The 57809-nt window shown below is 38.2% G+C and overlaps 2 protein-coding genes across 3 annotated transcripts; one reads left to right on the forward strand and one right to left on the reverse strand.

Moving 5' to 3' along the window:
* Positions 1-10465: 10465 nt before the first annotated feature.
* On the reverse strand, positions 10466-45045 carry CPSF2 (cleavage and polyadenylation specific factor 2). Of its 2 annotated transcripts, XR_015556122.1 has the most exons (17): positions 44910-45045; positions 41574-41635; positions 36666-36848; positions 35464-35623; positions 34960-35065; positions 33815-33944; positions 32228-32343; positions 30803-30990; positions 29822-30112; positions 22195-22295; positions 21653-21853; positions 18787-18939; positions 17119-17344; positions 15716-16015; positions 14108-14242; positions 13393-13726; positions 10466-12612 (listed from the first exon to the last, which is right to left on the reverse strand). XR_015556122.1 is itself a non-coding variant. In XM_087448036.1 (16 exons), exons 3-16 carry the CDS (start codon positions 36812-36814, stop codon positions 13634-13636), a joined length of 2349 nt encoding a protein of 782 aa, XP_087304162.1. In that variant the 5' UTR covers positions 36815-36848; positions 41574-41635; positions 44910-45045; the 3' UTR covers positions 11135-13633. The 2 variants fall into 2 exon arrangements, 1 of the variants encoding a protein (XP_087304162.1); XM_087448036.1 differs by having other exon boundaries at positions 11135-13726.
* A 206-nt stretch (positions 45046-45251) lies between these two features.
* On the forward strand, positions 45252-53826 carry NDUFB1 (NADH:ubiquinone oxidoreductase subunit B1). Its single transcript, XM_004434210.3, has 3 exons — positions 45252-45394; positions 52626-52770; positions 53708-53826. The coding sequence occupies exons 1-3, from the start codon at positions 45259-45261 to the stop codon at positions 53742-53744; spliced, it is 318 nt and encodes a 105-aa protein (XP_004434267.2). The 5' UTR covers positions 45252-45258; the 3' UTR covers positions 53745-53826.
* The last annotated feature ends 3983 nt before the right edge of the window (positions 53827-57809 follow it).

Consider the following 57809-nt stretch of genomic DNA (forward strand, 5'->3'; position numbering starts at 1 on the left):
CATAAACATCTTTCCAGGTCAGTAAGGAGTATCTATCTATAATCAAAATTATTTTTTAAAATAGGTGCTAAATATTCCACAATGTGGATATCCCGTAATCAACTCCACTACTCCCTATACGTGGATGTTCAGTGTCAATTAGGTTTGCTATTGCAAAAAATGCAGTAATATAGTGCCTAGCCCAGTGCCTGTGGTATAGAAAAACCAAATGTCAGGCTCCCTCCCTTCCTTAGCTTTTGGTACCTTCCCAGCCAGAAAGGGAATTAGAACAGAAGTCGAGATTTGCAACTGCGAAGACCCACTAATCATTTTGTACATCTCTACTTCCTGAGTTCACAGGTTTTCCTTAGTTTCTGAATTTGTATTTGACACTAGTCTTTTCCCTACTTTATTTCAAAGGTGGAGATCTCAAAATGTTAAATCTGTCTAGAGCAGCTCTAACAGCAGCAGAAAAACACTCCAAAAGTGGGACAGGTGAAGCAGCAGCGTGCTGCAGAAACATTTAGAACAAGGGAAATATCGCGTGATTCCGGATTAAACACCAGCTTTAACTAAGACAACCACTGTTTCTATTTTGACATGGTGGCGAGGAAAGCAAGTTGAAGCTCTGGGAATAAACAGACCCTGGAGTTTCAACCCAGTGGACAGAGGAACACAGAGGTTTCCTTCTCTGAAAGATAGGAAATACCCGTGTCTTACTTGTTTTATGAAAGCCTTCACATCCTTACAATCCATTCAACTGATTCCTTCCTCTTTCCTGAACACCTATTTGTTGCCACACTGGGATAGGTCTACAATCGTAGTCACTCTTTTGAAGTCTTTAATCCATCCTAGTCCAAGAGTGTGGACTTTGGAACACTCAGAAATCTGGATTCGTACCCTGGCTACAGCTCTTACTCACTAGTGACTGACAGCGGGAGAAATCCTTAGCTTCAGTCTTCACTGCCTCATCTATAAAGTGAGGGTAACTTTTAGGTCTGGGTAGGCTGCTGTGAGGGTTAAATAAAAGTAATGCAGGGCACATACGTGATATATAGTAAGTGGTAACAGTCCTCTTCATTCTGGGTCAGCAACTAAATAGAAACACAGATCCTTTTCTGCCCTAGTGTATTAAAGTGTATCTCTATCATTACAATTTATTTCTGCTGTCCTTCATCGATTTCCTTAGGATTGCCAATAGAAGTTAATCCTTTCTGAGTGCTTGAGAGCTAAATATGCTAATATCGGCCTCACTTTTCAGGAAACCAAAGTCATGGAATGAAGAATTCACCCAATGAACATGATCTAATCTATGCAGAAATAGAAGTATAATGATGTACACCTGAAATTTTTACAAGGTTATAAACCAATGTTACTGCAATAAACAAAAAATTAAAAAAATAAAATAAAAACAAACAAACAAACAAAAGAATTCACTCAAGACTTAAGCATTGGTGCTTCTTGGGGTGGCCACTGGAGGCTGCTGTCTGTGGGTGAGTTTTATACAGTTGCCACAGTAGCTCTGCTTTTTTCCTACTGTGAAACATATTTTTAATAATTACTATCAATAAGGCAATGAGAAGAGTGACAGTTCTAACAAACCTTTTAAAAAAATTTGTTCTGTCTCCCCTGGGATGGTCAGGATCAAATGTAGTCTCAAAAGTTTTGAGAGAGAAACCTTCTCTGAAAAAAAAAAGGCAGCAAGAGAAAGAAAAAATAAACGTAGATAATTTGCATATAAGATGCTGGCACTGGAAGCAAATTCATGGAACAGTTATGTTTGGGGGTGGGTGGTGGGTAGATTACTGATGCTCTCATTTAGTTGTTGAATGTGGAAGACTTAACTCCTCTTCTCCAAAGAAAGAGGGCTACTGCACATGGAGTACATAAAGCCAGGTTCCTCCCTGCTGGGAACCTGAAGAACACCGCAACTTTCCTGATAGTCAGCTTCCTGGATGCATTTAGTGATCGTTAGCTCATTTCTTTGTAAGGTACTCTCTTTTCCAAAAATGAGCCCTATTGCATACTCCAGCCTATATCTTTAGTTCCTGTTTGCTATGGTTTCTAGGTCATTCAACAAGCTGGTTACTCTCCTCTGGACCTAACTCAGATATTAATGTCCTTAAAAAGTGGTATTTAGGCTGCTTGCAACTATGTGCTAGTATTAATATCACCATGATGCATGACTTTATGAATAAATCTGTCTACATTTCAGATTACAGAGAAAAATTGGAAACTACCCAACAATTGGGAAGTGCTAAATAAATAATGATACAGCCATATGATAGATTATTTGTAGTCATTAAAAGATGTTTATAAACATGGGAAAATTTTCTCTAATGGCACAATGAAAAATTGTATACATATCAATTACATAAACATTTCATTGAAAAAAGATGGAAATAGGCCAAAATGATAAAAGTGCTACATTTAGTATAGGGCTTTTCCCTGTTTCTTTATGCTTTTCTATACCCTCTAAATTTTCTATAACATGCACGTATTACTTATTAGAGTAGAAAGTAAAAAAAAGGGGGGGAGGAAGAGGGAGAAAAATGTTTACTGAATGAAGGGCTCTAAGCAAGATCTAACCAGTAGAATGAAGCAGGACCATCACCATCTTTATTTTAAACAGTCTATTAGCAATTAGAGAGTCCATTAGTCTATTAGTAATGTGGCTCTAAGTCATTACCTTTTCTGGTAGCCATCTTTATACTCAGTTTATAGTCCAATAAAATGCTTTTTTTTAAACCTAGAATTCTATGCTTTTCTCCATTACACATTTGTGCCTTTCGTTTAGCAAGACAGGTGAAATTTCATTTTCTTAGATTTTGCCCATTGTCCAAATCATTGTGCAAACTGTCAGGATCTCTGTAGGCACCAATTCTGTACTCTCATACAAGAGATGCTTCCTCCAGTGGCAGGTCACTTGCAAATTTTCTTAACCTATCACCAATATCCCCAACTAGAAAATTTATAAAAATGTCAAATAAGGTAAGATGAGGGCAGAATCCACTAATTCAGACTGGCACATATCCATCAGTGAGCTTTTGGAAATAGCTTTATAAGGGGTGGAAACCCACTTGACTAAATCCTAACCCAACCCCCATCTCTCCCTCTTATCCACGAAGATTTTACAGGAAGGTGTTAGATGGCTTTTTGGATTCAATACATAAGCATTCCTGGATAAATATGTTCCAAGATTCTCAGGCAGCCTGTGGATTTTCTCATTTTTGACCAAGGGATGCCTTTCTATAATTCTATGGAGAATAAAATCAGCAATAAAGACAAGAAAAGATTCAGTATCTCTATATTAATGCATTATCACTTTGACCAAACCAGAAGGTTTGCTGCATTTAAATGTCTTAGAAAATGTCTGAAGATTAAAATGTCTTAGATCTACATTAGGTCATATGGTGTAAATTCTACTGTTATTTAGAGGAAACAGTAATACATTAGAAGTTACTTTAAAGGATTCTAGAAACTAAAAGGATAAATATTAGAGCACCTTTTTATAGGTCAAGCAGTACAGTAAAAGAATACAATTCACTACTGATGAGCTGTGTGACTTTCAATAAGCCACTTAGACCCCGAGAGCCAGTTTCTGTATTTGAAAAAACACAGGTGATACCCAGCCTTTAGGGTTGTAATAAAGAGCAAATAAGGCGATGTATATGAAAGTAGCACTACATAATTGCTAATATGTATTGAGGTGTTTACTATGTCCAGACACTCCAAGTGCTGTGCATGGTTCATATCACTGCGACTCTCAGAAGTCGTACCATTACCATCCCCATATATTTGAAGTACTAAGATAGAAAGTAACTGGCCCAATCAACACAGGAAGTGGTGGCCTTAGCATCTGAAGCCCTTGACTCCAGAGCCTGTGCTCTTAGCATACGTCCTACAGAGTGGATATTTGTTGTTTTTGCCTCCCAGTATCCATTCTTCTAGCTTGTGGTAAAAGCCCCTCAAATTCTTGTGGTGAAGTCTCACTACTTGTGTCTAATCTTGGTAAGACTGACAATCAAGGTGCCCATCTCTCTAGCCATAGAGTCAGCATATAAGAAAAGCCAGGCCAATGATGGATTTCCCTCATGACTCTGTATATTGAGGGACCCAAACTGTAGCTGATTGCTTTTCTTAGTGGTGCCCTGAAAGACTGTCGAGCCTGCTGCCTGGATCCCCAGAGCTACCTGGGGTTACTGTCCCAATAAACGCCCTTTTTTCCTAAGTTAGCCAGAGACGATTTGTTTTGCTCAAAATTAAAGAACTCTGATAATATATCAAAACCAATATAAGTACACACTGCAATGCCTGTGATGTATGAGAACTGGGGGACTAATGAGAGACCATAAGCTTCAGTTTCTTCATCTGTAAAATGGGGTAATAACAGTGCCTTTTCTGCCCACAATCGTTATAATTAAATGAGACAATGCATGTAAAGTACTTGGCACAGTATTTGGTACATAGAAAATACTCCAATGTCAGCTACTATTGCAAGGGGCTCAATTATGTTTTAGTAAAAAAGGACTTGAGCAATTACTCCCATTAGGGGAACCAAATCCCTAAAAAGAAAATAATTATGGTGATAGACTCCATTTTCCCACAGGTAGGAATAAGTTCGAATAATTATTATACAGGTTCCCACATTTGTTACATAACTGGACTCCATCCCAAGCTTACAAAGTAATCATTTGTCCAGGGGGCATGAGATTATTCCTCCCACTGCAACTTGTTAAGATAGAAGAATAACTGACTGTTTAATAAAAGAACACCTCAGCACTCAGTGTAGTGAACTTGGTCCTGACATTCCTAAAACTTAAAAGTTAAGGGGGTGGATGATCCAAATGATGAACTGACAGTTAAAGTTTTTTGCAAGGACAGTTATAAAATAATATTAACACAGAACTTAAGATCTTTAACTGCTAGTGTGTTTTAGCGTAGACAGCATTTGAACTGCGATCACTACTGTGTGGTATCCTCTCACCAGACCCATTACTCCCCTCAAGACTGGGTTTCCACCTCCTTCCTTTCCACACCCTCCTCCACTAACCCCGCTCCACAGCGATCATTACTTTGTCTGGCTTAACTATAGAGTAGAAAGTAATGAGGAAAATATCGTAACAAAATAACCAAGACAAACAGACAAAGATTATACAGTCCCATTCAAAGCAGAAACCTGGGGAATCTGTGCTTATTTCACCATGGCTAGACCACTCTGTAAATTGGAATGCAACGTCTGCTGTGGCATTGCCACCTGAGCCAAAGGCGCCTTCTTTAAAATACCCACTATGGGGTTCAATTGGCAGGTGCTGCCATGGATTGGGGAATGGGAGGAAACGCAACCCTTGCAGCAGCCATGCGCAGGGGCTTGCAGCAAAGTAGCCAGGCCCATGGTCAAGAGACTGGTTAATCACAGGGGAAATGAACAAATAAGTGAATTTACTGAGATTATGGGAGCCCTGTTTTTTACTATGGGGTAAAGGAGGTACAAATATGGAAAGTGGGAAGACTAGAATAAATCTTTTGGAGTAGAAGCGGAATTGGAGATTGGTGTGAAATTGTGGTTTTTAAGATATATAGATGGATGGATGAGGAAACAAGCATAGATGTATATATTTCCTAACTGTCCGCTGAGAGGACCTAGTAGCAATGACCACACAGTGGCAATGAGCACAACCTGGCACCCAGATCTTGGTTCTAAATGCCATTCTCCACCAAAGGAAACAGAACTGTTTGGAGAAATGGCTGATCCCAGGACTGGGGTAGGGAAAATACAAGATGGAAGCTGGAACATCTTGAAACGTACCTGAAAGTAAGGAAGTGCTCAAAGAACCATGGGCATGTGCAGCCATTACGGAAAACAGTTGGAAGTTCCTCGAAAAATGAAAAATAGAATTATCATATGACCCAACAATCTCACTGGATATATATCCAAAAGAATTGAAAGTAGGATCTTGAAGAGATATTTGCCCACCCATGTTCATCGCAGCCTGATTCACAATAGCAAAGTGGTGGCAGCGACCCAAACGTCCATCAACAGATGAATGGATAAAGAAAATGTGGTATAGCCATACAATGAAATATTATGCAGCCTTAAAAAGGAAGAAAATCCTGTCACATGCTACAACATGGATGAACCTCGAGGATATTATGCTAAGTGAAATAAGCCAGTCACAAAAGAACAAATACTGTATGATTCCATTCATGATCTAAAGTAGACAAAATCATAGAAACAGAAAGTAGAAAGGTACTAAGGCCTGGGGCAGGGGGAGGAATTAGTGTTTAGTGGGTATGGAGTTTCAGTATTACAAGATGAAAAAGTTCTAGAGATCTGTTGCATGACATCATGAATATACTTAACACTACTGAACTGCACACTTAAAAATGGTTAAGATGGTAAATTTAATGTTATGTGCTTTTTTACCACAAGTAAAAAAAAAAGGAACCTGATGACATGTGAAAAGAACACAGAAGCCACCCTGAAAGTGCCCCCACTAGTCAAATCCAGGACAACTGGAGCATCAAAATAAATCACGACAGTTTGCAGATTATAAAACAGAATCCACGTTCCATACTAATATGAATAATGAATAAATAAATAAATGGGGGAGAAGAGCAAGTGTTTCCACTAGCATGCCAATTAAATGTGGATGCAAAAGTATAATTAGAAAATCACCATTTGGCAATAACTGATTCAGATAAGAATCATCAAAGGATGCTAAAACTAGAGGATAAAAATTCATAAAGAACAGGATATTGATATAGTCTCAAAGGAGCACCCCACAAAATATTTATTCCTCACTAATTAGTAAGTACAAAATACTTATTAACTTCACAGTGGAGAAACCTTGCAGACATAACCAATTGTTAAAAATTAACATCACTAGTAATGGGAAAAATTGACACAATGTGCCTCCTGATACAATGCAGAGAAGAACACAGCATCACTTCTCTGGTATCCCCATCAAAAATTCATAACCTTAACCTAATCATGAGGAAACATCAGACAAACCCAAAGTAAGGGTCATTCTACAAAGAAACTGGCCGGCACTCTTCAGAAATGGCAAGGTCATAAAAAAACAAGGAAAAACTGAGGAAGTGCTCCAGATTGAGGAAGACTGAAGAAAAAACATAAATAAATGTATGCATCATCCTGGACTAGATCCTGGACCAAAAGGAAAGGATTATTATAAGGACATTTTTGCGGTACTTGGTAACATTTGAATGGGGTTTGCGGATCAAATGGTGGAATTTTGGCCGGCCCCATGGCTTAGTGGTTAAGTGCGCGCACTCCGCTGCTGGCGGCCCGGGTTCGGATCCCGGGCACGCACCGTAGCACCGCTTCTCCGGCCATGCTGAGGCCGCGACCCACATGCAGCAACTGGAAGGATGTGCAGCTATGACATACAACTATCTACCGGGGCTTTGGGGTAAAAATAAATAAATAAAATTATTAAAAAAAATAAATAAACAGTGGAATTTTTTCAATGTTTGGTTTCCCGATTTTGATGGAAGTACTGTAGTTATGCAGGAGAGTCCTTGTCTTTAAAAAAACTACACACAAAAGCATTTAGGGCTAATGGGACATCATAACTGCAACTTAGTAGCAAACAATTTAAAAAAAAATAATACATGTATATATAGATAGAGTGATAAGGTAAATACGGTAAAATGTCAACATAGAAGAATCTAGGGGAAGGCTATACAGGATCTTTTAAACTATTCTTGTAACTTTTCTGCCCATTTAAAATTATTCCAAAATAAGAAGTTAAAAAAATAAGACACATGCAAGTGGTCTTTTAGCTATTAGGAATTTATTACACTGGTTTTTATACTACTAGAAAAATCTCTGCTTAATGGCTTCATTATCTCAGGTAAAACTATCTAAAAGAATAGTTGAAATAGATGTGAAAGAAGCTTTTCTTAATGGGCAATAATATAGCTATAAAATTCTGCTTAATAGTTAAAAATGCACAATGTTCTAAATCGTCCTCATTAAGCATACTTCTTTCTTCCTGCAATAGTTTGTTGCCTTGAAAAAATCACATACATGAGATATGGAAAAACCTTGAGACTTTGAATCCTGTACATTTAGGGTAATTTTTTTTCTTGTAACTGATAAAGGATTTACACAATCTCATTAGAGACTTACATCCTTTGATATATAAACATGAAATTTAATCTGAACTATGACCTCTGGGTGATGTTGAAAATGAAGGTATCTTTATGATTTCTGTTATATTCCATTACTTTTATTTTAATTATAGTTTGATATTAAACAGATAATTTTTTAATATAAAAAATCTCCTATGGTAGCAAATGTCTGTCCATAGAAGAAGGATTTTTTAATCTTTTTTTCTTGTCATTTAGAGTCAGGTGGTAATGTCATTTTGGGCCAAGACCACAATGTGTTTCTAAAATAATTTACATTTCTCATAAGCTTGGTAAATGAATCCGAAGAGAAATGAGAGCTCCAAAAATATTTAAAACAAGGACAACAGCAGCACCTTTGGAATAAAAACAGTTTCCTACAGAGATTTGTTTAAGGATTTCACTAGTTTTGAATGTAAAATTAGTAGTGTCTTTTTAAAAAAATATAACAATTGTGTCAATGGAAAAAAAGGAGATACATACAATAAATTGGATATTGAACATTAAAATCAACAAAACCTCAGAAAATGAGATAGTAAGTCCTATGAATCCTTTGTATATTCTCCACTTGAGATTCTCCCTCGGTATCAAAAATTTGAGTAGGATCCATGGAATCCATTAACAATTTCACAAAAGAAGCACATACACTTTTGGTTCTCTTCAACTACGGTGAAGAGGGTTTTAAAACTCTCCAAACTTCTATTTTGCTCCTTGAAATCACATTTTGACTTCAAGAACTAAAATGAAATGGGCCTGAGTAATGAATGAAAAGCACCAAAATATAGAATTGTGTGTGCACATAGGGGATGGGGGGGCGGGGAGATGAAAAGGAGAGAGAGGCAGAGATACTCTCACTTCCAGCAAAGTCCTGGGTTTTTAATTATTTTGGTACTTTCTCACAAATACAACTGAGGTGGTTAAAGTGAGAGAAAAGCAAAAGAAGGAAAAAACTCTTTCCCTGACCTGTGCCCAGGTAGGCAGATCTGAATGTTCCTCTAGTTGCCGTTGCATCTTTACTTACACATTCATTCTACAGTTATCGAACAGCTGAATAAAAAATGGGGTTGGGGATGGCAGGGAACAACCACCACCAAAACAAACAAACAATTAACCTGTCAATCACTGAATTACTAACCACTATTTACATCCTTTGACTTAGGTGGTAACCAGTTCCATCCATATCTAAAGGACAATAACCTTGTGATAATACTCTACAACTTACAACAGAAGAAAAGCACAGCAAGTGACATTTACCCTTTCTTCCCCCACCTTTACTGGTCATCACATAGAATGAAAATCAATCTCTCTCAGCACGCTATTGTCCTAAGCAACGATTGACTGGCAGGTGCTGTTCTTAGAGCAGATAAACTGAACATATTCCTAAGCAAGGTGAATGGAAACTAAGGAACTGAAGCAGCACAGCAGTGCAGAAAAAACGTTGAAATTTACAGCTTAAAATCTCAGAATGTTATGGCTGAGAGGGACTGTACAATTCATCTAGTTCAATGCACTGATCTCAGGATTGAATGAATGGACTCTGTAAGGCTGGGTTCCAATTCCAATTTTGTCTCTGACCAGCTATGTGGTCCTCAAGCAAATCCCTTCCCTTCCATAGGCCCATCCATTCAATACTAAAATAAGTGTGTTGAACCAGATCAATTCTACAGTCCCTCTCAGTCATAACATTCTAAGATTTTAAGCTGTAAATTTCAACTACTTTTCTTATTCCTAGGGCTTTTTTGCAGAAATTAATAAGCTGATTCTAAAATTCATATGAAAATGCAAGGGAACCAGAACAGCCAAAACAATCTTCCAAGAGAACAAAGTTGGAGGACTCACATTTGCCAACTTAAAACCTTAATACAAACCTACAGTAATCAAGACATCGTGGTACTGGCATAAGGATAGATATATAGATCAATGAAATAGAGTGGAGAGTCCAAGAACAAACTCATACATTTATGGGCAACTGATTTTCAACAAAGGTGGCAGGAAAATTTGATGAGGAAATAGTCTTTTCAACAAATGAGCTGGGACAACTGGATATCCACGTGCAAAAGAATGAAATTGGACCCCTACCTCACACCATATACAAAAATTAACTCAAAACAGATCAAAGAAAAATATAAGAGCTAAAACTATAAAACTCTTAGGAAATATATAGGTATAAATCTCTGCGACCTTGGATGAAGCAATGGTTTCTAAGATGTGACACCAATAGCACATGGAACCAAAGAAAAAAACAGATAAATTAGATTTCATCAAAATAAAAACTTTTGTGCTTCAAAGGACACTATCAAGAAAGTGAAAAAAAACACAGAATGGGAGAAAATATTTGCAAATAATATATCTGATAAGGGTTTAGTATTCAGACTATACAAAAAACTCTTATAATTTAACAATAAAAAGATAAATAACCCAATTAAAACATAGGCAAAGGATCTGAATAGACATTTCTCCAAAGAAGATATACAAATGGCCAGTAAGGATAGAAAAGATGCTCAATATCATTAGTCATTAGGGAAATGTAAATCAAAACTACAATGAGATACCTCTTCACACACACTAGGATGACAAAATTAAAAAAGATAGTAACAAATGTTGTCAAGGACATAGAGAAATTGGAATCCTCATCACTGCTGGTGGGAATGTAAAATGGTGCAGCCACTTTGGAAGACAGTCTGGCAGTGTCTCAAAAGGTTACACAGAGTTATCACGTGATCCAGCAATTCTACTCTTAGGTATATCCCCAAGAAAACTGCAAATATACATCCATACAAAAAACTTGTACACAAATGTTCATAGCAGCATTATCCGTAATAGCCAAAAAGTGGAAACAACCCCAATGTCCATCAACTGACGAATGGATAAACATAATGTGGTATATCCACACAACAGAATATTATTCAGCCATTAAAAGGATACTGATACATGCTACAACATCAAAGAACCTTGAAAATATAATGCTAAGTGAAGGAAGTCAGACACAAAAGGCCACACATTGTATCATTCCACTTTTATGAAACACCCAGAATAGGCAAATTCATAGAGACAGAAAATAGATTACCGGTTGCCTGAGGCTGGGGAGAAGGGAGAATGAGAAGTGACTGCTAATGGGTATAGTATTTCTTTTTGGGGTGATGAAAATGTTCTGGAATCAGATAGTGGTAATGGTTGCACAACTCTGTAAATATACTAAAAACCAATGAATTGTACACTTTAAAAGAGTGAATTTTATGGTATGTGAACTGTATCTTAAATTTTTAAAAAGGCAAATGGCCCTCCTTAGAAAATTCATTTCTAATTTCTAATTTCATTTCTAAAATTCCTCACCTGTTTCAGACCACCTACTGGTTCATGAAAATGTAGAAAAGTTTGCAATGATATTTGACATTTCTAATCCCACTGCCACAAATACTACAGTGAAATTTCTTTTTAGCCAAATTATTTATAGATATCAACTGATGGTTCACTTGTATTTATTTTGCTTCTAAACAATAAAGATCTGAAAGTTCCTCTGAGCTCATGATTTATCTCACAGTCCTTTTTTAAATTTATATTTTTCTTAAGTAAGTGAGACTAAACAAATGTCTTCCATTTTAGAAATTTTAGTAATACTGTCATCTAGAAACAGGTAAAAGTATTGCTCCTGCAATGACATTAGTTAGCACAGCCATCTTCAAGCAGTACTTTAAAATTTAATTCCTCTTCATAGGACAATAAAAAGGCTAAGCAGGAAATGGTTTTTCAATATTAGTAGTGCAATGTAATATGTCTAACTAGATGCTTTAAGCCATGAAACAAACGCAGACTTTCTTTCCCCTGGAATATAAATAGGATTCTAGGCTTATGCTGTTCAGTAATAAGAGTTTGAGTGAAATTTTTTCAAAGCTCTACAAAGAAAACATACTATTTATCTTCATCTTCTGTAACATTGTTTTGTATATCTGGTTTTCAGTATCAGGAGGCTGTAAACTTTGCATTAGCACTATAATCCACAATAAAAGCTTCATAAACATTTGAAATAGAATGAAATATTAATTCTAGTCTGGTAACACTGACTTGTACTATACATAGTTCCATAAGTTAAAAAAGAAGATCCTTCTAAAAATGCTAAGTGTAAAGAGGAGGGCTTAAATACTTAAGAAATAAACATCAAGGTCTGCCATGATTAAGCTACATCAAGAGATTACAATAGGACAACACGATTTCTCATTTTTAAGTTCAGCGAAAATTGCAAACACAAGTGGTTTACATTGTATCAGGGCTGCTAGCCCCAAGAAAGACATGAACACAGAAAGGGTGACCTGGGGCCGGCCCTGTGGCTTGGTGGTTAAGTGCGCGCGCTGCAATGCTGGTGGCCCGGGTTCGGATCCCGGGTGCGCATCGAGGCACCACTTCTCCATCCATCCTGAGGCCGAGTCCCACATACAGCAACTGGAAGGATCTGCAGCTATGACATGCAACTATCTACTGGGGCTTTGGAGGGAAAAAATAAAATAAATAAAATCTTTAAAAAAAAAAAAAAAAAAGAAAGGGTGACCTTATCTAACTTCAGTATTATTTTTGTAATAATGTGTATAAAATCCAACCACCGCTTTGGCAATGTTAGGAGAGAGCAAGCCTAAGAGATGAAAATATTTACATCTTTTAATTAAATTATACTGTTACCTTATAAAAAAATGTGAGGTTCAACATTTGTTTCCTTAAAAACAGAGCACTAAACAGTTTCCAATACAGCAAGCTAGCTGATAGTTAAGATGTGTCTAAAACGTATGCAGAACACTTAAGACTATAATACATCAAGGAGTTCTTTTGAATTATGTATATCCAAATGACGGTGTTTTAATTCAAACTGAACAACAACAAAATCTTGATAAAACGAGAAACAAAAATTGATTTCTGAACCAAATGTGTACCATCTCATACTAGAGTGAATCACTGGGAAATACAGGCATGGAGTAGATACGCTCCACGTGAAGACAACTGCATATCAGAGTTCAAAAGAAGAGTTATAGCACATACTCTTTGTTTTTTGTTTTTTAAATAGGCCTCAAAAAACCGTTTTATCAGTTTTTTTTTAATAGCACATCTTTTCTAAATAATTCTCACTTTTCATTCAGAAAATGTAAGAAACAGTTTGCAAGAACTCATGCAAACATGTTTCTCTAAGGCCATGAACTGGTTTGCTAAGTTGCATTGTCTGTTTCAAGTAAAAAGCCCTTCTAGAATAAGGGGTCTGTAAAGGAAACCACTCACCTTCAACTCTCGGGCCTGCACACTTGTTAGGATCTCTATCACTCTGAAAGCCAAAAGATAGAATGCTCATTCGAGCATTAGCAAAATGGTCTCTGTTTACATTTTTAAAAAGGTAATGCATGTGAAGTTTTTCTGGCAATTCCTTTTGTGTGTTAGAAAACAAAAAAGCAAAAGCTTAGAATACGATAAGATTCCTTTTTTCTTAGAAAGGTCAAACAAATACTTCTTGACATCACGTCCTTTACACAATGGCATACTGTTCGTATAAAAGGTCTCTTATCCTATAAAAATCTTGACAAAGGCAGCCTTCTAATCCAATGCGTCCAGTTTCCGTCTAGAAACCAAGAAAAAAAATAAGTGCTTTTCAGTACATTTTCTATCCGTTGATATGCAGACATAATAATCAAAATATATTAACTAGATTACTTTATGATTGGTCCAGAAATGGGTTGCTCTGATTCACAGAATATGGATATAATAGTCAAGTCATGAATTTTACAGACATATAAATGTCAGAGGATTGAAATAATAAAAATTTACAATAAAATTTTATATCATTTCCTTGAGTCACTTTTGAAAGTCTTCAAGGTCATCATTATGAATATAAATTACTGATCTCCAGTTTGTGAAATTACCAATCAAGAATTGCAGAATTCAAAATGAGAAAACATCAGAAGCGTTTGTTCAATTCAGCCCTTATTAAAAACACACTTACTCTACGGACGGCTACTTGATTGTTGCAAACAAGTACACCCCCTACAAATTCAGCCTGAATCCCCTCCCGCAGAAGAACTTGTTTGAAGTCTGATAGTCGTGGTTCGTTCATAAAAACTGACTGATGTCCAGGAACCTTAGATAAGGTTAAAGGGGAAAGAATAACTTCAGATAAAACACCAGACACATAGTTGTACTGAATAAAGTGCAATAACACACGATCTCTAAGATATTTTCTATTATTCCCTGAAGTCCTGTGACAGATCATTTCAAGACTGTAAATCACATTCCAAGTTGCTATTCTGAATGTTACCTCATTATTTAACATTACAAAGCCCTTCACATTTTCTGAATGTTTCACAATCAGTGTATTAGTCATGCCTCATAATAAGAGAGAGACGTTTGGTAATGTTACGCTCTTCACTCTCCCACTTGCCTGAGGGGGTCAACTAGAGTGCCAGGAGGCAGAACTGAACCAAAAATTCATTTCCCAGATCTAGTCCTTTGCTTAGTTCAGAGGATAATTCTCTCCTGATCCCATTTTCACTTTCCCTCCCCCACTGAGAGCGAAGGCAATGGATGCCATGGGTTTTAGAATCAGAAAGGCAAATGGTTCAACCTAATGCTGCTACTCTGAAATTGGTTTGAAGACTGCTAGCTTTAACTCAGAAAGAAAAAGATCTAATTCCTCTCTCCATTTCAAGAGTAGTACTGGAGAATCCAATGACAGAGGCTGTCTCTCTATTCTTGATTGCATAGAAACGCTAAGGACACCACTTGACATACATGCAGGACTCTTAAAATACAGTTTTAATATTGCTGTAAGTTAATTACCCGAAATCTTTGCTAATTAACTAGACAGCTCTTGAGAACATATAAATACTAGACTAGAATTATATCTATACTTAAAAGATTTCTAACTATATCAAAACCAAAAGTGATTTAAACTGAACTGGCTACAAAAATGGAGTGCAAGAGTATGACGTTTGTGGAAAACTAGAAATCGCCTGATTGGAAGCAGGCAGGTGATTCTTACACTCATCAAACTTAATATTTAAAAATCCATACTGAGAAAACAAATCATGAGACAATTATGCATCTTAAAAGATTTTCTAAAGGTTTCCTTTAAATTGTTATCATTCCCTAGCCCTATGGGATACATGCACACACACATGCTCGTGGATGCACACACACAAACATACCATAAGTAACCTTTCTAAAAACTGGAAAATCGGGGCCAGCACAGTGGCACAAGCGGTTAAGTGCACACGCTCTGCTGCAGCAGCCCGGGGTTTGCCGGTTCGGATCCCGGGCGTGCACTGACACACTGCTTGTCAAGCCATGCTGTGGCATCGTCCCATATAAAGTGGAGGAAGATGGGCACGGATGTTAGCCCAGGGCCAGTCTTCCTCAGCAAAAAAAGAGGAGGATTGGCAGACATTAGCTCAGGGCCGATCTTCCTCACAAAAATAAAATAAAAAAATAAATAAAAATAAAAACGCAAGAATCAGTCTACACGTGACACATATTTTAAATGGTTGAAAACATAATAGGGAAATTAAAGGACGACAATTAGGGAAGAGACAGAAGCAGCAGGTGCTTTTTTTACCTCATGAGGTGGTAAGGGTTCCAAAGTTGGAATGATCTCACTTTCTTCACCTGTTTCTTTCTCATCATCTCCAAACAGACTTTTCATGGCCTTCTGCTGTGCTATGACGCTGGAATCTGAAGGAGCGTCCACTTGCATTTCTGAGTCTTCTCCATCATCCTTTAGTTCTCCTTCTTCTAAAATAACTCCTGTGTCCACTTTGGAAACTCTCATGTCTAAGACACCATCTATCCAAGCTAATTCAGCATCTTTTGCCTTACAAAACTGAAGGGAACTAACAAGTGAGTCTTTCAATCTCACCTAGATATGATGCAAAGGAGAGGGAGAGAAATAAAACCCACAGAGTATAAATTAACAATTAAATATAACCTATTATTATCATTTTCAACTCTGATAATGTGTATTAAAATTTGAAAATCTTTCACTTGTCTGATCTTCACCGTGACCAGTAACGACCTAACGACCTGTAAGATCATTAGGGTCCCTGTCTACTTTCCAAACTAAAGGCTCTTAATCCTGACTGCACATTGGGATCAAAAAAAAAAGGGCCAGAGCTCCACCTTCAGTGATTCTAATATTACTGGTGAGACCAAGACCAGAATGTGAGTCCACTTGACTCCCCCAAAGCTCTCCAGATGACTCATATGCAGCCAAGGGTGAGAGCCTCGGAGAAGCCTCATCCTCCAGTACTTGATGCTCCTTCAGGAGTACTGAACTGCTTATGGATTCCTCAACATACCATGCAGTTTCACACCTCCATATTCTTGGAATGCTGCTTCCTCTTGTTCTGCCCAGAATGACTTTTCTGCCTGGTGAATTCCAATCCATTTTTTCAAACAAATATGGACATCACTTCTGCCTTAACTGACACCATCTCCCACCAGCAGAGGAGATTAATCACCCTCTTTCCTGTGCTATTCCTGTTTTCTGTACCTGTCCCCATTTTTTTTGATTAGGAATAGAACCTTGACATCTGTGAACTTCTGAAAACTTCTGAATTCTTAAACACTCACCATTCACCTCACCTCTGCACTTTTGCAAATGTTGTTCCCTCTGCCTGGAACACTCTTTCTCCCTCTTTCCCACTCTATATACCACCCTGACAACCCAATCTAAACATCCGTCAGGATCCAGCCTAGTTATCACTTCCTCTGGGAAATCTTTTCTAAACCTCCAAATTTGGGTTGGGTCTCCCTCTTTATATATACTCTCATAACATCCTGTCCTTTCTCTATCAGAGGTATAACAGTGTGATAAGTGCTATTTCATTCTTACAAGCCCCACAGACTATAAAGTCTGCTACAGCAGGGGACCACGTCTGTCTTACTCACCACTGTATTCCTAATGTATCTGCCCCAATTTGCAACAAAAAGTACTTACTTCTATGTGGCCAGCATACTTACCTGGTAGATGTGAGTTTCACTAGTGGCATCAACTGTTTCATGTAGCTTTGGCATGTACACTTTAATATCTTTCCCACCAAATGCACGGCAGCACTCTGCGAGATCTTGACTGGCCTCTGGTGGTCCATGGACAATGATCAACTGTCGTGGTTTCATCTGATTAATGATCTTTTTAATGGAATCCCCATCAGAGCGTCCTTCATAGTCTATGTAAGTAACCCTGGCTCTGTAATTAGACATAATTATTCAAGCTTACTTTTCTGATAAGTTAATTCTAAAACTAGGTTTTTAATGGCTTTTAACATCAGGAAAGAAATGCATACATATATATAAAATAAGGATTTAAGGAATACACGTGTTATATTGTTAATATGTATTGGGGGGATTATGTATCATTTAATAGGTATTATTAGAAAAAATCACTCACTATATATAAGAAAAAGTAAAACTGGATCCTGACCTAATGCCACATATAACAGCAGGTGAGCTGAAGCCATGAAAGAGAAATGTGAAGCTTCAAATTTAATAGAATAAAACATAAGAATTACCTTTGTGACCAGGGACAAAGAAAGACTTCTTTATAGAAGAAAACCCCAAAAACCATAATGTAAAATACTTTATTATTTCATTACATCAAAATTTATTTCTTTACATCAAAATAAAAGATTTTTTTTAAACAAAGTAGACCATGGACAACTCTTATAAACAAATAATAGAATGGGAGGGGATATTTGCATTGTCCAAAACCAACCAGGGATAATATCCAGAATATACAATGAACTCCTGCAAATCAGTAACAAAAAGGCAGCAACCCCTAGAGAAAAATACATGAAGGACATAAACATGGGCTTATAGAAGAAAAAACAGAAAAGGTAACAAGCATTTGAAGAGATAACCAAACTCACTAATAATCAGAATAAAACAAATTTAAACAGTACTGATACATTACTTTATAGCTATTAGACTAGAAAACATTAAAGAGTTAGACAGGATCAAATGCTGGTGAGGAAATGGGGATGCAGGAAGCCTCCTGCTCTGCTAGTGAAAACAAACTTGTGCAGCCATTCTGGAAAGAATGTTGTGATGCTGTTAATATGCATCATTTAGATATTAGCCATACTCAGGAATATACAGTAAATGATATCACTGGACAAATAAGCCACTTTGCTCTCTAATGACTTAATTCCAAAAAGATGATTTACTGGTGTCATTAACTGCACCAAGTAGAAAAGAAAAAAAAGGTTTCTTAACTACTTCAGATCACAATAGTATTTTAAAGACATTAGGGCACTAGAGATGTTTAAGTCAAGGAGTATATTTTATGAAACAAGCACTTCGAAAAATGAAACTTGTGAATTGCACAAGTTTACCTCCTACTAGATATACTAAAAAGGCCAGAAAGAATGTTTCTTCATATAAATGTATAATTTAATATTTAACCCCCTTCTCACCACCAATTCAATTACTTTGGAATTCAAATATCATTAATGAAGAGAAAATACCACCATACTTGACCAGTCTTTGCATGAAAAAAGAAATTAAATTTTAAGATCGCAAACTTACTAGAAAATATTCAGATATTTCACTTTTGAAACAATATAAATTATATAACTCAAGTGCTTGAAAGTTTATCTTGTAATCTATTCAAAAGACCATGAAAGCACTTACTTTATTTCAATGGACTCTGTCGTAGAAATACACTTAGTAGGAACATCAGATAAATCCTGATCCATGGGTTCATCTCCATTTGTCAAGCCAGATTCTAATTTGCTTTTTTCTTCTTCAGTAGCTTGAAGTTCTGGCACTAAGAAATCCTCTGGTCTAAATAATAAATGTCTAATTAGAAATAGTAATAAGCAAGCTAAAATTATATAATTTATATAACTAACTAGTAGATGGCATAATTTTTAGACTTCTCACATATCTCAAGACTTAAATATACATCTGATCCAAAGCCAATGCCACTTCATAATATCATTTATCAGATGACTGCATATATTATATTCTTCATGACCATTAAGGAGCGCTCTTTATTTTTTTAAGTTTTTTATTTATTTATTTATTTTATTTTTTTGTGAGGAAGATCAGCCCTGAGCTAACATCTGATGCCAATCCTCCTCTTTTTGCTGAGGAAGACTGGCCCTGGGCTAACATCCTTGCCCATCGTCCTCTATTTTATATGGGACACTGCCACAGCAAGGCTTGACAAGTGGTCCGTGGATGTCCGCCCGGGATCCGAACCAGCGAACCCCGGGCCGCACAGCGGAGCATGCACACTTAACCGCTATGCCACCTGGCTGGCCCCAGGAGTGCTCTTTAAAACACATCATGTTGACTAGGGAAAGGCCCAGGACAGATCATTAGAAGATCTTAGGAGCTATCATAAGTACTGTAACAACCTGGCCCTGCATTTGTTTCAATAAGTCTTTTTTCTCAATTTCTGTGGTTTCCCTTGCCAACTCCCAATTCTTATAAATCTAAGACCTCCTTTGATTTCCTTAAAGACCCCCAGTTATTCCATCCCTCCCCAAAGAAAGCAGATGACTCTCCATTCGCACATTACCAAGAAGATTGAGTTACAAAACCATTAGCTCCCTCAAAAGCCTTCAACTTTATTTCAACAAACTATTGACGCATCTATCTTCCCATTTTTACTTTCAGTATCAGAGAGAATTGTATGTTAAAACTAACAAACTTTTAAAAACGTTCTCTCTAACCTCCTACAATTGTCTATGCCTCATCCCCAAATCCACTCAGACTCCTCTCTGAGAATCCAGGCCTCTGTTACCCAACACCTAGACTGCTGCAGCAGCTTCTCAGCCCCTGGAGTCCAATATCCCCAACTATAATCCACATATTAACAATAGCAGTAGCAACCACGTAAAGTGCATTTACTGTGAGTCAGGTTCTATGTTAAGTGCCTTAAAAACACAACCTCATTTAATTCTTATTCCATTTTTTAGATAAGGAAATTGAAGGTAGAGAACACTGTCCATATGCTAAACAGATTGGCTACTAATTAAGTGGAATGGTAAACAAACTCACCAACGCTGTTTAGATTATTGTTTCTCCCTACTATTTTAGAGGGCCAAGTAGACAGTGGAATTTTCCTAATTAAATCCAAGCATGACCTAAGACCACTATATGCTCAAGACAGCATCACGGGAGCCAGCCCTGATGGCCTAGTGGTTAAGTTCCGTGCGCTCTGCTTTGGCGGCCTGGGTTTGGTTCCCAGGCATGGACCTACACCACTCACCAGTGCCCATGCTGTGGCGGTGGCTCACATACAAAATAGAGGAAGACTGGCAACAGATGTTAGCTCAGGGCAAATCTTCCTCAAGGAAAAAGAGGAAGATTGGCAATAGATTTTAGCTCAGAGCCAATCTTCCTCGGGGGGAAAAAAAAAAAGAAGCATTATGGAAGTACAAAGAAAGTACAAGGGAGGGACCTAACTGTGTTGGGGTGGCAATGAAGAAACAGGAAAGGTTTCCAGTAGTTTGTGAGGCCGGATTCAGCAGCCTGGAAGCTTGAGATTGGAAGGTAGAACAAGGCTGAAGGAAAAACGGGGGCAAGGGCATGACATGAAAATGCCAAGCAGAAGGAAAGTACCAGTTAGAAGGCTGGTACCACCAGAGTGGAGAACACACACTGACATAACAGAAATATACAGAAACATAACAGAAAGCAGAGAGAAAGCAGATCGTGAAAGACATTGTGCATTGTGCTAACGCATTCGAAAACAACAGTAATCCTGAAAGATCTTTACACAGGATAGCAGCATTTTCAACTCTGTAATCAGAACATGTGATTTCAGTTGTTTTTCTGATAATGGGTATAGATTTTCAATGGCTCCACTCATGCTATCTCGTATTCCTCTTGTAACTAAAACATGTGTGCAACACTATTTGAGATATAACCCATTTCCCAAACTTAACACAGTCACCATCCATCAAAAATCCTTCCTGGGGCCGGCCCGGTGGCGCAAGTGGTTAAGTGCATGCACTCCGCTGCGGCAGCCCGGGGTTCGTCGCCGGTTCGGATCTTGGGCATGCACCGATGCACCACTTGTCAGGCCATGCTGTGGCGGCGCCCCATATAAAGTGGAGGAAGATGGGCGTGGATGTTAGCCCAGGGCCAGTCTTCCTCAGCAAAAAGGAAGAGGATTGGCAGATGTTAGCTCAGGGCCAATCTTCCTCACAAAAAAAAAAAAAATCCTTCCTATCCTATGGCTTTCTCCAATGCATATTCCTTATCTCTCTTCTTAAATGGGAAAAAAAGTCTTGATCATCTTTTTAAACGTTTCACAAACCTAAGTAATAAAACTACCAGTTTTCCTTTAATATTAGTTCTCTAGATGTTCCTCAACCTTTCTACTTTTGCATTTCAAACTACAAGTCGCCTGTATCTTTCAGGCTAAGGTACACAGAAACTAACAAGTACCTGATGACCAGAAAGACCAAATGCATTGAGCGCAAATGATAACACAGTTGGTAACTCTAATCTGTAAGAAAGAAAGCTGGTGTTGCTCACATACTTGATAATTTCTCCATATTCATCCCATTTAATTCTTTCTTCTGGGGCGGGAAACATTGGATAAGACTTTTTGGCCTGTTTGAAGAAACTTCCTTTCCGACTACCTTCACCTTTCATCATCAGGTCGTGCTTAGTCTTATGAGCCGACGGCTGGTCAATATCTTCCTCAACGTCACTCTCGTCACTGGAATCTATATCTGCCCTAAGAAGATTTTGGAATAGATAAAGGTTATAAAGTCCCCCCAAATTTTTGAATTAATATTTAGAAAATTATTATTGAATTAATTCAATGATAACATAATATAATAATAATCAATATTATTGGATTCATATTTTATCAAACATAGCATTAACTGCCATTTAAATAAATACATATTAATATTAGCACTGAAAAAATGTGGCATTCTAGCAGCACTTGAAAGATGTAACAAAAGTAATGGAATCTAAAGAAAATTTAAACATTTTCAATTAAAAGTTTTTGTCAGAAACAAGTTCTTCTCAAATTATATATATAAACTTTTAATCTGTCTGAAAATAACTCACTCTTTTGACTGCTCAAGTTTTTTAGCAGCTTCTTTCTTTAGTTTCTCTTTTTCCAAATACTCTTCAAGTTCTTTCCCTTCAAGCTTCACACGTTTCCTCAACTAAAGAAAAATAGCAGACGAAAGGAAACATCAATATTAGGGGGTTAAGGCAGTGGGGTGTGAGATATATCACATCTCTAAATTGATTCAGCATCTTGAACTAAATTTTCCTCTGAAATTATTCAAGTTTCCATTACATGCAATTACAGATCCTATGTAGATCAGTACTAAAATTTAGCTATCACATTTCCAGGATGGGTTTAATTTAAATCAAATTGGTTAAAATGCACCAATCAGGAAAAGAAAATACAGAAAGTTTTTTTTTTGCTGAGGAAGATTTGCCCTGAGCTAACATCCGTTGCTAATCTTCCTCTTTTTTTGCTTGAGGAAGATTAGCCTTGAGCTAACATCTGTACCAGTCTTCCTCTATTTACTATGTAGGACATCGCCACAGCATGGCTGATGAGCGGAGTAGGTCTGCACCTGGGCTCCGAACCTGCGAACTGGGGCTGGCGAAGCAGAGCACACAGAAGTTTAACCACTCAGCCACGGGGCCGGCCCCCAGAAAATATTTTTATAATTTGGAGTAGTTGAGGCCTCCACATGATATAAAACCCAAAAGCCATAAAGAAAAAAATGAATAAATATGGCAACATGAAAAAAAACATCTCTTTGACATTTTAAATCTCATAAAATTAAAAGAAACTGAGAAAATTACTTGCAGCCCTACATGACTATCAGAAGCTACTTTTTCCTAAGAGGTCTTCCAAATCAGTTAAGAAATAAAAAAGGACAAAATACACATATAAGCAATTTACAAAATAAGAAAAATAAATAATAGCTATGAAAAGTGTCTAATTTTACTAATGATTTTTTAAAAATGCAGAATTTTTTAAATGTAATAAAAAATGTAATACCATCTTTTAATTTATGAGAGATTGGCAATGGTAATTACTATACAGGGAAACGGTATGTACCTTCATCCACTATCTATGGGAAAATGACTGCAACTACGTTAGAAGGCAATTTGCCAACATCTAAATATAAAAATGCGCTTGTCATTTGACACAGCATTTCTACTTCTAGGAATTTATCCTACTGAAACAATCACACAAATGTGAGAAAAAAAGTACATTGCAGCAATGTTTATAATAGTCAAAAATTGGACACAACTTTAAAATCCATCAACGATTAGATCAGTAGGTTTCAAACTTTTTGATCTCAGAATTGCCTTAGACACTTAAAAATTACTGAGAACTCCAAAGAGTTTTTGTTTTTCGTAGGTTACATTATTAACACTTACCATATCCAAAATTGAAACTGAAAAATTTTAAAAATATTTATCTGTTCACTAAAAAATAATAAAACCATTACATGTTAACATTAACATATTTTTACAAAAGATAATTATATTTTCCAAAAGCAAAAAAGAAATTAGTGGGAACTATGGCATTATTTTACATTTTCGCCATTTAATGTCTAGCTCAATAGAAGACAGCTGGAGTCTCACGTCTCCTTCTGCATTCAATCTCTTGCAATATGTTGTTTTGGTTAAAGTATATGAATATGCAGCCTCACACAGATGTATAGTTGGAAAAGGGAAAAATACTTAAATAGGCTTTCATGAATATCCTCCTTTGATATTACATTAAAACTCAAAAAGTGGTAGTTTCTTAAAGGTTAGTTGTAATATGGAATCTGAAACCATACCAATAACTTTTTGTACCATTATATTAAAATTTATTGATTTATCTTGCACTTTGAATGGATCTTTTATTTGTGTATTATTTTGTAACTACATGGATTAGTTATTTGGAAAATACTGGTTCACCAAGTTATACAGATCCTACAAATGTTGACAATATTTTAAAAATCATATTTGCAAATATCAACACCAATCTCATTAGCAAAGACTTTTAAGTTTTCCAAAATTCTAATTTTCACTTGAAAGCTTGAATTTTATCAGATTTAAGCAACAAATGCTATCAATTGTCTTCCTCAGAGTGACAAGCTCAATTTATTCATTTTTGGAAAATATCTGCCAAATATCCAAGTCTGAATAACCATGTTATTATATCAAGTAAAAATAGTGTTACAAGAAAAAAGTTGCTTAACTCACAACTCAATTATACAAGTGGCTTTCTTCGAGACAAACATCACGCTTTAGTATGCTACACAAGTGCTTTATGCCTACTTCCATCTTGTCACCCAGTTTATTAAAAAACTTTTTACTAGAAGGATTCAATAAAATAACCTTTACTGCTTCATCAAGGACATTCTTAAGTGAAACTGACCTATTTTTTGGACCTACAAGTGTGTGGTGATGAAAAATGCAGTGCCTACTTGTACAGTCTGGTGTCACTGCCTTGATTTATGCTAAGGCACCAGTACTTTACCCACCACTGCTTTTATTCAACATAAATGTAGGCACCGTGACAAGGCAAATAACATCTTAGTGTTATTATGAAAAATAGCTTTGACTTTGTGGACTCCCTGAAGGGGTCTCAAGGACCCCCCCAAGGGGTCCTCACATCACACTTTTGAGAACCACTGGATTCAATAATCACAGTACGTATATATCATGTATTATAAAATTACTAAAAAGCATTCATTCATTCAAAAACATCTGAATGTTTATAACAAAGCAAGTACTACATAATGTGAATCTGTCTCTACTTCTACTGTTCAAGAATATGTGGATAATTTGGTCCCATTTCTTTTTTAAAAAAATCATACAGATATTTGTATGTGAATAGGAAAAAAATACAGAACATATATGCTTCAAAAATGTCAACAGTCATGACAACTAAATGCGATGTGTAATCCCGAATGGGATCCTGAACAAAAAGGGAAAGGGAAATTATAAAGGACATTGTTGGAGCAACCCGGCAAAATCGAATGGGGTCAGCGGATGACAGTAGTCCAGTATCAGTGCTTGTTTCCTTATTTCAGTGGATGTACTCTGGTTTGCAGGAGAGTGTCCCTGTTTTTAGGTAATACACACTGCTGTGTTTACAGGTAATGATGGAATATCTGCACTTACTTTCAAATAGTTCAGAAAAAAACATCTAATATTGTATCTATGTGTATGTAAAGAAGTGATAAGACAAATCCAGTAAAATGTTGACAACTGGGGAATCTGGGTATACTATTTTTTACAACTTTTCTGTTAACTTTGAAATTTTTTCAAAATAAGAAGTAACAAAAAACAAATTAAACCAAAATCAAGTGATTCTCCTGTACAGGATGACTGAGTGATTTACATTTTACATCTGGCATTCAACATTTGCCTAGTTGCTTACTTGAAAATAACTTTCATTTAGAAAAGCGTCATTATTTTCCTTATTTTACAGTTAGCAACTTATACAGATGCCTGTCTTACCCACAAATAAGTTCTAATAGAAAATTTACCCCATGATTTAGTTTATGCCTGTTGCTATCATAAATTTTACTCTCCATCTTATTTTTCACTTGGGATATCTAAAATTAATGACTATACTCAGAAACAGATTTCTAGAATAATCACCCTACGATACTTTTCTTCCTACTCCTTCATTGTATTACCTCCAAGTTATTCCTTTTCCTAATCAAATCTGCTCCAATTTATTCATCTTTATTCAATTACTGTCTTTGCTCTTTTTAAATGAGCAAGACTGGATTCAGGAAAGCGATAAACGTAGGTGAAAAAATATCATACACAGTAAACTCTTGTCTCACATGCTCAGAAACCTGGTTACATATTCACTCATTTAGTCATTCACGAACTCAACCAATACATTTATTGAGGACCTTCAACGTATCAGGCACTGTTCTGGGTGCTAGGGATGTAAAATAAGGAGATCTCTTTTCTCATGGAACTTGTAGTCTAGTTGGTAGTAGGGAGAGGAAGACAACAAACAAGGAAAATATCAGACAGTGATGAGGGCTAGGAAAAATAATCAAATTAAGAGGATGGGCTGGCAGCTACCTGAGAAGTTATTTTAGATTAAAGGCTTACCTGAGGAGGTGACCCTTAAACTGAGACTTGAATGACAAGGAGCCAGCCACGTGTAAAGCTGGGAAAGAACATTATAGGCAGAAGGAACAGCTAGTGCAAAGATCCTGACACAGTGTAGAGCATAGAGAAAGTGGAATGAGATAAGATCTGAAAGGTGGGTGGAGGTCAGATCATGTGGGATCCTGAAAGCCTGGGTAAGGAGTTTGGAATTTATTCGAAGAGCAGAAGGAAGCCATTGGAGGGTTTAAGCAAGGGAGTGACATGAAACGATGAATGTTTAAAACACGCCTTTGGGGGTTGTTCAGTGCATAGAGTTTCAGTTTTGCAAGATAAAAGTTCTAGAGATCGGTTGTACAATGCTGTTCATAAGTTAACACTACTGTACCATACCCTTAGAAATAGTTAAGGAAGTAAATTTTGTTATGTGGTTTTTACCACAATAGAGAGAGACAGAGACAGAGAGAGCTGTCTTTGGCTGCTATGAGAAGAAAAGATTGAGAGAGTAAAAAAAGTAAAAGCAGAGAAACCAGTTAGGAAAACACTGCACAGTCCAGGCAAGACCACTTAGCTTGGGCTAGGATGATGGCAGCGGAACTGGAAAAAAGTAGAGAGATTTAGGATATATCTGGAGGTCGAGTCAACAAAACCTGTTGCTGGACTAGATACGGGTGCTGAGAGAAAAGTAAGGAATTAAAAATAAGTTTTTATAACTGTGCATTAGAAGTCAGGATAGTGGTTACCCTTGGCAGGGACAGGGAGGATCAGGAAGGGGCATCTGGGGTACTGGTAATATTCTATTTCTTGACCTGGGTAGAGACTAGATAGGTGTATGCAATTTGTGAAAATTCATCATGCTGTACACTTACAATATGCGCACTTTTCAGTATATACTATATTTCAATGAACATTTTAAAAATTTCTAGATTTTTGGCTAGAGTAAATATGTGGAAAGTGCTGCTATGCTCTGAGATGAGGAAGACCCAGCAAAGAGCAAGTCTGGGAGTGGGGGGAGAAGGAACAGTAAAAATTATTTTGGATGTGACCAAGCAGAGGGAAAAACTGATAGATAATGGAGAGGGGATAACTACAGAAGAAATATTCCTAACAAGGTGAGAGGGGAAAGTATCCTGAGCATAAGAACTAGTTATTAAAAATCAAAAACCTAACGTTTCAAGTTTCAGCTGCTTCTGATTTCTTTAGAAAGCTTCTGAATGTCATTTTCTTTTTTTCAACCTTAAACCACTTTTAATATTCTTTTGTTAATTCCTCAAATGGCATATCAGCCTTAATTAAATTTCCAGTAATTAATATTTTCAAATTCAGTATTTCCTATCTCATCAAACTGTTTCAAATATTTTTGAGTTCTTTTAATTTTGTATTTCTAAGCTATTAAATAACCCAAAGGACAGTATTTTACTTTGGTATGCTTGCTCTGAATCCTTCCTCAACAATTCTGTATTCACAGTGCATGCATATCAGATTTTAGTTACTTTTGTTATGCCTGTCTTAAGCAGAGTTATAAGGCTAAGATACCCTTACCACTCAGCTTTCAACAAACTGTAACTTCCTTAAAATGGCTGCTATGAAAGCAAAATGAAAAGCAGTCATCTAAAACTTTGCACAATTCTGGCAGTTATTAACCAACCCATTCTTAATTGCTATAAACCTTACAGTTAATGATACTAGTTTTGGAAAAGTGATAGACTTGATGAGTTGGCTATTAAGCAAAATGATCTTTTGGCATACTGGTCATTTGGCTAATTGTCTTGGTTCTATAACAGGAGATAAGGCAGCAAATGCAGATGCAGAAGTAGATTAGGATATTTAGTGGTGAGAAGTAAGGGAATTCCTGTCTGACTGCTTCTACTTCTCAATTAAGTTTGAAACAAGGTCACGTGCTCTGGGTGAGGGCTGAGATTCAGTTGTAGGACACTTGAGCAGAAAGAAGGTATGAAATTTTCTTACTAGAGAGTGGGAAAAGGAATATCCTACAGTGTTGATGCTGATTGGGTGCCATTCTGAGATGTGAGATCATGCATGTGAAGGGAAACCTGTCCACACAGTAATGTGTTGAACTTCAGTAACATAAAGCCGCTTGGGTATAGGCACAGACTAAGCAAATGGTTTAGAGTCAAGGCTCTGCCAGAAGAGTATTATAAACACAAAGAGAGTAAGAGAGCTAAAAGCGTATGCAAAATAATGATGGACCACCGACTCGAAGATGGAGGGATGATGGATAGTAAAAGTGGTGAGGTTCATGAATTGACAGTCCCAATGGGACCAAAGACCTGTTGGCATGGGAGTAATAGAGAAAGTCAGCTGTAGGATCACAGTGGGATGCTTGAGGTAGAGATCTGGAGATTGTTTAATCCTAAAAAGGTTAAAGGTGTGACCACAGGAGTGCACAGCATAATCGTGGGAATGGATGGCTGAGGTGGAGTGGAGGAAAAGATCATTAAGAAATAAGGTGTTGGGGCCGCCCAGCGTGCAGCGGTTACGTGCACGCACTCCACATCGGCGGCCCGGGGTTCTCAGGTTCGGATCCTGAGCGTGCACCGACGCACCACTTGACAAACCACGCTGTGGCGGCGTCGCATATAAAGTAGAGGAAGATGGGCACGGATGTCAGCCCAGGGCCAATCTTCCTCAGCAAAAAGAGGAGGACTGGCATCGGATGTTAGCTCAGGGCTAGTCTTCCTCACAAAAAAAAAAAAAAGAAACAGGGTGTCAAGGAACTGAGGGCCAAGGAATTGGATAGATCATAGATATGGATGCTAATGTCATCAAGAATGGAGTCCTAAGTGTAAGTGGACAGGAAGACTGTAAATCAGGGTCTAAAGTCACCCATGAATGACAGAGAATGACCAAGAGATCAGCAAGTGCCAGAAACAAGGAGGGGTCAGAGTATTGTCAAGTCTGGTGGCACGAACTACAGAGGAAAGAGAAACGGCTTGAAAGCTGCAATAAAGAACAAGGATGCTGGGCCGGCCCCGTGGCTTAGCGGTTAAGTGCGCGCGCTCCGCTGCTGGCGGCCCGGGTTCGGATCCCGGGATCGCACCGACGCACCGCTTCTCCGGCCACGCTGAGGCCGTGTCCCACATACAGCAACTAGAAGGATGTGCAGCTATGACAGACAACTATCTACTGGGGCGTTGGGGGAAAAATAAATAAATAAAATCTTTAAAAAAAAAAAGAACAAGGATGCTTACCTCACCCAAGGTACATGAAGTGTGAAAGAGAAAAAAAGAGCTTCCACTTGAGAGGGCTACAGGAAAAAGAGTATCACTAGGAAAGAGCCAGATTTCAATTAAGGAAAGGATGTGAAAGGAATATTTCAAAGAGAGATTGAGAATACAGTGTATATGTATACCCTCTGGACATGGTTCCCGAGGGTACCACGGAAGGGTTCAAAAACGAGAATTTCCAATTAAGGAGCTCTGAAATTTGTGCTATTAAAGGCTCTCTACTGTTACTCTAATAAAAATCCTGAAACAATTTCAAGTTTTATTTTTGGTCACTGATTTTTATAAACATCATGCATAATGTATCCCCCAAATAGTTTTAAGATAGTTCACATACAAGTACTTACCTCTATTTCTGTAATTTTTTCAGAAGGATTATCAATTAGGAAACGTGCTAAAGTCCCAGGAGTAGTTCTGTAAGTTAGAATGATTGAGTTTTTAGGGTCCTGACACCACTGAATAAAGAGATCCCTTGAAAATCCACATTCCAGGTCAGGTTGGCTGGCAAGTACCACTTTAGGACTAGGTACTCGAGCCAAGTCAGAAAGACCATGACATAAAGAGAGATGGCGAAACTGAAATGGATTATTTCTTTTGTCTTCAAAACATCTCATCAATTTATCACTCATCCATTCTACCTAATATAAGGGGAAAAGACGACAGTAATTAGAAAATACTATATTATAACCTCAGTGTATTCTACAACAGTCAAGGAGTCCAAGTTCTATCTTGTTGTAAGTCTTTTCCCCCCATCGGCTGCTTAAATTTGCACCATTTTGACAAGCAGCTTTTTTCTGCTTCTGTTCTCCATTAGATCCTCCCACCCCAACGTTCACCCCTAAAATCCAAGTTTGCATTATGTTTCAGTTACAAGTCACCTTAAATCTTATTGAGAAGGTAGTGGATAAGTTTCTAAATGAACATCTTACCGCAGAGATTGCTATTTCAAGGGAAAGAGTTTACTCAAAAGGAAGGGAAAAATGAATTCTAATATTTATAGCCTATGAGGTAGGTTCTATTTTTGTCCCCATTTCATGGATTGGGATACTACGGCTTAGAGGTGAAGCAACTCACCCAATCTGTAAAATGAGGACAAAAATAGAAACTACTTCATAGTATATAAGTATTATATACTATATAGATTAAATGAAATAGTGTATGTAAAGCACACAACAGTAACTGGTTAATTTTTAGCTATTATTATTATTATTATTATCAACCTCTTCAACAGAATAATAAAATCCAAAGGGCAATTAAGACATTGTTTTCCATACGCTCAATCACTGTAGCAAACTTCTTTATTACAAATGATTAACATGAAAACAAACCTGGGACTTAGAAAACTCTACCACATTATAACTGACGTTATTTAGGAGTGCCAATGAGTAAACACCCAATCCTGCATCCTTAGTTCTCCAAATTTGATCAAGAAGTTGAGCAAGTTCCAAAACTCTGCCTGCAGTGTCCACTGCTATTAATACATTTCCATCACCTCGAAGTGTTTCCAGGACATTTGCTAGAAAACAAGAATGTAAAATCCCTATAGAACATAATAATATTTTGCTACAAAATTAAAGATAACTTTATCTCCCTGTTTTTACTATAAAGATCATAACTTATAAATAAGCAATTACTATGTCAGGGACAAAATAAAAGAATTTCATTCAGGTTATTACAACTACTTTTTATTCTGTCAATACATCTTCATATGAGTGAAAAACAATGCCATTAACTCCCAATTTTTTTCACTGAAAAATTACAAATCAGTAGTTCTCAACCCTTTTCACATCATAGCACACATAGAAAATGGTATTTATATAGTACACTGGGAAAACTGGGTGACTAGGTCAAATGCAACCAGCCTGGGATTTCCAGGTCACCCTGGTCTCACCTGTCACCTCAGTGAACTTTGGTATAAATAATTCCCAAATTTACATACACACATAATACACTTTATATTTATAATGCATGTTTTGTATGTATGTACTCCTGTAGAATAAAATATAGATCATATTCCCTCTTCCAATAAAAGTATCTTTATAAATAGATTTCCTTGCTCTAGATGAAAGTCTGCTTAGAAATATTTGGTAAAACCAAACTCTAGCAAAAACTAACAAACAAAAAAACCAAGAATTGAAGACCTTCTTAAAGTTAGTGCAACACAGAATACAAGTTATACTTTTTAAATGGATAGACAGAGGCAGTGGTCTCAAAGACGTTTATAAGTGGAATCCAATTTTCCCTGTTGAAATTCCATCTACCTTATAAAAAAAGAATAATAAGATAAAGCAGCTCAAATCAAAGCAGAAGCAACCAGGGATGGCCCAGAGGCACCTCTTTAGAACCAAGACTTCTAGATTACAGTGTAAAACAGCCATCACCAAAATCAAAGGACCATTTGCACCCTCATTTATCTCCTTTGCTCATTTTTCTCTTAGTGTATATGTTTTTCTAATTGATTTATATGAGATCTTTATATATTTTGGTGTTCCCTAGACACACAGCATTGAGCATCAGGGAGAGCTAGCTATGTGATGAATGGCAGGGAGAAGCCAATCTTGATACCTATCCCACACAAGTTAAATTCAAACCAACTAAAGCATCTTTTTGTACAAAATATTGATAGGGTCACATAATATTTTTTCAAAAATAATAGAGTTAGCAAATCTCTTCTGACCAAGTGTTACACAGAATAAACACTAATTACCACGCACTTCCACAGCTCTTTAAAAAGGACATTATGGAATACGTACTCAGAAGTTGCTCATCTCTCTGTTTTCTCCTAGGCTGCACGTACGTAGCATTAAATGAATCTGTGATAAGTAGCGAGGGTCTGCTTAGCATTTCCAGAGAACATCCATTCAAGTGGCTATAACACAGTTGAAGAAGAGGAATATTTTATATCACTTCAAATAAACAAGTTTATCTTACCTAAAAATTAAGCTTCTTTTATAAGATTTTTTTCCTCCTCTACCTATAAAAATATACATGTTTATTAATAAGAAAATCTGGTAAATTCAAAAAAGTATAGAGGAAAATTAAGATCTTCCAGAGTATCATCACTCAGAGATAATCGATATATTTTAGTGTACATCCTTCTAAGCACATAAATAAATTTTTTTCTGCATATATATATGTATGTATTTTACAAAGGTGATTTCCCATGTATACTCCTATATACTCAGTTCTATATCCTGGTTTTTAATCCATGACATTAAAATTTTTTTCTAAATCTAATTTTTAAAAATTGTAAAAATTTTCTATTATGTCTGTACTATATTTATTTGATCCTTTCCCTTTATTGATATTTAGGTTACTTTTTTTGCCATTATGAATAATCTCTCAAAGAATATTTTTGCAAAAAGCTTCAATTGCATTTCTGATTGTTTCCTTAGGACACATTCCTAGAAATGTATTTACTGGAATATACTCTATTGCTAAATGGCTTTCTAGAAAGGTTTAACCTTTTCCAGGAAGCTCTCCCTTTTCCAGAAAGGTTCAACCAGAAACACTGACCAACTCAATAACATGGTCCATTGCCTTTATGCTTACAAAGTCTTTTCCAAATCAGAGATCAGACTTACCAACACTGTTTCATTTTCTATTTAACTCTAATCCACCTGAAATTCATTTCGTTATATGGTTAAAAAAGACACAAACTGACTTTTTTCCCAAAATGGTTGAATACCACTTACTCCAATATCCATCCTTTCCTCATTAATCTGTGATTACAAGAGCCTAAAATTCAATTTATTAGTCTTAAATATTTCTTAATATAAGACACAAAAGATCTTGAGGCTACTGTACTCTAATACAAAATAGCTATGAACTTAATCTACAGAAATAACAAAAGAAGACGGTATTAGACTAAACACCAAAACAATTTTATAGTGTAAGTCTGTGAGTACAAAATGAAGTATTTAAAATTATACTACTGTGTCCCCTTTTAAAGGAGGTCTGGCTTTAAAAACAGTTATATTAGATGGTAATTACTAACTTTACAAAAAAAAAAATCCACAAAGTTCCTTTAAATAGCAGATCAAGAGCATATAAAATATAATTTGATGTACAAAAAGCAATCTCCTTTGCAACATCTCCAGGGAGAGATCTGTTTTATAGAATGGATACTTACACATAAATTTTAATATCTTTTATCTCTGATATCAAACTTTTTCCCTTACAATGCAAATAATTATGTAATTTTGAAAATACTCACTATTTGATGCTTTTAAATTGCTCAATATCTCTGGTTAAAAAAATTGCTTTGTTTCTAACTTTCCCTCCAAAGAATGAAATAACAGCAATTGCATTTCCATTAGCTTTTGTCTTGATATACCTACATCTCCCTCTTGTGGTTGAAGTCAACTGCATAAACAATTTCTTCTTCTCCATCTTTGACTATTTTCCATATTGTTCCACCTATCATATGACCAGCTGGCAGAGGTGTGATAGACAAGCCATGTCCTTTACCTATGTCAACAAGATAATGACAACACTCAGATTTCTTTTACAACCCTAAAGAAACGTTATTTACTTGTAAGCTATTTTTTAATAGGTAATATATGCAATGATATAAAATTAAAAAGCAAAAAGGCATTCAGTGAAATGCAAGTCTCATTCTCCCGTCCCCTAGTGACTCCGTTCCCTCACTGGAGGCAAGCACTCTTATCATTTTATTATGCATTCTTGCAGACATATTTGTGCTTATAAACAGAAGGCTAGTGATTGGACTTAAAAGCTAGTACACTATTAAATTACCTAATATGGACTAATAAATTTTAATATTTATATTGTACATATAATTATCAAGTGTTTCCATTTTCGCTAACCTCTAAACTGACAAAACAACAGTTCAAATCTCAGGGTAAAGAATTTATCCTATGGAAAAATTAAGTACAAGCAAAACTGTTGAGACCACTGTTACTTCCTGGCGACATCTTCAGAATCCATTGTTGCACCAGTTTTTCAATGCCGGGGTTCATATCTATGAAAATCTTTAATACTATTCTCTCTATAGATGATATAACACACACTTAATATATGACTTCCCAGCCTAATTAAATAATAAACTTCTTAACGTCCAATTCTAGAATTCAGTCATTTTCTACTTTGTGCTACCACTGCACATCATTTACTTCAATCACTATATTTAGTCATCTGAGCTACTTTATCTCCTCAACCTAATTGTGAGCTCCTACAAGGAAGATCTGGCCACATTACTTTTGTGCATTATACAGTATAAACACTAAATAAGTCCTTCTCAAGTTAAATGTGAAAAGGCCTAAGTGTTAACATTTTGTTAGTATCTGGTCTAGAATTTAAAATCCAAATGACTTAGGAGAATTTCAGAGCTCCATATCAGAAAATGCTAATTATTTATTCTTCAGACCATAGTGCCTATAATTTTTACTACAAATTCCCCTTGTACTTTTCAGTAAGTTAAACCCCATTAGTCCAATTATTTACTACTGGAAACATCTTTTACCTTTCAAGTTCACAATCTGAGAGAATTTTAACTGTTGTATTTTATCAAAGGCTGCATCCACATCATCTAATGTAAAGAGTGTAAAATCTTCTGTATTGTGTCGAGACTAAAAGAATAACACAAATAAAAGGTTAAAAACGATCACTGCAGGAGTGTAAAATTTTTTTTTTTTTTGGGAGGAAGATCAGCCCTGAGCTAACATCCATGCCAATCCACCTCTTTTTTTGCTGAGGAAGACTGAGCTAACATCTGAGCTAACATCTATTGCCAATCCTCCTCCATTTTTTCCCTTTTTCTCCCCAAGGCCCCAGTAGATAGTTGTATGTCATAGTTAAACATCCTTCTAGTTGCTGTATGTGGGACGCCACCTCAGCACGGCTGGACAAGCGGTGCGTTGGTGTGCGCCCAGGATCCGAACCTGGGCTGCCAGTAGCGGAGCGCATGCACTTAACTGCTAAGCCCCAGGGCTGGCCCCTAAAATTTTTTTTTAATTGCTTAAGTTACCTGATAGAGATCATACATGAACATCTGTCCCATTTTATAAACAGGAATGGTTGCGTAGATAGCACAATTCAGACCCAGCTTTCCAACAGCATATGGGAGGGCACCAAGATGCAGAGGATCAGGGTGAGACAACAGGACCGCATCAATCTGATGAACATGCCTAGGAGAACACAATCAAAATGACTATTTCTCACATCTTGTTTTTAAGGTTAAAGGCAAGATATTCAAAATCAATTCACCAATTCTGATTCCTCTTAGTATTCTGGATTGAAGACTATGCTGGAGTAACAGAGCAAAACTAAGAGCTAAAATTATACCTATGAATTTCAATTATTGCTACCCTGTCCTGCATAAATATTAAAATTATAAGTTGCACACAAATATATGGTGTCTAGACACACTAAAAAAAAAAAAGACAGAGAAACAGTAGACACCACATGTAAGCCAATTTCAAATGGCTATCTTGTATAATAATTATTTAAGTTCAAGAACTCAGCTTGGAATTTCAGAAATTGTTCAGGGGGAGGATATTTAAATGGCCACATATTTATTATGAATTTTTGCCTCAGCTTTTTAGCATGTTGACTGACAGGATACTCATTATAGTAAAACCTCAATTAATCGATGAAGCATACGCTGTCACTGACAAAATAAATTAACTAGAAAAAAATTTTTTATGCTACAAGTTCTAAGTTTTTTAAATGTCGAAGTCCTCTTTCCTTCCATAATTAGTACAATACTGTAAACATAACTGAATTTTTCTTTGGCGGATTAGGATCCTTTTGTATCTTATGGTCATTATTCTGAGAACCAATTTTCAAAGTCTAGCATCAAAAAGCTATAGAAAGTATCCTAATGTGATCTGACTGCAGAACTTTCACACAGAAGGTTTTTCCTCTCCAAATTCTTACAAACTTAATCTTGCTCTTTCCTAAAATTAGGGTACAAAAATCGCTACTGAGATCCATAAGCCAAGTAACAATTAAGGTTTTGCTGATTTCAATAAACATAGCTTCTAAGTCAATCAAAACTTTACAAGTGAAAATGGTCACTGTTTGGCTCTTTGGCACAAGTAAAACTAAGTCTTTGCTACAAACTAAATAAGAGCAGAAAAGCAAACACTGTGGAACATCAAAATGGTATTAAGTGTAGAAAAGAGAAGTTGATTTAATAAAAGTCTAGAAATATGAGAAGTAACTTACTTCCTCAGGGAATCTATAATATCCATAGAAAAGTGCTCATCCCAGCCACAGTCTAATAAAAATCTAAACTCATCAACTTGGAGAAGATAGCAAAGAGCAGACTCTTCTTGGACCCCAGAGAGGGTGGTTAATTTGATAATAGATGTCATTTTCTTGGTCCAGTAACAACAATCCAAAAGCTTCCTTCAAAAGAAATAAAAATATAATTAAATATAAAAGCACTGTCTAATATACATAATAGACAAATTAACTGAAATTATACCAGATTTCTAAGTGCACAGAATTTCCATAAACATGGAAAGCAAAGATTTTAAAGACCCATTTCCATCACTGCTAAGTTTCAAGGTACAAACATGATCTTACACACTCTGGTTTACAAAGAGTCCTTCAGTGGCTCCCCAGTGTGGTTTAATAAAAAGCAGTGGACTTTGGAATCAGACAGACCCACAATTGAATCTACTCCTATGTGATTCTTGGTAAGTTAATAAACCTTTCCTCACTCATGTATCTCAGTCTATAAAACATAAGTATTAATATATACATAAAAAGGATGTTCGAAGATTTCAAATAATGTGTAAATTACCTAGAATAGAGACCACCAAGTTCCTCAATAAATAAATGTATACCGAATTAATGAACTCATCTTTCAAGGTGAATTTGTTCCACCTTTATTTGTTCTATGACAACAGTGATTACACTGCATTACAATTGTTAGTTTAGAAGTGTCTCTCTCCTATTAGACCACCGGTCCTTAAATAAACAGACTCCCTTGAGAATCTGATAAAAAGCTATGGACTCTTCTTTATCCCCTCAGTCCTCAAAAACAAAAATAAAAACGGCAAATATACACATAGAAATTCACATACTTTTCAGAAATTCACTTTACTTTTCAGGAAGTTTAATGTTAAGAACCCTTGCACTAGAATGCGAGAAACTGAAAAATAGAGATAGTATCCTATGTTTGCAATTCCTAAAAAAGAACTTGACACACAATAGGTGTTCAACATTTATTTGATGGCATGTATGTTGGGATGCCTACTAATATATTTCAAGAAGATACAACATGAACACATCTATTGGGATTTAGGACCTAGAATTGCGTGCTATTAAATAGAAGTTATAAAAATATTCATTGGCAAAGCAGAGCTCCACAGCAACATTTCAGATCTTAGTAACTTAAAATAAATTAGCCTTTCCTGGCTAACCATGCAAGTAGGAGAGGTCACTGCATACCTGATGATCTACCACCATCCGCCCAAGGTCATATCAACAAAGTAAGGTAAAGTGACTGCCCACCTTCCATAACAGGCTATCAGGAGACTCATCCCACCATATCTCCCATCTTTGTTCTCCTCAGTAACGCCAAAAAATCCAAGACTCCTAGGTTTTCCATTATCACTCATGTGTACATCTCCTAGTTGGACCCAATCCCCTACCTCTTCTCCCTCCCAAATCCTTCCAGTATGCCCTCTGCAACTATGATTATACTCACCTGTTAACTTCAACCTCTTTCTGAACGTTTTCTTCACCTGCTTACCTTCACAGATACCTGGCTTTTCCCAAATGATACTGTTTCCCCTGCAGCCTTCTGAAGGCTTTTTTTTTCCTCTTGTACTCCCTGTACAGTAGTCCCCCCTCATCCACGGTTTTGCTTTCCGTGGTTTCAATTACCCGAGGTTAGCCAGTCTGAAGATATTACATGGAGAATTTCAGAAACAAACAACTCATGAGTTTTAAATTGTGCTCCATCTCTGAGTAGCGTGATAAAATCTCATGCTGCCCCGCACTGGCCCACCAGGGACGTGAATCATCCCTTTGTCCAGCATATCCACACTGTATGTGTGTATACGCTACCTGCCCATTAGTTACTTAGTAGCCAATTCAGTTATCAGAACGACTGTTGGAGTATCACAGTGCTTGTGTTCAAGTAACCCTAATTTTACTTAACAACGGCCTCAAAGCGCAAGGGTACTGATGCTGCCAATTCGGATATGCCAAAGAGAAGCCATAAAGTGCTTCCTTTAAGTGAAAATGTGCAAGTTCTCGACTTAATAAGGAAAGAAAAAAATCGTATGCTGAGGTTGCCAAGATCTACAGTAAGAAGGAATCTTCTGTGAAAATGTGAAGAAAAAAACTTGTCCTAGTTTTGCTGCTGCACCTCAAATACGTATGTATAGGAAAAAACATAGTATATATAAAGTTTGGTACTATCTGCGGTTTCAGGCATCCACTGGGGGTCTTGGAACGTATCCCCCTGGATAAGGGGAGACTACTGCACCGCAAAAGCAGGAGGTATGTGTTCCTTACTCCTCGCTGCAGCTTCCAAACCATGTCTTCTCCTTCCCCCTTCAAATACTCCAGTCCCATCACAGCTCACGCTACCCAGCTAGTTCACTATGAGCCTTCCCCACTTTCTCATCATCGTTGGTACGCCGTAATCTGACCTGTCATTGAAGACTTGAGTTCCTGACTCAGGCTTTTTTTTCAGGAGCTTCAATACTGACTTCTTAGTCCCCTGACTTTCTCAACTCCAACAATCTTCACTTCACTTCAGCCACCCACAATCACATTTACACCCTAGACCTTACCACTACCAATAAGCCACGCCACTTTCAAAATTTCACGTTCAAGCACATCACCCTCTCACTACCACCTTACTTACTCTAGCATTCCCACTGCAAAAATCCTTTGGCCTCACTGGTATCTCTAACCCACTGACCACTTTTTCACTATCCATGACCCCCTCCTGTCTCCATTCATGTCTTGCCATCAATCCACGATCCCTCAGGATTATTTTGCAAACACTCTCAAGTACCTTGATGCCCTAGCCCTTCTCTGTACTAGCGTGGCAAAACCCCAACCCTGACTGACTCCAGTCCTTCACTTTGTCTTTTCCAGCAGCTGAACGCTGCCAAAGGAAAAAACCCAATCACACAACTGTGCTGTTTGCTCTTTAAATTCATGGCCAAAGATCTCAAACAGGCACTAAGCGCTACCTATGAATCTGATTTTTCTTAGTAGGTTGACTTTCCATCTCTGAGACTGTTATTTCACATCTCTTCTCTGCTCAAGCATCATGCACCACTCCCTCCACCTTACTCAAAGCTGGTAATCTCACTTCATTCTTCAATTAGAAAATAAAAGTAATCAGACAGTCACTTCTCATCTTCCAATACCATATCTACTAACCTATTTGCGTGTACACTGCTGTGTCTCCTATTATATGGAATAAAGAGCCCTGCTCTGGTCCAAGGCCAGTGTCCTATGTGTGCTCTGGATCCCATTCTCATTTACCTTCTCAAGGACTGAACTTCCTCAGTCATTCCTTCTTTCCCCTGCATCATCTATGTATCATCGATGCACCATTCCTATTAGCATACAAAGATGCTCTAGAATTTCCCAACTTAAAATAACCCTCTCTTAATCCTACAATCCCTCCAACCACTTCCTCATTTCTGCTCCCCTTTCACAGCAACATTTCTCAGAATATTTGCCCACAAACATGTCTCCACTTTCTTTCCTCCCATTCACACCACCAAATCTGGCATCTTTCCCCACCATATCCTAGAAGTGCTTTCACCAAGGTCACTGACAAACCTCTATACAACTTAGGCCAATGGACATTTCTCTGGCCTCAACTCTCCGGAAATCACAGCAGCATTCAGTCAAATGAACTGCTCCATCCTCCTTGAAACGCCCTCCTTTCTCTGCTTTTGTGTCAACCCTCTCTTGGCTTTCCTTCTACCTAACTGGCCACTCCTCAATCTCCTTTGTTAATTCCTCTTTCGCTCTTCAGCCTCTAAATGTGGCCATGCTTTTCAGCAGGACTTCTTTTCTTCTCTTTCTAGGTAATCTCACCCAGTTCCATAGCTTTAAATATCATCTGATCTCTGATGGCATCGTCCTTGATTCCTTCCTTTGCTTCCCACATCCAATCCATCAGTAAGTACTGCATTTTTGCCTCCATTTTATTTCTCAAATTTCCTTCTATCTCCACTGTCACCAAGACCTCTAACTAGTTTGTATATTTTCCCTGCCTCAAACTTAATTCTCTCAGACACGGTTTTCTGACCACCCTAACGTCCTTCCCCACCTCAGTTACAGCCTATGACAACATTCTAATGCCCTCAAAATACTTACTGCTTTCTATTCTTGCAATGTATGTGTTTACTCTCCTTGTCCGTCCTCTTCTCTCTTCCTAACCCCTACACTAGAATATGGACTCCATGAAAGTACAGACCTTGTCTATTTGGATCAGTTATATTCCAGTGCCTCCATAGTGCCTGACACAGAGTGGCGGCCAACAAATGCCTCTTGAATAAATGCATGAAGCATGACTAGTATTACCTGAGCTTAGTGCCCTCACCACACTATTAACAGTTACCTATTTGCATGCATTTCCCCTTGCTTGGGAGAGCTCTCTGAGTGCAGGACTAGGCTTGATCTATTTTTGTATCCTTACTATATTAGCACGTCTTACACATAGTGGTTGGCCAATAAACTGTTGTTGAAACAAACAAGTTCAAATTAAAAATATACTGACTTAACATGTTCCTATTTGTCAGGTATGAGAAGTACAAAGATACTAATTCTCTATTTGATGAAAAATGTTTATAAATATAATTTTGGAAAGGACCTAAGAAATTCTCACTGCCAGAAAGCTTCCTGTACCACAATTATATTCATGGCCTAAGAGAAACTCTTTTTCTACTCAAATCTACCTTAACTCTCACTGTCTTTATTTAGATTACGAAGTGAAAATAAAAAGTATCTTGCAGACAGAACTGAATGAGTTCATGTTAAATTTTTTTGCAGACAGACCCAGATTTCAACAAATGAAAATATATTTTTATTACAATTTCTCATAATATAATAAAACTATATCTTTATTAGATATTCGTTACTTACTGATATCTCAGTCGTATATCAGATGAAACACCATGAATTCAAAGGAAGAGTTCTTTATAAATCTAAAAAGTAAAGAAACAAGGGTCTCATGAACATGGTATAATGATTTACTTCTGTTATTAATTATGGTGTTTAACTTCTATGTCTTGCTCTAAGACGAACACTGTGAGCAGCAACAAGTAGTATAATATATGGTCCTCTTTTAAAAAAGAAATGTCATAATTTTAGGAAGTTTAAGCTTACATAAAACAAGAATAAAATAATAAAAGATAATAACAAAAGACAAAAATAAATAATAATGAACCAAATTAGTTATTATCAGAGGCTGCAATATGCAGTTTAGGAAATAAGATTTTAAAAATTGACATTAGTTTATGTTACTGGGAATCACAAAGAGGTGGAATCTTAAAATATTTGTTAAGGGTTGGTAGGACCTGGGTACAAAGAGACAAAGAGAAAAGGTACTCAAAACAGGGGAATAACACGATCAAAGGCACAAAACAAAAATTTACAGAATACTAGTGAAAAAACTAGCCTGGCACATTTTCATATAAGCAAAAAATGAAAGAAAAGGCCTAATGCGTAGAAAAGGGCCTGATAATAAAAGGCCTTGGTAACTTTGGATCTAGCTCTACAGGCAACAGAGAAACATTTTAAGATCCATTATCAAGTAAGAAGATGACATGATACAGGCAATTCTGTATTTTAAGAAAATTAATTGATGTGTATGACTGATGAGATAAGAAGATACAGAAACCAGGGAGATAAAAGGGGAGAGTATTTAGCAGACCACTTCCTCCTTTCAATTTTGCTGGTTTTATTTTGAAACTAAATTTCTTTAGCCTCAAATGTACTTTATAACTCTATGACATGAATTCATTAGTCGTTATCTAGGTAACCAAGGTCTGAAACTCTACATGTTTGATTCCTTCTTTTACTTCTTGAACAGTGTATTACCTACTGCTGAGCATTTTTCCCTCAGAATGCCCTGCACACGTATCATTCCCTGTCCATTCCTACTGCCAGTTCCTTAATGCAGGGCCTCATTACCTTACATTTGGGTTCTGTTTGCCTCCAGCCTTTCCTCCCTTCATCTTAACCTAAATATTTCTGCTAGACTAATCTTCAGAAGCACCCCTGCACATATTATCCCTTGCCCAGAAATCTCTGAAAGGCTTCTACTGCTTGAAAAAACTAAAAATAAAAAACCTGAATGCCTTAACTGGCATTGAAGGGAGCAGCAAGGCCCAGCTCAAATTCCACCTCCTTCCTAATTCCTCTATCATTAGTCTAGGCTACAGCAGCTCTGTCCAACAAAAACATGATGCAAGCCACAAATGTAATTTAAAATATTTTCACAGCCACAGTGAAAAGTTTTAAAAGTGAAATTAATTTTAATATATTTTATTTAACTCAATATACCCAAAATATAGTCATTTCAACATGTAATCATTATTAAAAAATAATTGACATATTTTATTTTCTTTTTTCATCCTAAGTCTTCAAAATCCACTGCGTATTTTATATTTACAGCACATCTCAATTTGATCTAACCACAATTTCAAGTGCTCAACTGCTACATGTAGCTTGTGGCTACTGTAATAGCACTGGTCTAGACTCTTAAAATTGATGCTTTGGACCGTAGAACATTATCCTCTGCCACTCCTAAAGTGCAGGTTGGCACCACTCTATATTTGTTGGCACCACTCTATATTTATGTACATGTCGTCGGCTTGATTTTAATGGAATCACCAACCATTTAGTTTCCAGACTAAAAACTCTGGAGTCACCCTCTTACCACCAAATTGGCTGCCCCTAGTTGAACCCTATTTGACATTTCAGACATGTCTCTCTGACATCCTTTACTATCCTACCTCAGTTTAGGCACTCATTGCCTTACCTGAATGATTGCCATTTCCTCTCATCTAGTTTTCCTGTTCCAAGTTGACCCTCCACACAGCTGTCAGAGACCATCCTAAAATATACTCATGCCCCTACCTTGTGCAAAGTATTCACTGGCTTCCTGCTAACTAATGAATTAAATCTGAACTTCTTAGTTGGAAATCAATGTCCTTCACAAGTTGATCTCAACTTTCCTCTTGCTTCACCAACCACCCCTGCACTGCATGCTCAAGCACATATATTTTCCCACTCTCCCTAAGTACACCAAACTTCTCAAGTCCCTGCATCCCTGTACTGCATCCAGGAATGACCTTCTCCTGAGCCTAGTAAATTCCTTTAGACCCTTCATGACCCACCTCAAATATTTACTCCTTTACAAAGCTTTTTTGGTGTCCTCAGGCCGTTATTTATGTTTACCTAGCACAAAGTAGGCACAAAGAATATTTGTTGAATGTATTGCCAAAGAGTAAAAGTGATCATCTTTGGGCAATACCAAGCATAGTGCTCAAAGCAACATAAATGTGTACTGAAAGATGGAATGAACCCTAACCATACACATTCCTTCACGGCAGTGATTCTGAGCATTACTACTTCATCTCAATGATCTATCGCAGTTACTTGCTCTCTCAATAATGACCTTGCATGTTGACGCCAACTAAGAGGAACTACACAAAATCCAAGGGAAGAACGAAGGAATCTGGGTTGGCTCTCGAGCTCACTAAGCGCGAAAAGTTTCTCCCTGGTCAGTTCGGGGAGGGCAGCAGTTTAGGTTCAAAGGGATTGTAAAATTTAAAAGCGGGGCGGGGGGGGGGGACAATTGATAACTCAGATTCCCCTGGGCACAGGGGGCCAGACTTGCCGGGGTTATGGCTAGTCTGACTGCTGTTTGCTGAAGAGCGTGCACAATGCAGTGATGGTGGAAGTGATGGAGAGAGGGAACTGGAGGGCCGAGACGGTTTTAATAAAGCACAGCGACATCTAAAAGGTCTTCAGAGTCGATTAACTAAAAAGGACGCCCACTTTGCGCCCACCGCTTAGTAGCCTCGTGATCTCTCAACCCGAGACGGGAAGACCCCGAGCGAGGAGGCTGAGAACACGGTAGCGACGAGCCAAAGGAGCAAAGCTGGCGTCGGATTAACTCCTCCAGCGCCGAGACTGAAAGGGCGAAGGGAAACAGCAGCAAGGAAGGAAGGAGACCCTGGGAGTGAGCCGTACGGTCTGCTCCAAAAGCCCGGGAGCTTCAGACCCCTGGAGACGCCACTTCTCTTTCCCTCGCTGGGCACTTCTGCCAGGAACGACCAGAACAGTCGCAACCGAAACCCCGGGAGCACGTCCCCAGAGGAGACCCGGTCGGAGTTGGAGCCAGGCTCTCCCGGAGGGCCGAAGACGCCCCCTCCCCCCTCCAAAGGCGCACTTTCTTCCGCCCCCACTTGCCTCGTCAGTCCTCCCCCAACGCCGTCCACTGCCCTGCCCAACCCCTAGTCGAATTCAGGTTCAAGAGTGAGAAAAGCTGACGTTCGCTCAGCACCATCCGTGAAGATCCGCCAACAGAGGCCCCGCAATGGCGGCCGCCATTTTGAAACTGGAGGCGCACGGCTGAGGCGGGGAAGACCCAGGGTGATACCATCTTCGAGGGGGGGTGGGGCCAAAGCTGTAGCAAGGAGATGGCGCTTACACCAACCAGTCTCGTTCTCTGGGACTGAAATTTTATCTTTAAGTAATTTATAATGTGTAAAAGCTAAAATAATGTGAGAAATATCAAACATGAAAAGGAAGAAGAGGGATGATTTCCCGTGCCGCCCCTCTCTTCGAGCGGGCGCGGCGAATGGTAGGTCCCGAGGCCGCAGCTTCCGCCGGCGCCGGTGGCTGGGTCGCCGCTACCCTAGGTCGTGGGGTCGTTGTTGGCACCGAGGCCGCAGGTGGGTTTGGGGTCGCAGGTTGTGCAGACGGGGAGGGTGCGTCTCCAGGAAAGCCCTCGGTGTGTGTATGGGAGGGGGTCCGGGCCTCCCCAGGGCTGGAGCGGCCCAGGGCTTCCTGAGGCTTCCAGCGGAGGAGACGGGGAAAGGAAAGAAAAATAGGGGTTTCTTTATGGTGGGCGGCTGGACTCTCGTTTCCGCCTGGCTGCTTTTGGAAAGAGTACTCTGAGGATGTCATAACCGGAAAACTTCTTTAGCGATCACCTGGTGACCGCCCCTTGGGCGGACCGGAGAGGAAACCGGCCGGCCTCCCGCTCCTAGGCTGAAGCAGGGAAAGGGCTGCCTCTCCGCGATCATCTCTGCTTCTTCCAAGTTGCAGCACTCTGTCTTCCTCGTTACTCAGACATGGAAGCTAACTTCGCTCTCCTCTAAATCTCAAACCCTCTTGAGCCGACCACTCCACAAAATATGCACTTTTTAAGAACGTAATTAAAAGAAAAAAGTAATATTAATTTGTGCATGGTTTGTAAAGTGTGTATGTCGTTAAGAAAGAATTCCAGACCTCAAGCAATTCAGTTTCTTCATACATCCAGCACTGTTCTTTAATAGGTTAAATCGACACTTTTTGATCAATACATATAAAGTGCTGTGGGGACCAGATACAGAGTAGAATTTATTTTTTTAATGTCTAATCATCTATATTTTTCCAACATGCATTAAGAGGGCCTTACAAAAATACACACCAGATACAGTTTTCTTTTTAGAAGTGGGGAAAAAAATGAGTTGAAGAAAAAGTAATGTTAGGAAAAATAAGATAAAGCCAAGAGTGAGGTTAATATAAATGTTTACCTCTATACTTGCTGAAAGAGACAGTCAAGCACAAATAAAGAGCTTGGCCCAGGAGCCAGACTGCCCAAGTATTAATCCCAGAGCTGCCACTTACTGCATCTGTGACCTAAAGCAAGTTGATTGGCCCTGGATTTCTTCATCTGAAAAAAATATGCCTACTGCATTGAGGACGTTGTATTAGTTAATACATGTATAGTAATGTGAGGATTACATGAGTTTGGTGATTATGAAAAGCAGTAGGAACCATGCCTGACAGAGAGTGCTCTAAGAGTCAGCTCTTTCTAGAGGTAGGGGAAAAAATTTGGATCATTTTGGTATCAAAGGATACATGATCAGTTATGTTATTCCTTGAGTCTAGAAGATAACAACCAGTTAGTTGTTTTTTTTTTCCCCCCTCGGATACCATGGCTACTCCCAGTTCTGAAGTAAAAGCAAAATTTTTCTTGAGAGTCTTCCTAAGGGGAAGACACTAATAATATGTACAGTGCCCTCATGGGCACCCATGTGGCTATCACTCTTCATCCAAACTTGTCTTGTAGGAGCCTGTCCCAGGTCCTCGCTGTCCTTTGCCCATCATTTAAAACTCCCGTATAGTCTTGGGCCCTCGACCAAGAACCTGAGGGCCTGTCTATGCTCCCCCTCTTATCCATTCTCCAGAGATTGATTCTAGCTCAGTTCTTTTGTCCATAAATCTTTTTCCTCCGTGGTCATCCACTTGCAGTGAAATACACTGGACAAATTATGTTCAGTGCCACTGCTCCCAAAGCCCATCAAATAGTAGATTGCACAGTTGTACTATGAAATGTCTCTGGGCCTAAGATTAGTCATTTACCTCTTAGGGATGGAATTAGGCTGTCATCATGGTGCTTGAATCCAACTCTGGGTTCTTTTTTTTCTTTTAGATTTTTATTTATTTTTCCCCCCAAAGCCCCAGTAGATAGTTGTATGTCATAGTTGCACATCCTCCTAGTTGCTGTATGTGGGACGCGGCCTCAGCATGGCCGGAGAAGCAGTGCGTCGGTGCGCGCCCGGGATCCAAACCCGGGCCGCCAGCAGTGGAGCGTGCGCACTTAACTGCTAAGCCGTGGAGCCGGCCCCAACTCTGGGTTCTGAATGTACAGAACTCTTATCTGTCAGTCCCACTGTATTTACCCTGGAGTCTCTTTAAGAGCCTTTATGCAGCAAGAGCCTTAGGGGCTTGTCTCATCTCTTCTACTACCCAGAGTAGAGCCAGACAAAATTAGCGTCTGGTCCTGTTGGAAGAATGCCAACAGTAATGGTTTATAGCCCACAGGTGGCCATAGTCTTATTTAAAATAGTTTTGGGGGCCAGCCCAGGTGGCCTAGTGGTTAGGATCGGTGCACTCTGCTTTGGTGACCTGGGTTTGGTTCCTGGGCGAGGACCTACACCACTCATCGGCAGCTCACATACGAAATAGAGGAAGATTGGCAACAAATGTTAGCTCAGGGTAAATTTTTCTCAGCAAAAAAAAATGTATAATAATTGGGCTGAGAGCAAGTACCTTTTTGTTGTTAAATACAAACAGTTTCTAACAGCTATGCTGAGGGTTAGGATTGTCACCTCTTAAGAAATATGAGGAACCTAATAAGGACAGGTGGCAGAATAGATGACCACTGCATTTCTACAGAGACCTATATTGTCTAGTATTTTGCAGTTTAGTGCTATCAAAATTACATTATCTTATTTGATTAAGGCATTGTTATTCCCATACTTGACTGGCTCAAGTTTAGCAAAACAAGTAAGTGGCTAGGTTGGTGGGCACTTGGTCAGAATCACAAAAAGTACTTAAGTGTTTATTAAAAAGAACTTAAGGATCTAAATGCAAATGTCACTTAAGGAAAGCACAATGCTAAGAGAACCACCATCTTCTAGGAAAGAAGGTAAGATTGGTTAATGTTTACATTTATATGTCCAAGAATGATTTGCATCAGATCAACTGGGGAGTTCTTTAAACTACAGATTTTTCCAGCACCCCCCCAAGAGGGAGGGCTAAGGAGTCCCTATTTTGAAAAGGGCTCCCCGATTGATTTTTTGTGTGTGCGTGTGTGAGGAAGATCAGCCCTGAGCTAACATCCGTGCTAATCCTCTTTTTGCTGAGGAAGACCGGCTCTGAGCTAACATCTATTGCAAATCCTCCTCCTTTTTGTTCCCCAAAGCTCCAGTAGATAGTTGTATGTCATAGTTGCACATCCCTCTAGTTGCTGTATGTGGGACGTGGCCTCAGCATGGCCGGACAAGCGGTGCGTTGGTGCGTGCCCGGGATCCGAATGCGGGCCGCCAGTAGTGGAGCGCGCTCACTTAACCGCTAAGCCATGGGGCCGGCCCTTCCCAAGTGATTTTAATGTGTGTTCAAGTTTCAGAATTCCAGCCATAGACAATAGACTAAAACTTAAAACTTATTGATGACTAAATTATAAATTATATATTTTAAACATCTTATTTACTTACTTTGTAATTTGCTGAATCAGTAATATTCAGACTGGAACCTGCTGTGTGTAATACTATACTTTATGAAATACAGTATATAGTAATGGTGCAATTTTTAACTTCATGGTCATTTCCTAACCCAGTGCCTTTAGACAGTGAGTGAGTGATTCAAGTTTGAGAAATAGAGAATTAGAATGTGTGAGCATTGGAACCAGTGTCTTAGAAAGAGAGGCAGGAATCCAGTGTACATAATCCTAGCATGGTTCAGTGCTAAGCACTTTTGTTGGCAGTAATGTATTCTCTTCTTAGAGTGTTTAGAGAAGTGTCATGCGTCTTCTTAGCCATTGTATCTGATTTATTCATTTTAGATTCATGTGCACACATGATGTATTTTGATTTCATCTTTAGGTACAAATTTTTATAGAAAATTGACAATTCAACTATGTTTTTATTGAATTAGTGCAAATTTATTTTCCCTATGATGACTTGTAGTTCTTCTATTCCCCCTCCTCTGCCTTTTGGAAACTCTTAGAACTTAAAAGCTGTTAAGTACCAAAAGTATCAATTCAGGGAGTGGTCTCTTAGAGAAGCATTGTGATAGGTATAATAGAAAGATCCAGAGCTTTGGAGCAAACCTGAGTTTGAATTCCAGCTCTGCACTTAATACAGTCATGTGCTGCATAATGACGTTTCCATCAACAACGGAGCACATATTCTATGGTGGTCCCATAAGATAATAATGGAGCTGAAAAATTCCTATCACTTAGTGCATCTGGAAGAAGACACTCAAGAGGTGCATCCATGACTTCAAAGGATTTGCCAAGGATGAAGAGGTTGCAAAAATCAAGTAGGCTGTGGTTGAGATGGCAAACAACTTCAACCTGGCTGTGGATGAGGATGACATTGAGGAGCTCCTAGAGGTGGTTCCTGAGGAATTGACTAATGAGGAGTTGTGGGAACTGGAACGCATAGATGAAGAAGAGGCAAGAGAAAAGGAAACTGCAGGAGAAGAAAAAGAACTCCCAAGAAAATTCACGTTGAAGGGTTTATCAGAAGCTTTTGCAGATCTCAACAAGCTCCTTAAAAACTTTGAAAACATGGACCCCAACACTAAAAGATTTTCGTTAATAGGGAGGAATGTTCATGGTGCATTATCTGCTTTCAAGCAAATCTGTGATGGAAAAAACAAACAAACCAAGCAAACCACCATGGACAATTTCTGAAAAGAGTGACACCTCAAGAAGAGCCTGAGGCAGGTCCTTCAGGAGGCGTTCCAGAAGAAGGCATTGTTATCATAGGAGACGACAGCTCCATGGGTGTTATTGCCCCTGAAGACCTTCCAGTGGGACAAGATGTGGAGGCGGAAGACAGTGATCTTGATGATCCTGACCCTGTGTAGGCCTAGGCTAATGTGTGTATTTGTGTCTTAGTTTTTGTGTGTGTGTGTGTGTGTGTGAGGAAGATCAGCCCTGAGCTAACATCCGTGCTAATCCTCCTCTTTTTGCTGAGGAAGACCGGCTCTGAGCTAACATCTATTGCCAATCCTCCTCCTTTTTTTTCTTCCCCAAAGCCCCAGTAGATAGTTATATGTCATAGCTGCACATCCTTCTAGTTGCTGTATGTGGGACGTGGCCTCAGCATGGCCAGAGAAGCGGTGCGTCGGTGCGCGCCTGGGATCCGAACCCAGGCCGTCAGTAGCAGAGTGCCCGCACTTAACCACTAAACCACAGGGCCAGCCCTTGTGTCTTAGTTTTTAACAAAAAAGTTTAAAAAGTAAAAAAAAAAAAAGAAATTAATAGAAAAAAGCTTATATAGTAAGGACATAAAGAAAGAAAATATTTTTGTACAGCTGTACAATGTGTGCTTTAAGCTAAGTGTTATTACAAAAGGGTCAAAAAAGTTTAAAAAGAGGCCAGCCCGGTGGCATAGTGGTTAAGGGCACGCGCTCCGCTGCGGCGGCCCGGGGTTTGCAGGTTCAGATCCTGGGCGTGCACCAACGCATCACTCGTCAAGCCATGCTATTGGCAGCATCCCATATAAAGTAGAGGAAGATGGGCATGGATGTTAGCTCAGGTCCAGTCTTCCTCAGCAAAAAGGAGGCAGATTGGCATCAAATGTTAGCTCAGGGCTAATCTTCCTCACAAAAAATAAATAAATAAATAAGAAGTAAAATGCCTTTAAAAAAAAAAGTTTTAAAAAATTTAAGGGGCTGGCCTGGTGGCACAAGAGGTTAAGTGTGTGTGCTCCGCTGCAGCGGCCTGGGGTTCCCCGGTTCGGATCCCGGGCGTGCACCATCGCACCTCTTGTCAAGCCATGCTGTGGCGGCGTCCCATACAGAGTGGAGGAAGTTGGGCATGGATGTTAGCCCAGGGCCAGTCTTCCTCAGCAAAAAAAGAGGAAGATTGGCAAATGTTAGCACAGGGCTGACCTTCCTCACAAAAAAAATTAAAAAAAAAATTCTTTAAGTTTATAAAGTAAAAATGTTTTGGTAAGCTAAGGTTAATTTATTATTGAAGAAAGAAGAGTTTTTTAAATAAATTTAGTGCAGGGGGCCAGCCCGGTGGCGCAAGCAGTTGAGTGCATGTGCTCCACTGTGGCGGCCCGGGGTTCGCCCATTCAGATCCTGGGCGCGCACCAATGCACTGCTTGTTGAGCCATGCTGTGGCGGAGTCCCATATGAAGTGGAGGAAGACGGGCATGGATGTTAGCACAGGGCCAGTCTTCCTCAGCAAAAAGAGGAGGATTGGCAGATGTTACCTCAGGGCCCATCTTCCTCACAAAAAAATAAAAATATAAATTTAGTGCAGCCTAAGTATACAGTGTTTATAAAGTCTACAGTAGTGTACAGTAATGTCCTGGGCCTTCACACTCACTCCCCACTCACTCACTCACTCAGCAACTTCCAGTCTTTCGAGCTCCCTTCATGGTAAGTGTCCTATTCAGGTGTAACATTTTTTATCTTTTATACTATTTTTAGTGTACCTTTTCTATGTTTAGATACATTTAGATACACAATACTTATCATTGTGTTACAGTTATTTACAGTAGTCAGTACAGTAACATGCTGTACAAGTGTGTAGCCTAGGAGCAATAGGCTATACCATACCGCCTGGGTGTGTGGTGGGCTATACCATCTAGGTGTGTGTGAGCACACTCTATGATGTTAGCACAGTGGTGAAATCGGCTAATGAGACATTTCTATATCCCCATCATTAAGCAACATATTACTATACATCTGGCGAAATAGTATTATTATATTTGTTTTAGCATTGTGAGAGGTTCTAAAAACATTTTGCACATGCAAAAGTTTTAAATCAATACTAGGAGGGTGCAAATTCTCAGCTTTTGCTGGCATAATTTTTATGTTCTCTCCATTCCTCTGCACTGTGTCATGAAATCACTAGTGGAGCTAGAAATAAAAGTAAATAAATTGACTTTAGTGCAGTGTAATTTTTATACTAATCATTGTCACCTATATAATCTTCATCAAGTATATTTTAAGTAGGAAACTACATTCTGATGCCAAGCAAATTTAAAGATGCTTATTATGGTTTTTGTGTGTGTGGTTTTTTTTTTTGGTGAGGAAGATTAGCCCTGAGCTAACATCTGTTGCCAGTCCTCCTCTTTTTGCTGAGGTAGATTGGCCCTGGGCTAACGTCCATGCCCATCTTGCTCTACTTTATATGTGGGACGCCTGCCACAGCATGGCTTGATAAGCAGTGCCTAGGTCCGTGCCTGGGATCCGAACCCCCGAACCCCAGGCTGCCGAAGCAGAGTGCGCAAACATAACCACTACACCACCAGGCCGGCCCCAAAGATGCTCATTATGCTTTTAACATCTTTCTCCTATATCCAGGGCTATCTTCCTGTTTTAGTTGCAATTTAAAAGATATTTCAAAGGCAGTTATATTTCTGATAATCTTTTTTTGTTTTTTAGCATTCATGATGAACTTAATTCAGATTGTGCGTGACCACTGGGTACATGTACTTGTCCCTGTGGGATTTGTCCTTGGATGTTATCTAGACAGAAAGAATGATGAAAAGCTAACTGCCTTCCGGAACAAGAGTGTGTTATATAAAAGGTTAGTTCGTGTGTTTTTTTAAACCAGCAATTGGCCAGCTTTTGGAAGTATTCCTCTCAATATCACATATGCCAAAAATAAACAGAAGGGGTAATATCCCCCCCTTCCCCTCGAGGACTTAGATTCTAAGTGATATTATTTTGTAGTCTTGTTTGTTGTTTAATCCTTGGATAAACCGTATGACTATCTTTGGAATGTAAGTAAGTCTTCAGTTTATGAACAGGCTATTTCAGATCTTTGAAAGTCCCCTTTTTTGGGAATTCAGGGTACATTTTAATATAGAAACAACGTTTTAAACCAGCTCACCAAAGCCTACTCTCTATACAACTTTCCCATATATTATCATACACTGTCTTACTTGAGCCATGATGCAGCTGAAATAAATGGTACACAGCTTAGTACTGTGTTCTCAGCAAAATGCTTGAGAGCTGTAGACATGGTGGTTGAGTGATCAAAAGGAAACTGGTAGCTGCTTGGTCCCCTTGTGTCTCCGTAGATGGCTCCTCTGATAGGAGAGAAAGTTAGAAGACAGGGTGTCCTCACTGGGTGTGCAGCTGCGTAGGAGGAAACTCAAGGGATGAGAGAGCAGCAGCCACAGCCTATATAGAGGAGGTTCACAGTCAAGGATTGCAAGAAAGATAAAATGAGCTGGAAGGGGTCTAGAAAACATCAAATGAATTCGTTGAGAGGATAATAGTTTTCATACAAAAACACACTAAGAAATTACGGTTCTTTAATCTGGAAAAATGTAATTAAAGAGATGGTAAAAGTTTAAAATCATCAGAGAATAGAATGAATCTGATATAAAATTTTTAAAATGGGTCAATTTAATAGAATATAAAATATTGAATTCATATTATTTGGGCTTTCCCTTTTATCTCCTCAGAAAAGTTTTATTTACACTTTTTCCCTTCCTTCTTTCTTTCTTTCCACACAGGGAATTGAGAACCAATGAAGATGTCACCTGGAAGTAAAGGCTGTGGCTAAATTACAGCATGTTCACATTTTTAAAATTATGAGAGAAATAAAAACACATTCATTATTTAATTTGAAGAATTTGAAGTGTGATTCTTTTTATGCTGAAGTAATCTAACCTTTCAAGTAACAGGCACACTTAGCTTAGAAAATAATTACTGAGTGCCTGATTGTGTACATCAATGTTACATTTACAATTAGCATTTACTTTTGTTTCTCATTCTACATCATAGTAAAATTATTATAAATTTAAAGTTAAATTAAAATTATTATAAAATTAGTATTAAAAATTATTAAATCATACAGCCAATTTTTTCCTCAGATATTTTTCAGAAAAGTTTTTTCAAACCATGTGCTTCAAAGGAGCTTTAAAACAATTCTAGGATCTTATTTGGTAAAAATCACATAGCTGAAAATTCTAGTGATCTTGCGTTTGGCGAGATTTCTTAAATACAACACACAAAGCTTGAACTAGTTTTAAAAATCAAGAGGGGTCGGCCCCGTGGCTTAGCGGTTGAGTGCGCGCACTCCGCTGCTGGCGGCCCGGGTTCGGATCCCAGGCGCGCACCGACGCACCGCTTCTCTGTCCACGCTGAGGCCGCATCCCACATATGGCAGCTAGAGGGATGGGCAGCTGTGATATACAACTATCTACTGGGGCTTTGGGCGGAAAAATAAATAAAATTAAAAATCAAGAGATTGTACTTTATTGAAATTAAAAACTTTTGCTCTTAAAGAAACAGTGTTAAAATGAAAATACAGCCACAGACTGGGAGAAAATATTCGTAAAACATACACAAAAAAGAACATATCTAGAATATGTAAAGAATTCTTATAACTGATAAGACAATCCAGTTTTTAAAATGAGCAAAAGATTTTAACAGACACTTCAAAAAAGGTGAGTTTGGCAAATAAGCACATGAAAAGATGTTCAACATCAGTAATCACTATGGAAATGCAAATTAAAACCACAATGAGATACCACTACACACCTACTAGAAAGATTAAAATTGAAAAGACTGATCTTACCAAGTGTTGGCAAGGGCATAGAACAACTGGAACTCACACACTGCTGGCAGGAATGTAAAATGTACCACTTCGAAATGAATTTAGCAGTTTCAGGTTAAAGATACAACTACCATATGACCCAGCCATCCCACTCTGAGAGAAATGAAAGCATAGGTCCACACAGACTTCTACATAGATGTTCATAGCAGCTTTATTTGTAATAGCCAAAAATTAGAGATAACCCAAATGGCCATCAACAAACGAATGGATAAATTGTGTTAAATCCATATGATGAAATACTACTCAACAATGAAAAGGAATATCTATTGATGCACCATAGGTGAATTTCAGATAAAGAACACACTGTATGATTCCATTTATATGAAATGTTAGAAACTGCAAACTAAACAGAGCAGATCAGTGGCTGCCTGGGGGAGCAGGGTCCAGAAAGAGCTTGGAGGGAAGATTACAAAGGCTCATGAAGAAAGGGGATAGTGTGCTCATTTTGTTGATTGTGGTGATGGTTTCACAGGTGTATACATATGTCGTCTGTTATAGTCAACTGCCTCTTGGAAAACAAGTTTTATTAATTTGTTTTAGTTAAGATTAAATTTAGAAGAAGCAAAATTGCAATGAAATGATACTCCCTGATTATCACTGATCTTGTCAGAACTCAGGACACTGAAACTGACACATTATAAATTTTAAAATGTCAAACGTTTGAAACTATGTTAAGCTATTTGGCTTTGGGTAACAAAATTAATGCCAGTTTAAGTTTAAAAAGTACAGTGTTCAAGAAGATAGAAATATCTTTGTACAGTCTCCCTTCTTAACATAAAATTTCAATAAAGTGGATTAAAGTTGAGTTGTCCAAGGTGACATAGGAAGTCTATGGGAAATGCATCTATTTGGTCTACTCTGTCTCCAGGAACTCGTTCCTGATTAGCCCAGTGACCTCTCTCTCTCACTGAATTATTGTAATACTTTTTTGTGTCAATCTGTCAAAAAGAATTCACGCATTTATTCACTGCTCTGTACCAACCCTTGATATAAAGAGAAAGACTTCTGAGCCTCAAAAGCTGGTAGTCTAGTAGCATATAAAGTAATAACTCTTGGTATGGTGTAATAAATGCTTTAATATAGGCATGTGCAAGGTATAGTGGTGGCACAAAGGACTTTTCCTCAGAGAACTTTCTGGAAGTCAAGGGAAGCAGCTGGTGTGACCAGAGTCTGGTGCAACTGGAGCAGAGAACATTTGGGGAGATAAAAGCCAGACAGGTGGTTGGTGCAGATCACGAAGAGCTTTTTAAGCCAGCAATGGGAAGCCGCTGAAGGATTTTAGATAGAATACGATTTGTGTAAAGACCCCTCCCAACATAAGCTCCATGAAGATGGGACTGTGTCTCTTTCACGGTTATAGTCTCAGTATCTGGTACATAGTAACACTTCATTTGTTAATTGAAAGACAAAGGGGCAAGACTTGCACATTTGAAAGATCACTCTCAGCACTATGAATCAAACATATTGAGACTGGAATCAGAAGACCAGTTCAGAGATCCTTGGGCTGGCCTACACAAGAGACCAAGAGAGCTTGAACGAAGCAGCAGCAATGAAGAAAGAGGGGAGAGAGAAGAGTGAATACACAGCCTCTGAGGACTGACTGGAACAAGGGGTGAGGCAGAAGAATGCGAGGGAAAGAATCAAGAATGATTCCCAGACACCTGGCTTCATTAATTCATTTGAAAGACATCAACTACTAGAAATATGAAGTCAAATAATACATGGCCCCTGCCATCAAGATATTTATGGGGTATTGGTGAAGATATATGATTAAACCAACTATTATGATACTTTGTAAAAGATACCATGTATGATAGAGGCACATACAGGAGCTCAGAGGAGAGACAAGGACTTCTAACTTAGTTGGAGTTCAGGGAACACTTCCCAGAACGTATGGCTATTGAGTTTTGAAGGACGATACAGGTTATCTTACAAAGGTAAAGTTGAGAATGTGCTGAATTCAAGTGGAGGTATCGGAATAGGGAATGCAATAAATCTAAGACCCAAATCATACATGGCTTCAGAGGCAAAGCCAAAACCAGGACTTAGAGCATTGATCGTTTCACTTTATGATGCTTGTTATTAATCACATGCTCAACAGGAAGGCCTAATGAAATGATTAGTACAAATTCAATATTACTAAATATTGCCAGGCACTATTCTAGGTACTAAGAATTTAACAGTGAACAAAACAATAAGGTCCTTTGGCATAGTTTACATCCTACTAAGCAATTAGTCACTGTAGACAGTTGAATCATGTCCTTCCAAAATTCAAGTCCATCCAGAGCCAAAGACCTTATTTGGAAATCAGGTTTTTGCCAATGTAATTAGCTAAGTATCTCAAAATGAAATCACCCTGGATTAGGGTGGGACCTAAATCTAATGACTGGTGTCTTATAAAAGGAGAGGACACAGAGAGACACAAAAGGAAGAATGCCATGTAAAGACAGAGACAGAGATTGGAGTAATGCTGTCACAAGCTAAGGAACACCAGGGGCCACCAGAAGCGGGAAGAAGCAAGGAAGGATTCTCCCCTAGAAACTCTGAAGGTAGCGTGGTCCTGCTGATGTGTTGGTTTCAGACTTCTCACCTCAAGAATGGTGAGAGAATAAATTTCTGTTGTTTTCAGGCACCAAATTCATGGTAATTGGGTACAGCAGCCCTAGGAAATAAAATACAATCATGTATTTTTTTCTGAATAAGTAATACATTAATATAGTTAAAAAGTAAAAAATAAAAATGTATACAGTGAAAAGTCTCCCTCCCACCCTGTCTCCTATTTGCCTAGTTCCCTTCTCATCTCAAACATTAAACCTCTGGGTTTCCTGTATATTCTTCCAGAGATTTATAATGTGTATACACAAAAAAATAAATACATGTTTCTCTGATGGACACATAATTTCTTTTTCAAAAAATCAAAAAACCTCATTTGCATATTTTTTCACTTCATGAACCATGATTTATTTCCCTAGTTAGGCCACAATTCCTTAAGAACA

The sequence above is a fragment of the Ceratotherium simum genome, chromosome 24, assembly GCF_057802395.1.
Source record: "Ceratotherium simum simum isolate JZ-2026a chromosome 24, ASM5780239v1, whole genome shotgun sequence".
Lineage (NCBI taxonomy): Eukaryota > Metazoa > Chordata > Mammalia > Perissodactyla > Rhinocerotidae > Ceratotherium > Ceratotherium simum.

Bases quoted from the DNA above. Each gene is read 5' to 3' on its own strand.
- NDUFB1 (XM_004434210.3), top strand. From the start codon at position 45,259: ATGATTTCCCGTGCCGCCCCTCTCTTCGAGCGGGCGCGGCGAATGGTA. The intron at 45,395-52,625 runs GTGGGTTTGGGG...TTTGTTTTTTAG, and splicing joins TGTTGGCACCGAGGCCGCAG to CATTCATGATGAACTTAATT. The intron at 52,771-53,707 runs GTTAGTTCGTGT...CTTTCCACACAG, and splicing joins AAGAGTGTGTTATATAAAAG to GGAATTGAGAACCAATGAAG.
- CPSF2 (XM_087448036.1), bottom strand. From the start codon at position 36,814: ATGACATCTATTATCAAATTAACCACCCTCTCTGGGGTCCAAGAAGAG. The intron at 35,624-36,665 runs GTAAGTTACTTC...GTGTTCTCCTAG, and splicing joins ATTATAGATTCCCTGAGGAA to GCATGTTCATCAGATTGATG. The intron at 33,945-34,959 runs GTAAAAGATGTT...TTGTTGACATAG, and splicing joins TCAGATTGTGAACTTGAAAG to GTAAAGGACATGGCTTGTCT.